The 72,089-nt window shown below is 38.8% G+C and overlaps 2 protein-coding genes across 2 annotated transcripts; both read left to right on the forward strand.

Annotated features, from left to right (window-relative positions):
- Positions 1-21,372: 21,372 nt before the first annotated feature.
- LOC134483081 (zinc finger protein 665-like) lies at positions 21,373-36,811 on the forward strand. The gene is made up of 4 exons (XM_087593651.1): positions 21,373-21,387; positions 22,167-22,293; positions 34,059-34,147; positions 34,568-36,811. The coding sequence occupies exons 1-4, from the start codon at positions 21,373-21,375 to the stop codon at positions 35,864-35,866; spliced, it is 1,530 nt and encodes a 509-aa protein (XP_087449777.1). The 3' UTR covers positions 35,867-36,811.
- Positions 36,812-43,229: 6,418 nt separating this feature from the next.
- Positions 43,230-54,976, forward strand: LOC134483082 (zinc finger protein 501-like). Its single transcript, XM_087593739.1, has 3 exons — positions 43,230-43,244; positions 44,024-44,150; positions 53,832-54,976. Exons 1-3 carry the CDS (start codon positions 43,230-43,232, stop codon positions 54,974-54,976), a joined length of 1,287 nt encoding a protein of 428 aa, XP_087449865.1.
- Positions 54,977-72,089: the final 17,113 nt, after the last annotated feature.

The following is a 72,089-nucleotide window of genomic DNA, read 5'->3' on the forward strand; positions in this document are numbered from 1 at the left end:
ACTCCATTGTGTAGATGTACCACATTTCCTGTGTCCATCCCTCTGTTGAAAGGCATCTGGCTGTTTCCACCTTCTGGCTATTATAAATAAGACTGCTATGAACATAGTGAAGTATGTTTCCTTGTTGTATGTTGGACCATTTGGGTATATGCCCAGGAGAAGTATGGCCTTTTGCATTTTATATTACCCTTGATGGTTGTGTTGATGGTTTCTATGGCATCTTCTGTCCCTGTGATTCTCTCTTCTGTCTCTTGTATTCTATTGGTGATGCTTGCATCTATGACTCTTGATCTCTTTCCTAGGATTTGTATATTCAGGGTTATCTCCTTTTGTGCTTTCTTTAGTATTCCCATATCCATTTCTAAATCCTGGATGGTTATGTTCAATTTCTTCACATGTTTGGGTTTTCCTGTAATTCTTTAAGGCATTCTTGTCTTTTTTTAAGGGCTTCTACTTGTTTACCTTTGTTGTACTATATTTCTTTAGGAGAGTTATTTGTGTCCTTCTTAATGTCCTCCATCATCAACTTGAGATGTGATTTTAATTGCAAATCTTGCTTTTACAGTGTGTTGGGAGATTCAGTATTTGCTTTGGTGGGAGAACTGTGTTCTGATGATGCCAAGTAGTCTTGGTTTCTGTTGCTTAGGTTCCTGCACTTGTCTTTTGCCATTAGGTTGTCTCTGGAGTTAGCTTGTCTTACTGTCTCTTACAGTGGCTTTACCCATGCGTGTCTGCAGTCCTGCAGACCTGTTTTCTTACAGTTGTATCTGGGTACAGACAGCTGAGGGACCGCTTTAGCTCCAGGAGCAGGCAGAAGTCAAAATATTCATGTCACAGATTGCTCCTGGGTTTGTGTGTCCTGAGGCCTGCAGGCTGGTTGCTTGCAGCAGAAGAGTTGGCCTTTCCTCTGCTATGAGATGTGTCCCTGCTCCTGGTGACTGGCTTTCATCTCTGGGCACATGCAGAAATAGGAAGGCTATTGTCATAAGTATAAATCAGTGAGAATACTATTGCTCTTTCCCCTTCATCACTCTAAGACAAAAATTGGGAAAATTTAGTAATCATCTTGTAACCTAGTGAGTGTTATAGAAACTGATAAAAAAGAATTCATTTATACCAACCTAATTTTATGTAAAGTTGGACAGTCTCATGATCCCATTTCATAGACTCTATAAATTTTACATGCTCTGTATTTATCACTTGTCCTATCTATGAGGTGCAAATCCCCTCCATCCACTATTTTACCCTTTTAAGGCTTTTTAGAGCCAGTATCTCACCATGTACCTCCTGCTATCTTGTAACCTACTATGTAGACCATCTTGATCTCAAACTCAGAGACACATCTGCCTCTGTGAGTGCCAGGATAAAAGTTGTACACAATTGTACCTGTCACTCTCCTGCTTTCTATAGAAAGAAGGAATCTGCCATCTCTTCTATAATCACAAATAGACATCTCTCTTAATTTTAGATACAAGAGCAATATTTGTTCTAACATAAAATTATAATTTATAACTTCAATGTGTTCTTAGAAAGCAGAAGCATCATTTTATTTTGGAGAGGAAAGGATTTATTTGACTTATATTTCTGTATCACTGTTCTTCATTGGAAGAATTCGAGGCAGGAGCTCATGGAAGGACCTGAAAGTAGGAACTGATGCAGAGCAGTGAATTGTACAGCTTACCAGATTGCTCAACCTGCTTTCTTATATATTCCAGGATCATCTGCTTAGAGGTAGCACTGACCACGGTGATCTAAGCCCTCCCACATGAAGAGAATACCCTAGAACCTTGCCTACAAGCCAATTATTGAGAGACATCTTATCAATCAAAATTCCTCTTTTCCAGATGCCCATGGCTATGTCAAGTCGATATAAAACCAGCAAGTACATCCGACTTCCAAAATTTAATTTTAAAAATCCCAAATTTTTGAGGGAGAAAAAAACAGAAAGAAATACTGGGAACCATGGGAAAATATTTTAGTATATTTTTTCAGAACTTTTGCTCTTCAAATATATTTCTTCTTTAAGATGAGACAATATGCTTACTCATATTATGAAAATTGTCCTAACATATCTCTGTTTTCTTATTTTTTACTTTTTAAAATTTTTTATTTTTCTTTGATATTTTATGTATTTACCTTTCAAATGTTATCCCCTTCCTCCATTCTTGAGTATGCCTCCCTCCTCTCCCTTCTTCTATGAGGAAGCACTCCAAGTCCCCTTCAATGCCCTGGCATTGCTCTACACTGTAGAAGTAAGTCATCACAGAACCAAAGGCTTTTCTATCTATTGATTCAGCTCCTGCAGGCTTTCCTCTAACTCCTCCATTGGGGACCCCTGGTTCAGTCAAATGTTTAGCTGCAAGCATCCTCATCTGTATCAGTAGTACTCTGGCAGATCCTCTCAGGAGACTTCCATGTCAGGCTTCTGTCAGCAAGCACTTCTTGGCATCAGCAATAGTGTCAGGGTTTGGTGGCTGGATATGGGATGGATCCCCAAGTTATGCAGTTTCTGAATGACCTTTTCTTTAGTCCTTGGTCTACTCTTTATCCCTGTATTTCCACCAGTGAATATTTTGTTCTCCCTTCTAAGATGTACTGAAGCACCCACACTTTCGACTTCTTCTTGAGCTTCACATGGTCTTTGAATTTTTTCCAAACCTTTGGGCTAATTTCCACTTATCAATAAGTGTTTACCATGTATGTTCTTTTGTAAATGTGTTACCACACTTAAGATGATATCTTTTAGTTCCATCCATTTTACTAAGGATTTCATGTATTCATTGTTTTAGTTGAGTAGTATTCCATTGTATACATTTACTACATTTTGAATATACATTATTCTGATAAAGGATATTTGGGTTCTTTCCAGCTTCTGCCTATTATAAATAAGGCTGTTATGAATATATGGAAGCATGTATCCTTGTTATATGTTGAAGTATCTTCTTGTTGTATGCCGAGGGGTGGTATAGCTGGATCCCCAGGTAGTACTATGTCCAAGATTTTTAGGAACTGCCATACTGATTTCCATTGGTTTTCTGTTTAGGAAAATTTCACCTAGTATCTATGTGTTCTTTAATTTCTATCTTTATTTCTTTCTTGACCAAGTTGTCATTGAGTAGAACATTGTTCAGCTTCCATGCATTTGTGGGGTTCCTGTTGTTTTTGTTATTATTGAAGACCAGACTTAGCCCATGGTGATATTATAGGATGCATGGGATTATTTCAGATCTTCCTTATAATTTTTGATATTTTTTGGTTGAAAATCAATTATGTTTGATATTGAGATGGCTATTCCAGCTTCTTTCTTGGGACCAAATGCTCAGAATTTTTTTTCCAGCCTTTTACCCCGAGGTAGTGTCTGTCTTTGTCACTGAGGTGCATTTCCTGTATCCAACAAAATGCTGGTTCCTGTTATTTGTCCAATCTGTTAGTCCATGTCTTTTTATCGGGGAGTTGAGTCCATTGTTGTTAAGAGATATTAAGGAATAGAGGTTGTTGTTTCCTTTTATTTTTGTAGTTAGAGATGGAATTATGTTTGTGTGGCTACCTTCTTCTTTTTGTTGTAAGATATCTTTCTTGCTTTTTCTAGGGTGGAGTTTCCCTCCTTGTGTTGGAGTTTTTCATCTATTAGGCTTTGTAGGACTGGACATGTTGAAAGATGTTGTGTAAATTTGGATTTGTCATGGAATATCATGGTTTCTCCATCTATATTAATTGAGAATTTCGCTGGAAATAGTAGTCTGGGCTAGCATTTATGTTCTCTCTGTATTACCTCTGCTTAGTACGTTCTGGATTTCACAGTCTCTGGTGGGAAGTCTGATATAATTTTCATAGATATGACTTTATAAATGATTTGACACTTTTCCTGTACTGCTTTTAATATTCTTAGTTTGGTGCATTTGAGGGTTTGACTATTATGGGATCAGAGGAATTTCTTTTCTAATCCAATCTATTTGTAGTTATGTAGGCTCCATGTATGATTATGGGTATCTTTCTTTAGGTAAGGAAAGTTTTCTTCTATAATTTTTTGAAGATATTTACTGGACCTTTAATTTGGGCATTGTCACTTTCTTCTATTCCTATTATCTTTAGGTTTGGTCTTTTCATTGTAGGTTGATGCCTTTATGCAGGTGAAGGCAGGTACAGGATGGGGCCTGTCACTGGACAAGAAGGAACAATGGGCAGGAGCAACATTTTAGAGGAAGAGGAGACTGGAAGGAGATGAGAGGGAAACAGCTGAGAGAGTACATGGCAGGGAATGTTAAGATTTGTCTTTGCACATCTACAGGTTATTATGATTATTTTTAAGTCATGCTTGTGTACAGGGCTAGATGATCAAATTATATCTTATCAATTGGAACAGAGGTTATTGTGTTGTGTGTTTTTCATATGACGGTTTAATTGAGTTTAAGCGAGTGTGTGGTGATTGGATACACTGGGATGCTACAGAATTGGGATGTATGTGTCTGACATGGTGGCAACTTTCCTTGGAAACTAGATGGGTAGAGAGATTGTTGCCAGGTTCTGAGAGTAAGTAGTCTTCGGCAGTGTGATATGGGATGGAGCTTAGCAGGCGAAACAGTTTGTTGACTGAGATGAAAATATCCAATAGATTCCATGTGGCACTATGGTTCCAGAACTACTGGGGATAAAAAAATCCTCCTTTTTAATTTTACTGCAACATCTCTTGTGTCCAGGAGTTCCTAGATGTGTTGGCTTGGGAGCCTTTTCCATTTTGCATTTTCTTTGATGGTTGTATCTATGTTTTCTATGGTATTTTCTTTCCCTGAAATTCTCTCTTCTATCTCTTGTATTATGTTGGTGATGCTTGTCTGTGTCTCTTGATCTCTTTCCTAGGTTTTATATCTCCAATGTTGCCTCCCATTGTGATTACTTTCTTGTTTCTATTTTCACTTTTAGATCCTGGATTGTTTTGTTCAATTCCTTCACCTGTTTGTGTTTTCCTGTAATTTTTAAGGGATTTCTGTGTTTCTTCTTTAAGGACTTCTATTAGTTTTCCTGTGTTGTCATTTCTTACTTTCATTCATTCACTCTTTCTTTCTCTTTTTCTTTCTTTCTAAACTTTAAAAAGAATTTTATTTTTCATTGAGATATATCTACTCTGTATGTCACTTGCTGTTTTGGAACTCTCTTTGTACATGAGTGTGGCCTCAAACTTATAGAGACCTACCTGCTTTGGGGCAGGGAGAGGGAGCTTGGATAAAAGGCATGTTCAGGAATCCCCCAGTTTTTTCATTTACTTTTCAAATGTTATCCACTTTCCCTGTTTCCCATCCCTAAACCCCCATCCCCTACCCTCTCACCCATCTTCTATAGTGTGTTCTGCTACCTGTCAACCCACACCTTCCTGCTTTCCCAACTTGACATTCCCCTATACTTGGGGGGGTCAGCCTTGGCAGGGCCAAGTGCTTCTCCTCCCATTGGTGCCCAAGATGGTTATCCACTGCTACATATGCTTCTGGAGCCATGGGTCTGTCAATGTGTACTATTAGGGTTGTGGTTTGGTCTATGGGAGCACTGGTTGTTTGATATTTTTGTTCTTGTGGGGTTCCAAAGCACTTAATCTCCTTCAATCCTTTCTCTAACTCTTCCAATTCAGACCAAGTTCTCAGTTCAATGATTGACTGTGAGCTGTCACCTCTGTATTTGTCATGCTTTGACAGATATCTCAGGAGATAGCTATATCAGGCTCCTGTCAGCATGAATTTCTTGGCATTAGTAACATTGTCTGGGTTTGGTGGCTGTGTGTTTATGGATTAGATCTCTATTTGGGGCAGTCTTTGAATGTCCATTCCTTCAGTCTCTGCTCCAAACTTTGTCTCCTTATCTCCTCCTATGAATAGTTTTGTTACCTCTTTTAAGAAGGAATGAAGCATCTACATTCTCATTGTCCTTTTCCTTTAGCTTCATGTGATCTGTGTATTGTATGTTGGGTAATCCAAACTTTTGTGTTAACACCCACTTACCAGTGAGTGCATACTATATGTGATTTTTGTGATTGGATTACCACACAAAGGAAGATATTTTCTAGTTCCATTCATTTGGCTATGAATTTCATGAAGTCATTTTTTACAGCTGTGAAGTCTCCCATTGTGTCAATGTGCTATATTTTCTGTATCCATCTGTCTGTTGAAGGACATCTGTGTTCTTTCCAGCTTCTGGCTGTTATAAAAGGCTGCTCTGAACATAGGAGAGCATGTGTCCTTGCTATATGTTGGAACATATTTTGGGTATATGCCTAGGAGTTATATAGCTTGGTTCTCAGGTAGTCCTATGTCCAATTTTCTGGGCAACCTCCACACTGATACCCAGAGTGGTTGTACCAGCTTGGAATACCACCAACAATGGACTAGTTTTCTTCTTTCTCCACATCTTCACTAGCACCTGTTGTCATCTGTGTTTTTTTATCTCAGCCCTGCTGACTGGTGTGAGTTGGAATCTCAGGATTGTTTTGATTTGCATTTCCCTGAAGACTAAGGATGTTGAACATTTTGTTAGACATGCAGCCATCAAATTATACACTCTTCTCTGCATGAGCCACCTTCAAGGAACAAAAGTACTGTCTCTATATGCTTGTGAGTTAAGTTCATGTTCCAGCATGGCATGGTAGCCAGCACTGAACAGGTTGAGACAGGGGTCCTGTCAGTTTGAATTCAGTCTAAATAACAAAGAGAATTCTACCAGAAACCCTGTTCCTGCATCTCACACCAGTTAGCAGGATGTCTAGAAGAGCTAGGTGACCCAAGCACACACCTACACTCTAGTTAGAGTGATGCTCCATATCAGCTCATATCTTTCCATTTCTTGTATATATTCTTTAGTTATATTAAGATTGTATCACCATTCTGGTGTTTCTATACATTAAAGTCATGTTCTCTCTGTAGAAAATTTGTTCCCCTCATATTTGCCCAGCAATATTCATTGATAGGGAAAATGAAAGTGGCCAAGGCCTTCTAACACTTTTCTGAGAAATATTGACAAGTGGTCTGAGTCACATAAGCAAGCTGTGAGCATTATTCTACCTCCAACAGTACAGTCATTGGGGTAAGGTCAAGGCCCACCCTGCCCACATCCCTGGCCCAAGAGGAAACTGTATAGGGCATCTGTGAACCGGAAGATAGGGGCACTCAAACGGCAGGTCTTCTGCAGGCCAGACACCGCCCGGATCTGAAGGGACCCGATCAAAAACCCCCTGCACCCAAATCCCGTGGGAGGGAGAGGTAAACCTTCAGAGGGGCAGAAATGCCTGGGAAGCCAGAAGAGACTACACTCTGCCCACATTTCTGACTCCAGAGAAAAACAGCTAGTGCCACATGGGAACCTGATGCACAGGGAACTCAGGAAAAGGCGGTGCCAGCCCTCCTGATTGCCGCCCAAAAGAGAGCTCAAAAGCAGCCCCCAGGAACGACTTCTGCCACGGGACCACAGGTAAGACCAACTTTTCTGCTCCAAGCCACCTGCCTGGTGGACTCCAGACACAGCCCCACAAGAACATCTTAAGACCAGTAGACAGGAAAGACTACATGCCTGAAAGCAGAACACTCTGTTCCCATAACTGGCTGAAAGAAAAGAGGAAAACAGGTCTACAGCACTCCTGACACACAGGTCTGTAGGACGTTCCAGCCACTGTCAGAAATAGCAGAACAAGGTAAAACCAGACACAACAAGATGGCAAGAAGCAAGCACAGGAACCCAAGCAACAGAAAGCAACACTACATGGCATCATCGGAGCCCAATTCTCCAACCAAGGGAAACACTCTATATCCAAACACACCAGAAAAGCAAGATCTAGATGGAAAATCACATTTGATCATGATGATGGAGGACTTCAAGAAAGACATGAAGAACTCCCTTAGAGAAATGCAAGAAAACAAAAATAAACAAGCAGAAGCCTATAGAGAGGAAATACAAAAATCCCTGAAAGAATTCCAGGAAAAAACAATGAAACAGGTGAAGGAATTAAAAATGGAAATAGAAGCAGTAAAGAAAGCACACAGGTAGACAACCCAGGATATAGAAAACTGAAGGAAGAGACAAGGAGCCGTAGATACCAGCATCACAAACAGAATGCAAGAGAAAGAAGAGAGAATCTCAGGAGCAGAAGATTCCATAGAAATCATTGAGACAACTGTTAAAGATAATGTAAAACAGAAAAAGATACTGGCCCAAAACATAGAGGAAATCCAGGACTCAATGAGAAGATCAAAGCTAAGGATAACAGGTAGAAGAGAGTAAAGACTCCCATTTCAAAGGACCAATAAATATATTCAACAAAATCATAGAAGAAAATTTACCTAACCTAGAAAAAGAGAGTCCCATAAACATACAAGAAGCCTACAGAACTACAAATAGATTGGACCAGAAAAGAAACTCCTCCCATCACATAACAGTCAAAACACCAAATGCAAAAAAAAAAAAAAAAAAAGAAAGAATATTAAAAGCAGTAAGGGAAAAAGGTCAAGTAATATATAAAGGCAGACCTATGAGAATCACACCAGACTTCTCACAAGAGACTATGAAAGCCAGAAGATCCTGGACAGATGTCATACAGATCCTAAGAGAACACAAATGACAGCCCAAGTTACTGTATCCAGCAAAACTCTCAATTAACATAGATGGAGAAACCAAGATATTCCATGACAAAACCAAATTTACACAATACCTTTCTACTAATCCTGCCCTACAAAGGATAATAAATAGCAAAGCCCAACACAAGGAGGCATGCTACAACCTAGAAAAAGCAAGAAACTAATCGTCTTAGCAACAAAACAAAGAGAAGAAAAGCACACAAGCATAATCTCACATCCAAATATGAATATAACAAGAAGCAACAATCACTATTCCTTAATATCTCTCAACATCAATGGTCTCAACTCCCCAATAAAAATACATTGATTAACAAACTAGATACGCAATGAGGACCCTGCATTCTGCTGCCTACAGGAGACACACCTCAGAGACAAAGACAGACACTACCTCAGAGTGAAAGGCAAGTGATCTGAAGAAGCAAGCTGGAGTAGCCATTCTAATATCGAATTAAATTGATTTTCAACTAAAAGTCATCGAGAAAGATAAGGAAGAACACTTCATATTCATCAAAGGAAAAATGCACCAAGATGAACTCTCAATCCTAAATATCTATGCTCCAAATACAAGGGCACCTACCTACATAAATGAAACCTTATGAAAGCTCAAAGCACACATTGCGCCTCACACAATAATAGGAGGAGATTTCAACACCCCACTCTCAATGGACAAGTCATGGAAACAGAAATTAAACAGAGACGTAGACAGACTAAGAGAAGTCATGAACCGAATGGACTTAACAGATATTTATAGAACATTCTCTCCTAAAACAAAAGGATATAGCCTCTTCTCACCACCTCATGGTACTTTCTCCAAAATTGACCATATAACTGTTCATAAAACAGGCCTCAACATGTATATAAAGATCGAAAAAATCCCATGTGTCCTATCAGACCGCCCTGGGATAACGCTGGTCTTCAACAACAATAAGGGAAGAATGCCCACATATACATGGAAGTTGAACAATGCTCTACTCAACGATAACCTGGTCAAGGAAGAAATAAAGAAAGAAATTAAAGACTTCTTAGAATTTAATGAAAATGAAGGTAAAACATATCCAAACTTATGGGACACAATGAAAGCTGAGTTAAGATGAAAACTCATAGCTCTGAGTGCCTGGAGAAAGAAATAGGAGAGAGCATACATCAGCAGATTGACAGCACACCTAAAAGCTCTAGAACAACACGAAACAAATGCACCCAGGAGGAGTAGAAGGCAGGAAATAATCAAACTCAGAGCTGAAATCAACCAAATAGAAACAAAAAGGACCATAGAAAGAATCAACAGAACCAAAAGTTGGTTCCTTGAGAAAATCAACAAGATAAATAAACCCTAAGCTAGACTAACGAGAGGACACAGAGAGTGTATTGAAATTAAGAAAATCAGAAATGAAAAGGGAGACATAACTACAGAATCAGAGGAAGTTCAAAAAATCATCAGATCCTACTACAAAAGGTTATATTCAACAAAACTTGAAAATGTACAGGAAATTGACAATTTCCCAGACAGATACCAGGTACCGAAGTTAAATCAGGAACAGACAAACCATTTAAACAAACCCATAACTCATAAAGAAATAGAAGCAGTCATTAAAAGTCTCACAAGAAAACGGAGCCCAGGTCCAGATGGGTTCAGTGCAGAATTGTATCAGACCTTCATAGAAGACCTCATAGCAATACTATCCAAACTATTCCACAAAATTGAAACAGATGGAGCACTACCGAATTCCTTCTATGAAGCCACAATTACTCTTATATCTAAACCACACAAAGACCCAACAAAGAAAGAGAACTTCAGACCAATTTCCCTTATGAATATCGACGCAAAAATACTCAATAAAATTCTGGCAAACCGAATCCAAGAGCACATCAAAACAATCATCCACCATGATCAAGTAGGCTTCATCCCAGGCATGCAGGGATGGTTTAATATACGAAAAACCATCAACATGATCCATTATATAAACAAACTGAAAGAACAAAACCACATGATCATTTCATTAGACGCTGAGAAAGCTTTTGACAAAATTCAACACCCCTTTATGATAAAAGTCCTGGAAAGAATAGGAATTCAAGGCCCATACCTAAACATAGTAAAAGCCATATACAGCAAACCAGTTGCTAACATTAAACTAAATGGAGAGAAACTTGAAGCAATCCCACTAAAATCAGGGAGTAGACAAGGCTGCCCACTCTCTTCCTACTTATTCAGTATAGTTCTTGAAGTTCTACCCAGAGCAATCAGACAATAAAAGGAGGTCAAGTTGATACAGATTGGAAAAGAAGAAGTCAATATATCACTATTTGCAGATGATATGATTGTATATATAAGCGATCCAATAGTTCCACCAGAGAACTACTAAAGCTGATAAACAACTTCAGCAAAGTAGCTGGGTATAAAATTAACTCAAATAAATCAGTAGCCTTCCACTACACAAAAGAGAAACAAGCCGAGAAAGAAATTAGAGATATGACACCCTTCATTATAGTCCCAAATAATATAAAAATAGCTCGATGTGACTTTAACCAAGCAAGTAAAAGATCGGTATGGTAAGAACTTCAAGCCTCTGAAGAAAGAAATTGAAGAAGACCTCAGAAGATGGAAAGATCTCCCATGTTCATGGACTGGAAGGATTAATATAGTAAAAATGACCATTGTATCAAAAACGATCTACAGATTCAATGCAAGTCCCATCAAAATACCAATCCAATTCTTCAAAGAGTTAGACAGAACAATTTGCAAATTCATCAGGAATAACAAAAAACCCAGGATAGCTAAAACTATCCTCAACAATAAAAGGACTTCAGGGACAATCACTATCCCTGAACTCAAGCAGTATTACAGAGCAATAGTGATTAAAAACTGCATGGTATTGGTACAGAGACAGACAGATAGACCAGTGGACTAGAATTGAAGACCCAGAAATGAACCCAAACACCTATGGTCACTTGATTTTCAACAAAAGTGCCAAAACCATTCAGTGGAAAAAAAATAGCATTTTCGGCAAATGGTGCTGGTTCAACTGGAGGTCAGCATGTTGAAGAATTCAGATCGATCCATGCTTATCACCCTGTACAAAACTTAAGTCCAAGTGGATCAAGAACCTCTACATCAAACCAGATACACTCAAACTAATAGAAGAAAAAAGGGGGAATCATCTTGAACACATGGGCACTGGGGAAAATTTCCTGAACAAAACACCATTGGCCTATGCTCTAAGATCAAGAATTGATAAATGGGATCTAATAAAACTGCAAAGCTTCTGTAAGGCAAAGGATACTGTTGTTAGGACAAAACGGCAACCAACAGATTGGGAAAAGATCTTTACAAATCCTACAACAGAAAGAGGGCTTATATCCAAAATATAAAATGTACTCATGACGTTAGACCGCAGGGAGACACATAACCCTATTAAAAAATGGGATTCAGATCCTAGTAAGAGCACCAGTGGAAGGGGAAGCCCTGGGTCCTGCTAAGACTGAACCCCCAGTGAACTAGATTGTTGGGGGGAGGGTGGCAATGGGGGGAGGATGGGGAGGGGAACACCCATAAAGAAGGGGAGGGGGATGTTTGCCCGGAAACCGGGAAAGGGAATAACACTCGAAATGTATATAAGAAATACTCAAGATAATTAAAAAAATGAATGGGATTCAGGAAGGAATTAAAAATGGAAATAGAACCAACCAAGTAAGAACACAGGCAAACAAACCTGGATATAGAAAACGAAAGGAAAAGACAAGGAGCTGTAGATACAAACATCACCAGCAGAATACAAGCGATGGAAGAGAGACTCTCAGGAGCAGAAGATTTTATAGGAATCATCGAATCAACTGTCAAAGATAATGTAAAGCAGAAAAAGCTACTGGTCCAAAACATACAGAAAATCCAGAACTCAATGAGAAGATCAAACCTAAGGATAATAGGTATAGAAGAGAGTGAAGACTCCCAGATCATAGGACCACTAAATATCTTCAACAAAATCATAGAAGAATACTTCCCTAACCTAAAGAAAGAGATGCTCATAATCATAGAAGAAGCCTACAGAACTCCAAATAGATTGGACCAGAAAGGAACTCCTCCCGTCACATAATAGTCAAAACACCAAACGCACACAATAAAGAAAGAATATTAAAAGCAGTAAGGGAAAAAGGTTAAGTAACATATAAATGCAGACCTATCAGAATCACACCAGACGTCTCGCCAGAGACTATGAAAACCAGAAGATCCTGGACAGATGTCATACAGACCCTAAGAGAACACAAATGCCAGCCCAGGTTATTGTATCCAGCAAAACTCTCAATTAACATAGATGGAGAAACCAAGACATTCCGTGACAAAACCAAATTACCACAATAATCTTTCTACAAATCCAGTGATACAAAGGATAATAAATGGTAAAGCCCCACATAAGGAGGCAAGTTACACCCTAGAAAATGCAAGAAACTAATCGTCTTGGCAATAAAACAAAGAAAAGAAAAGCACACAAACATAACCTCACATCCAAATATGAATATGACAGGAAGCAATAATCACTATTCCTTAATATCTCTCAACATCAATGGTCTCACCTCCCCAATAAAAAGACGTACATTAACAAATTGGATACACAGTGAGGACCCTGCATTCTGCTGCCTATAGGAAACACACGTCAGAGACAAAGACAGACTCTACCTCAGAGTAAAAGGCTGGAAAACAAATTTCCAAGCAAATGGTTGGAAGAAGCAAGCTGGAGTAGCCATTCTAATATCGAATAAAATTGATTTTCAACTAAAAGTCATCAAAAAAGATGAGAAGGACACTTCACATTCATCAAAGGAAAAATGCACCAAGATGAACTCTCAATCCTAAATATCTATGCTCCAAATACAAGGGCACCTACATAGTTGAAGGAAACCTTATTAAGCTCAAAATACACATTGTGCCTTACACAATAATAGCAGGAGATTTCAACACACCACTCTCATCAACGGACAGGTCATGGAAACAGAAATTAAACAGAGACGTAGACAGACTAAGAGAAGTCATGAACCAAATGGACTTAACAAATATTTATAGAATATTCTGTCCTAAAACAAAAGGATATACCCTCTTCTCACCACCTCATGGTACTTTCTCCAAAATAGACCATATAATTGGTCAAAAAAGAGGCCTCAACAGGTACAGAAAAATAAAAATAATCCCATGCATCCTATCAGACCACCACGAGCTAAAGCTGGTCTTCAATAACAATAAGGGAAGAATGCCCACATATACATGGAAGTTGAACAATGCTCTACTCAACGATAACTTGGTCAAGGAAGAAATAAAGAAAGAAATTAAAGACTTCTTAGAATTTAATGAAAATGAAGGTACAACATACCCAAACCTATGGGGCACAAAGAGAGCTGTGCTAAGAGGAAAACTCATAGCTCTGAGTGTCTGAAGAAAGAAATAGGAGAGAGCATATGTCACCAGCTTGAAAGCACACCTAAAAGTTCTAGAATAAAAAGAAGGAAATACACCCAGGAGGAGTAGAAGGCAGGAAATAATCAAACTCAGAGCTGAAATCAACCAAGTAGAAACAAAAAGGACCATACAAAGAATCAACAGAACCAAAAGTTGGTTCTTTGAGAAAATCAAAAAGATAGAAAAATCCTTAGCTAGACTAACGAGAGGACACAGAGAGTGTGTCCAAATTAACAAAATAAAAAATGAAAAGGGAGACATAACTACAGAATCAGAGGAAATTCAAGAAATCATCAGATCTTACTATAAAAGCCTATATTCAACAAAACTTGAAAATCTGCAGGAAATGGACAATTTCCTAGACAGATACCACATACCGAAGTTAAATCAGGATCAGATAGACCATTTAAACAAACCCATAACTCCAAAAGTAATAGAAGCAGTCATTAAAAGTCTCACAACCAAAAGGAGCCCAGGTCCAGACAGGTTTAGTGCAGAATTCTATCAGACCATCATAGAAGACCTCATCCCAATATTATCCAAACTATTCCACAAAATTGAAACAGATGGAGCACTACCGAATTCCTTCTATGAAGCCACAATTACTCTTATACATAAACCACACAAAGACCCAACAAAGAAAGAGAACTTCAGACTAATTTCCCTTATGAATATCGACAGAAAAATACTCAATAAAATTCTGGCAAACCAAATCCAAGAGCACATCAAAACAATCATCCACCATGATCAAGTAGGCTTCATCCCAGGCATGCAGGGATGGTTTAATATACGGAAAACCATCAACGTGATCCATTATATAAACAAACTGAAAGAACAAAACCACATGATCATTTCATTAGATGCTGAGAAAGCATTTGACAAAATTCAACATCCCTTCATGATAAAAGTCCTGGAAAGAATAGGAATTCAAGGCCCATACCTAAACATAGTAAAAGCCATATACAGCAAACCAGTCGCTAAGGTTAAACTAAATGTAGAGAAACTTGAAGCAATCCCACTAAAATCTGGGACTAGACAAGGCTGCCCACTGGCTCCCTACTTATTCAATATAGTCCTTGAAGTTCTACCCAGAGCAATCAAACAACAAAAGGAGATCAAGGGGATACAGATTGGAAAAGAAGAAGTCAAAATATCACTATTTGCAGATGATATGATAGTATATTTAAGTGATCCCAAAAGTTCCACGAGAGAACTAGTAAAGCTGATAAACAACTTCAGCAAAGTAGCTGGGTATAAAATTAACTCAAATAAATCAGTAGCCATCCTCTACACAAAAGAGAAAGAAGCTGAGAAAGAAATTAGGGAAATGACACCGTTCATTATAGTCCCAAATTATATAAAGTATCTCGGTGTGACTTTAACCAAGCAAGTAAAAGATCTCCAAGCCTCTGAAGAAAGAAATTCAGGAAGACCTCAGAAGAAGGAAAGATCTCCCATGCTCATGGATTGGCAGGATTAATATAGTACAAATGGCCATTTTACCAGAAGCAATCTACAAATTCAAGGCAATCCCCATCAAAATACCAATCCAATTCTTCAAAGAGTTAGACAGAACAATTTGCAAATTCATCAGGAATAACAAAAAACCCAGGATAGCTAAACTATCCTCAACAATAAAAGGACTTCAGGGGGAATCACTATCCCTGAACTCAAGCAGTATTACAGAGCAATAGTGATAAAAACTGCATGGTATTGGTACGGAGACAGACAGATAGACAAATGGGATAGAATTGAAGACCCAGAAATGAACCCACACACCTATGGTCACTTGATTTTTGACAAAGGAGCCAAAACCATCCAATAGAAAAAAGATAGCATTTTCAGCAAATGGTGCTGGTTTAACTGGAGGTCAGCATGTAGAAGAATGCGGATTGTTCCATGCTTATCACCCTGCACAAAGCTTAAGTCCAAGTGGATCAAGGACCACATCAAACCAGATACACTCAAACTAATAGAGGAAAAATTGGGGAAGCATCTCGAACACATGGGCATTGGAGAAAATTTCCTGAACAAAACAACAATGGCTTATGCTCTAAGATCAAGAATCAACAAATGTGATCTCATAAAACTGCAAAGCTTCTGTAAGGCAAAGGACACTGTGGTTAGGAGAAAACAGCAACCAACAGATTGGGAAAAGATCTTTACCAATCCTACAACTGATAGAGGCCTTATATCCAAAATATACAAAGAACTCAAGAAGTTAGACCGCAGGGAGACAAATAACCCTATTAAAAATGGGTTTCAGAGCTAAACAAAGAATTCACAGCTGAGGAATGCCGAATGGCTGAGAAACACCTAAAGAAATGTTCAACATCTTTAGTCATAAGGGAAATGCAAATCAAAACAACCCTGAGATTTCACCTCACACCAGTGAGAATGGCTAAGATCAAAAACTCAGATGACAGTAGATGCAGGCGAGGATGAGGAGAAAGAGGAACACTCCTCCATTGTTGGTGGGATTGCAGACTGGTACAACCATTCTGGAAATCAGTCTGGAGGCTCCTAAGAAAATTGGACATTGAATTACCTGAGGATCCAGCTATACCTCTCTTGGGCATTTACCCAAAAGATGCCCCAACATATAACAAAGCCACGTGCTCTACTATGTTCATATCATCCTTATTTATAACAGCCAGGAGCTGAAAGAACCCAGATGCCCTTCTTTTTTTTAACTGGGAAAATTTATTTATTTATTATTTATTTATTTTCCATCTTTATTATCTTGGGTATTTCTTACATTTCGATTATTTTTTCTTTTATTTTTTTTTAACTTGAGTATTTCTTATTTACATTTCTAGTGTTATTCCCTTTCCCAGTTTACGGGCCAACATCCCCCTAATCCCTCCTCTTTCCCTTCATTATGGGTGTTCCCCTCCCCATCCTTCCCCCCATTGCCACCCTCCCCCCAATAATCACGTTCAGTCTTAACAGGACCCAGGGCTTCCCCTTACACTGATGATCTTACTAGGATATTCAATGCTACCTATGAGGTCAGAGTCCAGGGTCAGTCCATGTATACACTTTAGGTAGTGGCTTAGTCCCTGGAAGCTCTGGTTGCTTGGCATTGTTGTTCATATGGGGTCTCGAGCCCTTTCAAGGTCTTCCAGTTCTTTCTCTGATTCCTTCAACGGGGGTCCTTTTCTCAGTTCAGTGGATTGCTGCTGGTATTCGCATCTGTATTTGCTGTATTCTGGCTGTGTCTCTCAGGAGAGATCTACATCCGGCTCTTGTCTGCCTGCACTTCTTTGCTTCATCCATCTTGTCTACTTGGGTGGCTGTATATGTATGGGCCACATATGGGGCAGGCTGTGAATGGGTGTTTCTTCTGTCTCTGTTTTAATATTTTCCTCTCTATTCCCTGCCAATGGTATTCTTGTTCCCCTTTTAAAGAAGGAGTGAAGCATTCACATTTTGATCATCCGTCTTGAGTTTCATGTGTTCTAGGCATCTTGGGTAATTCAGGAATTTGGGCTAATAGCAACTTATCAATGAGTGCATACCATGTGTGTTTCTCTGTGATTGGGTTACCTCACTCAGGATCATATTTTCCAGTTCCAACCATTTGCCTACGAATTTCATAAAGTCATTGTTTTTGATAGCCGAATAATATTCCATTGTGTAGATGTACCATATTTTCTGTATCCATTCCTCTGTTGAAGGGCATCTGGGTTCTTTCCAGCTTCTGGCTATTATAAATAAGGCTGCTATGAACATAGTGGAGCACGTGTCTTTTTATATGTTGGGGCATCTTTTGGGTATATGCCCAAGAGAGGTAGAGATGGATCCTCAGGCAGTTCAATGTTGGCCCAGAAACTGGGAAGGGGAATAACAATTGAAATGTAAATAAGAAATACTCAAGTTAATAAAGAAAAAAAAGAGTACAGAGCTAAACAATGAATTCTTACCTGAGGAATATAGAATGGCTGAGAAGTAACTAAAGAAATGGTCAACATACTTAGTCTTCTGGGAAATGCAAATCAAAACAACCTGGGAGTTTGCACCTCACACCAGTCAGAATGACTAAGATAAAAACTCAGGTGACAGTAGATAAAGGCGAGGATGTGGAGAAAGAGGCACATTCCTCCATTGTTGGTGGGAATGCAAGTTGGAAAAACCACGGTGGGAATCTATCTGGTGGTTCCTCAGAAAATTGGCCATAGTGTTTCCTGAGGACTCAGCTATACTACTCCTGGGCATACACCAATAATTAGCTCCAAAAACATAACAAGGACACATGCTCCACTATGTTCATAGCAGCCTTATTTCTAATAGCCAAAAGATGGAAAGACCCCAGATGCCTTCAACAGAGGAAAGGATATAGAAAATATGGTGCACTTATACAATGGAGTACTACTCAGCGACTAAAAACAAAGACTTCATAAAAATCTTAGGGTAATGGATGGAACTAGAAAATATCATCCTGAGTGAGATGACCCAGGCACACACACACACAAAAAAAAACACATGGTATACACTTACTGATACCATGAGTGGATCAACTGATACTGTTGATATTAGCCCTAAAGCTCAATCAGGCTACAACTTTAGTGAGAGCATCCGTAACACTTTTTTTCTGGACTCGAAAGAAAATTAAGCTGCACACCCACAGCATATGTACCAGGGGACGTGTTTCAGTCCTTGTATGTTTCTTGGTTGGCGGTTCAGTCTCTGATAGGTCCCTGGATTCCAGGTCAGTAGAATCTCTTGGTCATGCCTCTGGGTTCCATTCCATTCATGGTCTCCCATCCTTCCCTCACACTTCCATAAGGGTCACTACTCACCACCACAAGTTTGGCTGTGTGTACCTGTACCTATTTCAGTCAGAGCCTCTTAGAGGACAGTTATGCTAGGTTCCTGTCTGCAAGCATAACAGAGTATCACTACTAATGTCAGGGATTGGTTGCTTGCATATGCGATGGCTTTCTAATTTAAGACAAGCATGATAGTCAATAAAACACACTGTATAAATAATGATGTGATACGACTGCTGACAATGGATGTGTGGTAGAAGCATAAAAGTAAAAAATGTAGAACAAAATATACTGAGAAAATTACTATGCCTCAAATAAAAAACACTCTTTTCAAAACAGAAAAAGAAAGATGAACAGCAGCAGGAGGCTGAGTATATAAAAGAGAAGAGCATGAACAAATAAAAATGCACGACAAGTTTTCAAGATCCTTTGTAGTTAGAGTAATAGAATATTCAGGGGTGCTTCTACATACATGTGTGAGACTTGTCCTATCACATCACAGATATCCACTTGTCTCTGACTCCTAAGAGCCAGAGTTAAAAGAATGTGTTAAAACATGCAGAATCAGAGCTGAGTATTTATTGGAGGCAAGTGCAAACAAAGATAGTGTTCAATTATTAAACCAATGTGTTTCTATTTTAGAATGTTTACAATACAATACAATACATTTTAAGAGATAACAACTTCCATCTTCCTAGAACTGAAAGCTTCTTGGGCAGTGTATTTTCATCGGGCGATATTGTGCCATGCATCTAGATATTCTTAGGTACAGCATTTTTCTTTATATTTTTAAAATCAGATATTTTACGAATTTAGATTTCAAATATTATCCCCCTTCTCTCATCCCTCCTCCACCCTCTCCCTGCTTCTATGAAGAAGATCCCACTTCAACCCACCCATTACCAACTCAACTGGCATTCCCCTATACTGAGAAAGGGAGTCTTCTCAGGAAGATGTGCTTCTCCTCCTATTTATGCCAGACAATGATATCATCTGCTACATATGTGTCTGGAGCCAGGGGTCTCTGCATGTGCACTCTTTGGTTGGTGGTTTAGTCCCCATGAGCTCTGGGGTGTCTGGTTAGTTGATCTTGTTTTTCTTCCTATGGTTTTAGAAACCCCTTCAGCTCCTTCAGTCCTTTCTCTATCTCCTCCAGTGGGGTCTGTGTGCTCAGTCTGATGTTTCGCTGCAAGCATCCTTATCTTGAGCTTCATTTAGCCTGTGAATTGTATTTTATGCATTCTGAGATTTGGGGCTAATATCCAGTTATCAGTGATTCCATACCGTGTGTGTTGTATTGTGACTGGGGTACCTCACTCAGGATGATACGTTCTTGGTCCATCCATTTGCCTAAGAATTTCTAGTATAGTTCCAACTACTAGATTGTACTAATTTAAAGGTACACAATAAAACTGGAAATCTCCTCTTGGACTAGTTCTACATCTTGCATTCCTGAAACATCTGAATCTTCAAATACATGGTATATAGGTGTAAAGTATTAAAAATAATATGAGAATGATAGAGGAAAAAGAAATAAAGAAATATATAGAAAATTTCACAGAACCTTGAGGCACAATTTGTGTTTCTATTAGCCTTTCCTCTAGTGTCTGTTGTTAATCCATTAGGGTGAGTTTTCCAGCAGAGAAAAACATGTCTCCTTGTGTTGTCTAGTATATTTTTTTGTAGAAATTAAATGCCCTTGGTTGGTAAAGCCATCTTTAATATAACTGTATTTTCAGCCTCTTATTAGCCAAAAGTGCCACCAGAGAAGATATTGTAGGAGCATGAAGTTCAGCTGCCTTCTGTGACAGCTGAAGGTATTAAACAAGATGCAGAGGTATTGAGGTATGAATATATGAGTACTTAATTATTAATCCAAAACAAGAGATGTCACTGCTAAAAGGAAATTGGTGCGAAAATACAAGCATGTGTCTTCCTTTAAAACAACAACATTATGGCCTCTTAGAAGAGGACATAAACTCCAAAAGTACTATCTCTTTTCAGACTGGTGAGACAGGCACTGACTGACTTGCTTTTCTCAGCCTCAGGAAACTCTAATGCATACCCAGCATGAAAAATACCTTCAGCTGTGGACACCTCACAGATTCTGGCAATTATTGAAAAGAGATGCCTCCACTTGATTTTGAATAACCATCTGAGATAAATATTAAGGAAAGAAAAGGTGACCATCAACTTCAGCTGACGGCTCTGCTCAGCCTGCATTTAAAATCTGATCTGTCTGAATTAGGTTTATAGCAGGTCACTGCAGCCGCATTTCCAGGTCAGTAGAGAATACACCATTTTCTAGAAAAACAGCACCTAAATTCAGAACAAGATAATCTTTTGTTTTATTTCTGCCTATAGAAATCATTTTTCCCCATCTCTTCTCTGAGACGAGTCACAGTGTGTGGTTAGTTTTGATTCCTGCTTTCTGCTCTTCAGTTTTGCAAGGAACAGGAGGACCTGCTCTCTCTAAGTACAGAGTGACTTTGTGGAATGTGAAATGTGAAGTTCTGTGAGATATTCCCTTCTGAAGGAGAAAGGAAAGATGGCTTCTTGTCAGGTAAATGTATGCAGGATTATGGGAAAGGTTGAGTATTCTTACAGAATCTTCATTGCCAAAACTTCCAAACTTTCCTATGCTGACTCACATTTACAGCACTATTTTTTCATATGACTCTCAGAATTAAGTTTTCAAAACTTATGTCAATGGTGTGCTAAAGACAGGTTTTTATTTATTGCAGGCTACTTATTTTTCAAGATATATATATGGAAATGTATTCTGAAAATCTTGTAAAGCTTCTGATAACAAAGCTGAATGTACATGATGGCAAAGGTGAATGTATAATTCTACAGAGTCGCTTGTGTCATTATTTACCTGAGATAAAGGCTCATGTTTCATGAATGTGGCATCTCAGTCCCAAGGCAGTAATTCTCTGCTTTACTACTGCTGCAACCTTTTATTAGGGTTCCTCAAGTCATGGTGATCCCAACTATAATTTTATTTTTATTGCTACTTCATAATTGCAATTTTTCTAGTTTATGAGGCAGAAAGTAAATACCTCTGTTTTCTGGTACCATAGGCAACTACCATTAGATATACTAGAGGGTCATGCAGTTTCATTTCCAAAGGGGTCACCACCCATAGGTTGAGAACTGATAGCATATTGAATCTTTGCAAAGATTCTTTGCACAGCATTCTTTCATTCAGAGCATAATTTATCAAAAATGTATACTAGTTATTTATACCAGACCAAGTTCTATAATTAATGAATATTTCCTTGGGTGAAATATAGAACTTGGATAATGGATAAAAAGGGATACTGTTAATTTTAATTTCAGGATATATTGACTTTCATGGATGTGGCTATAGAGTTCTCTAGGGAGGAGTGGGAATGTCTGGATTCTGCTCAGCGGACTTTGTACAGAGATGTCATGTTGGAAAATTATAACAACCTGGTTTCTGCAGGTGAGAAATATTTTTTCGTAATTTCTACTTAAGGGATTTGTAAAACTCTACTTAGTGTTTTGGTCTGACTTACATTAATCATTAGGTGTCTTAAATTGTTACAGATTGATTAGTATCTTCTTTATAGTTAACATGTTAAGTACCTTTATCTTGGTATTACATTTTATATAAGGATTCTTCATTCTTATATGTCCTTGGAATAAGCATTTAGTAACATTTATATTTGAATGCACTGTGACTCACACATTCACTTTTTTTCTTTGATTGGATAGTTCTTTATTTACATTTCAAATGTTATACCCTTCTTGGTATCCCCTATCCCAACTCCCCTCCCACTGATTCTATGTGGGTGTACCTCTACCCAACCAAGCTATTCCTCCTTCCTGCCATGGCATTCCCCTACACTGGGTCATTGAGACTTCACAGGACCAAAGGCCTCTCCTCTCATTGATGCCTGACAAGTCCATCCTCTGCTACATATGTGCTGGAGACATAGATCTATCCCTTTATACTCTTGAGATGGTGGTCCAGTCCCTGGGAATTCTGGGGTATCTGGTTGGTTGATATTGTTGTTTTTCATATGGGATTGCAAACTCCTTCAGCTCCTTCAGTCCTTTATCCACCTATACCATTGGGGACCCCATTCTTAGTGCAATGGTTAGATATGACTAATCATCTCTGTATTTGTAAGGCTTGGGCAGAGCCTCTCAGGTGACAGTTATATCAGGCTCCTGTCAGCATGTAGTTCTTGGCATCAGCAATAGTGACTGGTTTTGGTGACTGTATATGGGATACATCCCCAGGTGGGGCAGTCTCTAGATGGCCTTTCCTTCAGTCTCTAATCCACATTTTGTTTCCATATTTCTTCCTATGGGTATTTTGTTCCCCATTCTTGACAGGCTTGAAGCATCCACACTTAGGTCTTCCTTCATCTTGAGCTTCATGTGGTCTGTAATTTGTATTTTGGGTATTCCCAGCCTTTCGGCTAATATCCACGAATCAGTGAGTATATACCATGTGTCTTTTTTTATGATTGGGTTACTTCAATCATGGTCATATTTTCTAGTTCCATTCATTGCTTATGAATTACACGAAGTCATTGTTTTTAACAGTTGAGTAGTACTCCATTGTGTAAATGTACCACATTTTATGTATCCAGTCCTCTGTCAAAGGACATCCGCATTGTTTCCAATTTCTGGGTATTATATATAAGGCCACTATGAACATAGTCGAGTATGTGTTCTTGTTATATGTTGGAGCATAGTTTGCGTATATGGCAAGGTGTCTTATAACTGGGTACTCATTAGTACTATGTATCTTAGTAAAGCTGCAATCTGTTGGTTACAGCTTGTCCTATTGACAGTGTCCTTTGCCTTTCAGAAGCTATGCATTTTTATTTGGTCACATTTGTCAATTCTTGATCTTAGAGCATAGGCCATTGATATTCTGTTCAGAAAACTTTCCCTTGTTCCCCTGTGATTAAGGCTTCTTACCACTTTCTTTTCTGTTAGTTGCAGTGTATCTGGTTTTATGAGAGGTCCTTAAGTCACTTGGATTTGAGCCTTGTACAAGGCAGTAAGAATGGAATGATTTGCATTCTGTTCCATGCTGACCTCCTGTTGAACCAGCACCATTTGTTGAGAACAGTGTATTTTTTCCATTTGCTGGTTTTTGCTCCTGTGATCAAGTGACAATAGGTATGTGGGTTCATTTCTGGGTCTACTGATCTATTCTGTTCCTCAACTAGCCTGTCTCTCTACCAATACCATGTTGGTTTGTTCATTGTTTGTTTGTTTGTTTGATCACAATTGCCCTGGAATATAGCTGGAGGTCAGGTATGGTGGTTTTTCTTAGAAGTTTGTTGTTGTTGTTGTTGTTGTTGTTGTTATAATATTTTTTGCTATACTGGCTTTTTGGTTATTCCAAATGAATTTGCAAATTGCTCTTTATAAGTGTATGAAGAATTGAGTTGGGATTTTGATGCGATTGCATTTAATCTTTATATTGCTTTTGACAAAATGGCCATTTTAATATATCCATCTTGGGAATCCATGAGCAAAGGAGATCTTTTTATCTTCTGAGATCTTCTTCCATTTCTTTCCTCAGAGAAGTGAAGTTCTTGTCATACAGATCATTCACTTGCTTGGTTAAAGTCACACCAAGTTATTTCATATTATTTGTAACTATTGTAAAGGGTGTTGTTTCACTAATTTCATTCTCAGCCTTTTTATCTTTTGAGTAAAGAGAGCCTATTGTTTTCTTTCCATTATTTTGTTAATCCAACCCCTTTGATGTCTTTGTTCATCAGGGTTAAATGTTCTCTGGTGGAACCCTTGGGTCACTTAAGTTTACTATCATATCATCTGCAAATAGTGATATTTTGATTTCTTCCTTTCCAATTTGTATCCCTTTGACCTATTTTTGTTCTTTAGGGCTTCAAGTACTATCCTGAATAGATCGGGAGAGAGTGGGCAGTCTTTTCTATTCCCTGAATTTAGTGGGATTGCTTCAAATTTCTGTACTTTTATTTTGATGTTCGCTAAGGGTTTGTTGTATATTGCTTTTACTATGTTTAGTTGTGGGCGTTGAATTCCTGATCTTCCAAGACTTTTATCATGAAGGGATGTTGAGACCTTTAAATGCTTTCTCAGCATCTATAGATGATTATATTTTTTTTTGAGATTGTTTCTACAGTAGATTAGGTTCATGGATATTTGTGTATTGAACCATCCTTGTATCCCTAATGAGTCGTACTTGATATTTTTAATAAGGGTTATCTGCCTCTGTCCTCTACCTTCTTGATTTCTTTGTATATATTAGATATTAGCCCTCTATCTTATGTAGGATTGGTAAAGAACTTTTTTCTTTTTTTTTTTTTTTGTTTTTCCATCTTTATTAAATTGGATATTTCTTTTTTACATTTCTTTTTTTTATTGACTTGAGTATTTCTTATTTACATTTCGATTGTTATTCCCTTTCCCGGTTTAAGGGCCAACATCCCCCTAACCCTTCCCACTCCCCTTCTTTATGGGAGTTCCCCTCCCCATCCTCCCCCCATTGCTGCCCTCCCCAAACCAATCACTTTCACTGCGGGTTCAGTCTTAGCAGGACCCAGGGCTTCCCCTTACACTGGTGATCTTACTAGCATATTCAATGCTACCTATGAGGTCAGAGTCCAGGGTCAGTCCATGAATAGTCTTTAGGTAGTGGCTTAGTCCCTGGAAGCTCTGGTTGCTTGGCATTGTTGTTCATATGGGGTCTCGAGCCCCTTCAAGCTCTTCCAGTTCTTTCTCTGATTCCTTCAGTGGGGGTCCCGTTCTCAGTTCAGTTGTTTGCTGCTGGCATTCGCCTCTGTATTTGCTGTACTCTGGCTGTGTCTCTCAGGAGAGATCTACATCCAGTTCCTGTTAGCCTGCACTTCTTTGCTTCATCCATCTTATCTAGTTTGGTGGCTGTATATGTATTGGCCACATGTGGGGCACACTCTGGATGGGTGTTACTTCTGTCTCTGTTTTAATCTTTGCTCTCTATTCCCTGCCAAGGGTATTCTTGTTCCGCTTTTAAAGAAGGAGTGAAGCATTCACATTTTGATCATTTGTCTTGAGTTTCATGTGTTCTAGGCATATAGGGTAATTCAAGGATTTGGGCTAATAGACACTTATCAATGAGTACATACCATTGTGTTTTTCTGTGATTGGGTTACCTCACTCAGGATGATATTTTCCATTTCCAACCATTTGCCTACGAATTTCATAAAGTCATTGTTATTGATAGCTGAGTAATATTCCATTGTGTAGATGCACCATATTTTCTGTATCCATTCCTCTGTTGAAGGGCATCTGGGTTCTTTCCAGCTTCTGGCTATTATAAATAAGGCTGCTATGAACATAGTGGAGCACGTGTCTTTTTTATATGTTGGGGCATCTTTTGGGTATATGCCCAAGAGAGGTATAGCTGGATCCTCAGGCAGTTCAATGTCCAATTTTCTGAGGAACCTCCAGACTGATTTCCAGAATGGTTGTACCAGTCTGCAATCCCACCAAGAATGGAGGAGTGTTCCTCTTTCTCCACATCCTGACCAGCATTTGCTGTCACCTGAGTTTTTGATCTTGGCCATTCTCACTGGTGTGAGGTGAAATCTCAGGGGGTTTTTTTGATTTGCATTTCCCTTATGACTAAAGATGTTGAACATTTCTTTAGGTGTTTCTCAGCCATTTGGCATTCCTCAGGTGTGAATTCTTTTTTTTAGCTCTGAAACCCATTTTTTAATAGGGTTATTTGTCTCCCTGCATTCTAACTTCTTGAGTTCTTTGTATATTTTGGATATAAGGCCTCTATCTGTTGTAGGATTGGTAAAGATCTTTTCCCAATCTCTTGGTTGTCGTTTTGTCCTAAGCACAGTGTCCTTTGCCTTACAGAAGCTTTGCCGTTTTATGAGATCCCATTTGTCGATTCTTGATTTTAGAGCATAAGCCATTGGTGTTTTGTTCAGGAAATTTTTTGCAGTGCCCATGTGTTTGAGGTGCTGCCCTAGTTTTTCTTCTATTAGTTTGAGTGTATCTGGTTTGATGTGGAGGTCCTTGATCCACTTGGACTTAAGCTTTGTACAGGGTGATAAGCATGGATCGATCTGCATTCTTCTACATGTCGACCTCCAGTTGAACCAGCACCATTTGCTGAATATGCTATCTTTTTTCCATTGGATGGTTTAGATTCCTTTGTCAAAAATCAAGTACTTATAGGTGTGTGGGTTCATTTCTGGGTTTTCAATTCTCTTCCATTTGTCTATGTGGGTAAAGACCTTTTTTTCAATCTGTTGATTACTGATTTGTCCTAAAGGGAGTGTCCTTTGCCTTACACAAGCTTTGCAGTTTTATGAGGTCCCATTTGTTGATTTTTGATCTTAGAGCATAAGCCATTGGTGCTCTGTTCAGGAAATCTTCCCCAGTGCCCATGCAATCCAGGCTTTTCTTCATTTTTTTCTACTAGTTTTAGCGTATCTGGTTTCAAGTTGAAGTCCTTGATTGACTTACACTTAAGTATTATGCACGGCCATTAAGAATGCATCGATTTGTATTCCTCTGCATGCTGACCTCCATTTGAACTAGGACCATTTGTTGAAAATGCTATCCTTTTCCACTGGATAATTTTAGCTCCTTTGACGAAGATCAAGTGACCATAGGAGTGTGGGTTAAAAATCTTGGTCTTCAATTCTGTCCCAATGATCTATCTGCCTGTCTCTGTATGAATACCATACAGTTTTTATCACCATTTCTCTGTAATATTGCTTGAGGTAAGGGATGGTGATTCCCCCAGAAGTTCTTTTATTGTTGAGGATAGTTTTTGCTCTCCTGGGTTTTTTGTTATTTTAGATGAATTTACAAATTGCTCTTTCTAACTCTCTGAAGAATTGAATTGGGATTTTGATGGCGATTGCATTGAATCTGTAGGTTGCTTTTGGCAAAATGGCCATTTTTACTACATCTATCTGGCCAATCCACGAGTATGGGAAGTCTTTCTATCTGTTGGTATCTTCAATTTCTTTCTTCAGAGATTTCAAGTACTTGTCATACAGATCTTTAACTTGCTTGGTTAGAGTCACACTGAGGTATTTTATGTTATTTGTAACTTTTGTGAAGGGAATCATTCCCCAAATTGTTTTTTCAGGCTGTTTATCTTTTCAGGAAAGGAAGGCTACTGATTTGTTTTTAGGTAATTTTATACCCAGTCATTTTGCTGAAGTCATTTTATTAGGCTTAGTAGTTCTCTGGTGGAACTTTTGGGGTCACTTAAGTACACTATCATGTCATCTGCAAACCGTGCCATTTTAATTTTTTTCCCTTCCAACTTGTATCCCTTTAACCTCATTTTGCTGTCTGATTGCTCTGTCTAGGACTTCAAGTACTATTCAATAGGTAGGGAGAGAGTGGGCAGCCCTGTCTAGTCCCTGATTTCAGTGTGATTGCTTCAAGTTTCTCACTACTTAGTTTGATGTTAGCTACTTGTTTCCATATATTGCTTTTAATACGTTTAGATATGAACCTTGAATTCTTGATCTTTCCAGGGATTTTATCATGAAGGGGTGTTAAATTTTTGTCAAATGCATTCTCGGCATCTAATGAAATGATCACGCGGTTCTTATATTTGAGTTTGTTTATAAAGTGGATTACACTGAAGGATTTTTGTATATTAAACATTCCTGCATCGCTGGGATGAATCCTACTTGATCAGAATGGATGATCATATTGATGTGTTCTTGGAATCTGTTTACAAAAATTTTAATGAGTATTTTTGCATCAATATTAATAAATGAAATTAGTCTGAATTTCTCTTTCTTTGTTGGAGCTTTGGTTTTGGAGTAACAGTAATTCTAGCTTCATGGAAGGAATTTGGTAGTGTTCTGTCTGTTTTTATTTTGTGGAATAGTTTGGACAGTATTCATATGTGGTCTTCTATGAAGGTCTGATAGAATTCTGCACTGAACCCGTCTGGACTTGGGCTCTTTTTGGTTGAGAGTCCTTTAATGACTGCTTCTATTTCTGTAGGAGTTATGGGGTTGTTTAAATGGTTTATCTGTTCCTGATTTAACTTTGGTACCTGGTATCTGTCTAGGAAATTGTCCATTTCCTCCATATTTTCAAGTTTTGTTGAATATAGGCTTTTGTAATAGGATCTGATGATTTTTTAAAAATTTCTTCAGATTCTGTTGTTATTTCTGATTTTGTTAATTTGGATACATTCTCTGTAACCTCTGGATAATCTGGCTAAGGGTTTATCTATCTTGGTTATTTTCTCAAAGAACCAGCTCTTGCCTTTGTTGATTCTTTGTATAGTCCTTTTTGTTTCTACTTGGTTGATTTCATCCCTCAGTTTGATTTTTTTCCTGCCTTCTACTCCTCTTGGGTTTATTTATTTCTTTTTGTTCTAGATCTTGTAGGTGTGCTGCCAAGCTGCTGATATATATTCTCTCCTGTTTCTTTTTGTAGGCACTCAGAGCTATGAATTTTCCTCTTAGTACTGCTTTCATTGTGTCCTATAAGTTTGGGAATGTTGTATCTTCATTTTCATTAAGTTCTAAGAAGTTTTTAATTTCTTCATTTGTTTCTTCCTTGACCAAGTTGTCATTCAGTAGAGCATTGTTAAACTTCCATGTATATGTGGGCTTTCTGTCATTATTTTTGTTATTAAAGACTAGTCTTAGTTCGTGGTGATCTGATAGGATGCACAGGATTATTTCTTTTTTTTTTTTTCTTTTTCTTTTTTTCGGAGCTGGGGACCGAACCCAGGGCCTTGCGCTCGCTAGGCAAGCGCTCTCCCACTGAGCTAAATCCCCAACCCCCACACAGGATTATTTCTATGTTCATGTATCTGTTGAGGCCTGTTTTTGACCAATTATATCGTCAATTTTGGAGAAGGTTCCATGAGGTACTGAGAAGAAGGTATATCCTTTTGATATAGGATGGAATGTTCTATAAATATCTGTTAAAACCATTTGTTTCATAACTATTGTTAGTTTCTCTATGTCTCTGGGTTTTTTTTTCTGTTTTTATGATTTGTCCTTTGATGAGAATGGGGTGTTGAAATCTCCTACTATTATCGTCTGAGTGGCAATGTGTTTTTTGAGCTTTAGTAAGGTTTCTTTTATAAATGTAGGTACTCTTGCAATCAGAGCATAGATATTTAGGAATGAGAGTTCATCTTGGTGGATTTTTCCTTTATGGATATGAAGTGTCCTTCCTTATCTTTTTTAATGACTTTTGGTTGAACGTCAATTTCATTTGATATTAGAATGGCAACTCCAGCTTATTTCTTTGGGCCTTTTGCTTGGAAAATTATTTTCCAGCCATTTACTCTGAGAATAGTGTCTGTCTTTGTCTCTGAGGTGTATTTCTTGCATGCAGAAAAATGCTGGGTCTCCATGTCCTCATCAGCATTTGTTTTCACTTGTGTTTTTGATCTTAGCCATTCTGACTGGTGTGAGATGGAATCTCAGGGTTGTTTTGATTTGCATTTCCCTGATGACTAAGGATGTTGACCATTTCTTAGTTACTTCTCAGCCATTCTATATTCCTCAGGTAAGAATTCATTGTTTAGCTCTGTACTCCAGTTTTCTATAGAATTATTTGTCTCTCTAGAGTCTAAGTTCTTGCATCTCTAAGAGATGGAGGATTGGGAAAGATCTTTTCCCAGTCTGTTCCTTGCCATTTTCATCTAATGATAGTGTTTTTTGCCTTATGAAAGCTTTGCAGTTTTCTTAGGTTCCATTTGTCAATTCTTTTTTTTTTCAGCTGTGTTTTTTCTTCATTTTTTCTTGGATATTTTTTATTTACATTTCAAATGTCATTCCTTTTCCTGGTTTCCAGGATGTAAGCCCCCTACCCCATCCCTCTCCCCATCTTCTATAAGAGTGTTCCCCTTCCAATCCACCACCTCTTATTGACCCCTTGACATTTCCATAAATTGGGGATATAACCTTGATAAGACCAATGGATTATTCTTCCATTGTTGCCTGACAAGGCCTTTCTCTGCTACATATTTAGTTGGAGCCATTGGTCATTCCATGTATATAGTCCTTAGGTAGTAATTTACTCCCTGGTTGGCATTCCTGTTCTTGTGGTGTGGCAGTCCCCTTTAGCTCTTTCAATCCCTTCTCTAATTCCTCCTACATGTGTCCTGTTCACAGTTCAGTGGTTTGCTGCTACCCTTCATGTCAATATTTGACATGACCTAGCTGTGTCTCTCAGGAGACATTCATATTTGGTTTCTGTCAGCATGCTTTTCTTAGCTTCATCAATTTTGCCTAGTCTTGGTGACTGTACATATATGGGGCATATGTGGGGCAGACTTTGAATGGCTATTCCTTCACTCGTTGTTCCAAACTTTGCCCCCACTTCCCCTTTATGAATATTTTTGTTCCCCCTTTTAAGAAGGAGTGAAGCATCTGCACTTTGGACATCCTTCTTCATGAGCTTAATATGGTCTGGGTATTGTACCTTGGGTGATTAGAGCTTTTGGGCTAATACCCACTTATAAGTGAGTGCATACCTTGTGTGTTTTTCTGGAATTTGGTTACTTCACTCAGGATGATATTTTCTAGTTCATTCCATTTGCCTATGAATTTCATGAAGTCATTGTTTTTGATAGCTGATTAGTACTCCAGTGTGTAGATATATGACATTTTCTGTGTCCATTCCTCTGTTGAAGGGCATCTGTTTTATTTCCAGCTTCTGGCTATTATAAATAAGGCTACTATGAACATAGTGGAGCATGTGTCTTTGTTGTATGTTGGTGCATCTTATGGGTTTATGCCCACAGATGTATAGCTGGGTCCTCAGGTATTGCAATATGAAATTTTCTGAGGAACCTCCAGACTGATTTCCAGAGTGGTTGTACCAGTTTGCAATCCCACCAAAAGTGGAGGAGTGTTCCTCTATCTCCACATTCTCACCAACATCTGTTGTCATCTGAGTTTTTACTCTTAGCCATTTTCACTGGTGTGAGTTGGAATTTCACATTTTTGGTTTGTTTGTTTTTGTTTGTTTGTTTATATTTGTTTGTTTATTTGCATTTCTTTAGGTATTTCTCAGCCAGTGGATATTCCTTAGCTGAGAATTCTTTTGTTAGATCTTTACCCCATTTCTTAATACTGTTATTTGCCTCTCTAGAGTCTATTTTTTTATATTAGTACTCCCTCTGATGTAGGTTTTCTTTTCCCAATTTGTTGGTTGCTCTTTTGTACTAATGACAATGTCCTTTGCCTTTCAGAAGCTTTGCAGTTTTATTAGGTCTCATTCGTCAATTATTGATCTTAGAGCATAAGTCATTTGTGTTTCTTTCATGAAATTTTCCAAAGTGTCCACGTGATCGTGACTCTTCCCTACTTTTTCTTCTATTAGATTAAGTGTATCTGGTTTGATTTGGAGGTACTTGTCTACTTGGACATAAGTTCTGTACAGAGTGATAAGAATGGGTCAAATTGTGTTTTTCTTCATGCTGACCTCCAGCTGAACCAGAACCATTTTTTGAAAACGCTATCCTTTTCCATTGGATTGTTTTACCTCCTTTGTCCAAGATCAAATGACCATAGGTGTGTGGATTCATTTCTGGGTCTTAATTCTATTCCACTGATTTACTTGCCTTTCTTTGTACCAATACCATATAATTTTTTAATACTATTGCTCTATAATACTGCTTGAGGTCAGAGATGGTGATTCCCCCAGAAGTTCTTTTATTGTTGAGTATATTTTTCGCTACCCTGGGTTTTTGTCCTTCCAAAGTAATTTGCAAATAGCTCTTTCTAACTGTATGAGGAAATCAGGTGGAATTTTGATAGGGATTGCATTGAATCTGTAGATTGCTTTTGTCAAATTGCCATTTTTAGGAATTTTTGTGTTTCCTCCTTAAGGGTTTCTATTTTTGTACTTGTGTTATATTTCTTTAAGGGAATTATTTATGTCCTTATTAAAGTCCTCCATCATCACCATAAATTTGGTTTTAAATCCAAATCTTGCTTTACCAGCATGTTTGTATATCCAGTATTTGCTTTTTTGGGAGAACTGGGCTCTGATGATGCCAAGTAGTCTTGGTTTCTAATGCTTATAATCCCGTGCTTGCCTCTCACCAACAGGGTGTCTTTGGCGTTGGCTTGTCTTGCTGACTGTAAAAGTGGCTTGTCCTTCCAGTAGGCCTCTGTGACAGCACTCCTGTTGACCTGCTTTCTTTCAGCTGGATCTCATAGGGTCCTGCCCCTGACTCTTGCTATACCCCTGTGCCTAGGCGATGTCCCCTAGGGTCAGGAATGAGGGCAGAATGTTTTTGTCGACTATGGATTCTCAGGAGTGTCTGTACTTCTGAGGGTCCAGCTCTCTCCTCCACAGGATTTCTACCCCTGTTTTTGAATTAAGGAAATACTTAAAGAAAATGAGGAGCAGGACAACCCTATAGGAAGTGTGTAAGTCTCAACTAACCTGGACCCATGACATCTGTCTGATACTGAGCCACCAACCGGCCAACATTCACCAGTGGATATGAGGCTCCCAACACTTTATAGTAGAGCACTGCAGGGCCTGACTTCAGCCATAGAAGATATATCTAATCCTCAAGAAACTTGAGGCCTCAAGGAATGGGGTGATCTGGTAGAGTGGTTTTTGTGTGGGTTGGGATATCTTCTTGGTGTTGGGAGTGTCTCAACAGGTATTTGATGTGCAACAGTTATAGGGTGGAACTTGATGTGGTATAATTTGTTCTGTAGAAAAAATAAAGAATAAATAAAAAGTCATATAAAGAAAAATACCTTGTTGATGTATTTGCCATTGAATTATTATTGATGAAGTTCACTTATATAAAATATATCATAGATTTCATGAAATATCTCCTAATGTACATTATATCTATTATATTTGTTTCTTTGGACAAAATTTGTGCAGTTTGGTGTTGCATGTTTCTGCCATAATGCGATATATATATATATATATATATATATATATATATATATATATGATTTTCAACCATTTGCAAAGTGTCATATAATGACATATTCTCGTTAATTTCAGGTCTGTGTTGTGATTCTACAAAGAAGCTATTCTCAAAGGCATTTACACAGGATTATTTTCTCAAGAAAATAATACAAAGATTTGCATGTAATGACGTTTCAGATCTACATAGAGAGAAATTCTGGGAATGTAGATATGAGAATGAAGACCATGAAATAGATGAGTATGGAAATGATTTCTTTGCAAAAGTCACCTGTTTCATTCCTCAAGCAGCTCAGGAATCTCCAGATTATCTTCCTGAGAGAATTCAGTCCTCAAATCTTAAGGGTCACTACAGAATTTCTACTCAAGAGACAACTTTCATGTGTAATGAATGTGGAAAAATCTTTACACAGTTCCTAAGACTTAAAGCTCATCACAGAATCCATACCAGAGACAAACCTTACAAATATAACGAATGGGAAGAATCCTTAACAGGTCTCTCAAATCTTCATATTCATCACAGATTTCATACTGGAGACAAACGTTACAAATGTAATAAGTGTGGGAAATCTTTTACATGCTCCTCAAGTCTTAAAATTCACCACAGAATCCATATAGGAGAAAAACCTTACAGATGTAATGAATGTGGGAAATCTTTTACACAGTCTTCAGGTCTTAAAATTCACCACAGAATCCATACGGGAGAAAAACCTTACAAATGTCATGAATGTGGTAAATCTTTTATCATGTACTCAAAACTCAGATCTCACCACAGAACCCATACTGGAGACAAACCTTACAAATGTAATGAATGTGGGAAATCTTTTACAGAGTCTTCAAGTCTTAAAATTCACCACAGAATCCATACAAGAGAAAAACCTTACAAATGTAATGAATGTGGGAAATCTTTTACCCAGTCTTCAAATCTTAAAACTCACCACAGAATCCATGCTGGAGAAAAACCTTACAAATGTAATGAATGTGGGAAATCTTTTACACAGTCATCAGCTCTTAAAGTTCACCATAGAATCCATACTGGAAACAAACCTTACAAATGTAATGGATGTGGAAAATCTTTTACAAACTCCTTAAGTCTTCAAAATCACCACAGAATCCATACAGGAGAAAAACCTTACAAATGTAATGAGTGTGGGAAATCTTTTACATGGTCTTCAGGTCTTAAAATTCACCACAGAATACATACTGGAGACAAACCTTACAAATGTAATGAATGTGGGAAATCTTTTACAGAGTCTTCAAGCCTTAAAATTCACCACAGAATCCATACGGGAGAAAAACCTTACAAATGTATTGAATGTGGCAAATCTTTTATCAAGTACTCAAAACTCAGAACTCACCACAGAACCCATACTGGAGACAAACCATACAAATGTAATGAATGTGGGAAATCTTTTACACAGTCTTCAAATCTTAAAACTCACCACAGAATCCATGCTGGAGAAAAACCTTACAAATGTAATGAATGTGGCAAATCTTTTATCAAATACTCAAAACTCAGATCTCACCACAGAACCCATACTGGAGACAAACCTTACAAATGTAATGAATGTGGGAAATCTTTTACACAGTCTTCAAGTCTTAAAATTCACCACAGAATCCATACAGGAGAAAAACCTTACAAATGTAATGAATGTGGCAAATCTTTTACACAGTCTTCAAATCTTAAAACTCACCACAGAATCCATGCTGGAGAAAAACCTTACAAATGTAATGAATGTGGCAAATCTTTTACAAAGTCTTCAGGTCTTAAAGTTCACCATAGAATCCATACTGGAAACAAACCTTATAAATGTAATGGATGTGGGAAATCCTTTACACAGTCTTCAAATCTTAAAACTCACCACAAAATCCATGGGGGAGACAAACCTTATAAATGTAATGAATGTGGGAAATCTTTTACACAGTCTTCAGCTCTTAAAGTTCACCATATAATCCATACTGGAAACAAATCTTACAAATGTAATGGATGTGGAAAATCTTTTACAAACTCCTTAAGTCTTCAAATTCACCACAGAATCCATACAGGAGAAAAACCTTGCAAGTGTAATGAATGTGGGGAATCTTTTACAGACTACTGAAGTCATAAAAGTCACAAAAGGTTACATACTGGAGAAAAACCATTTAAATGAAATCACTGTAGAATATCATTTACCCAGTCCTCAAATCTTTAAGTTCAGTATAGAATCTAGAGAAGAGATAATCTTCACTAATGAAAAAAGTTGGCAAGTCTTTTCCTGGTTCTCAACTCTTCAAATTCATCAAAGAATCCATCCTGGAAAGCAGCCTTATAAGTATAATGAATGTGAGAAATACTTTTCCTGTTCCTCACCTCTTCAAGGTCCCCACAGAATCCGTTAAGTAGAAAAAACATTACTAATGTAATGGATGTAAATATTTGTTCAAAGGAATCATATCTCCAAATACAGCACACCATGCATACTGGTGAGAAACCTTACAAATGTAAACAGTATGGCTAATCATTTAGAACAAGTTCAAACCTTGAATCAACTTTCTCCATGCATAAGACTAACTTAATAGGTAATTACTTTATGCATATTTATATAGAAATATTTATTTAAAAATATTATTGAAACCTAAAGCATTATAAATAATCCCCATAGGGTAGGCATATACTTGATAGTAGTTGGAAATATTTTATTCAGAAATGACCCTTTCAACATTTTAAGTTGTTTTATTAGCTATAAACTATGAAAAAATTCACCCAGCATTAATCTGACACCATTGATTAGTGATAGTATAGATTTCATTTTCAAACTCATTAAATAACAGTATTTTAAAATTTAAGCATTTAAGCCAAAATAATATTAATAACTATTCTTATACAAACCTGTTGTTTAAAGTTCTATATAGTTTAGTTTGGTAGAATATTTGGATTTGTGATATATATTCTCTGTAGATTTTATTGTGGTGTTTGTCTTTAAGCTTTTATAGAGTAATTTTTAATCTGAAACTAATCCCTTCTTTGTCACAATTATTAATAAATATATTACAAGTTTTTCTTTACTACTACCTTAGTGTGATTAGTATCTATTTTGTGCAAGGATGAAGTCATTCATATACTCCATTTCCTGATTGATGATGCCAAGAGAAACCTGTCCCAAAAGCATAAATTTGATTGCTTTAGACAAATTCCAGACAGTAATTATGAAGCATATATATGGTGATCCAAGGACACCATAAGGCTATCTGAGTTTGTGTGCCTGTGTGTGTATGTGTTTGTGTGTGTATGTGTGAGTGAGCATGCATGTGTAAGTTTTAGGCATAAATTCACTGACATTTCAAAGAACCTGTTCTAGTGAAAAATCCTATGTGGACCCATTTGTGGAGGAGAGGGTTGAAGCTTTAACATAACAACTTCTCCATTGGCCAAAATATTCATATTCATGGAGTGTGCTTTATATTGTATATCATACAACTCTTGCTCATAGAAGTTTTGTCCTAAGAATTACTCCCATAAAGAAACTTTATCTACAAAGATAAAGAAAGTACTTAGTCACACACACACACACACACACACACACACACACACACACACACACACACTCACACTAACCTTGAGTCTCTTCTGGTTTGTTGGTATAAACTGGCTTCCTTGTTAATCTGTTAAATCTGTGTGTAATGATCCTGCTGAGCTTCCTGGGTGCAGGTGTCAACACTGCAGATCAATCACTAGAACACTAGTAGGTCCTATCTTTGAAACAGGTCCCTTTGTTTGTTTTTTTCTGTTTTAATTATTGCCTCGACACAGCATCAGTTCCATTGCTGGAGATATTCTGCCATTGACACGTTTAGGACAACAATTTTTGGTTTAAAGAAGTATTTTCAGTCTTCCAAATGAAATTTATTCATACTTTCTTATTAATGTGGAAAATTATAGTTCATTAAACAAAAATTATTACATCAGCAAGTCTTTACAGATAACATCTTATGGACATAAATTCACAGAAAGAACCTTTTCTAAATAAACCCAATTCTTAGAATTGTTTTCTTTAATATATTCATAAACTAAGCTATGACATTGGTACAAGTCTTAAAATTCAGAAATGATTACTTTCCTGGAAGCCCAGAAAATATTGTTTCTTCAGTTCTTTTTTTTCTCCGTCTTTATTAACTTGGGTATTTCTTATTTACATTTCGATTGTTATTCCCTTTCCCGGGTTTCCAGGCCAACATCCCCCTAACCCCTCCTCCTCCCCTTTTATATGGGTGTTCCCCTCCACATCCTTCCCACATTACCGCCATCCCCCCAACAATCAGGTTCACTGGGGGTTCAGTCTTGGCAGGACCAAGGGCTTCCCCTTCCACTGGTGCTCTTACTAGGCTATTCATTGCTACCTATGAGGTTGGAGCCCAGGGTCAGTCCATGTATAGTCTTTTGGTAGTGGTTTAGTCCCTGGAAGCTCTGGTTGGTTGGCATTGTTGTTCATATGAGGTTCCAAGTTCCTTCAAGCTCTTTCAGTCCTTTCTCTGATTCCTTCAACGGGGGTCCCATTCTCAGTTCAGTGGGTTACTGCTGGCATTCGCCTATGTATTTGCTGTATTCTGGCTGTGTCTCTCAGGAGAGATCTACATCCAGTTCCTGTCAGCCTGCACTTCTTTCCTTCATCCATCTTATCTAGTTTGGTGGCTGTATATGTATGGGCCACATGTGGGGCAGGCTCTGAATGGGTGTTCCTTCTGCCTCTGTTCTGCACTTTGCCTCCCAAGGGTATTCTTGTTCCCCTTTTAAAGAGGGATGGAAGCATTTGAACTTTGGTCATCCTTCTTGAGTTTCATGTGTTCTGTGCATCTAGGGTAATTTGAGCCTTTGGGCTAATATCCACTTACCAGTGAGTGCATATCATGTATGTTTTTCGGTGATTGTGTTATTTCACTCAGGATGATATTTTCCAGTTCCAACCATTTGCCTATGAACTTCATAAAGTCATTGTTTTTGAAAGCTGAGTAGTACTCCATTGTGTAGATGTACCACAATTTCTGTATCCATTCCTCGGTCGAAGGGCATCTGGGTTCTTTCCATCTTCTGGTTATTATAAATAAGGCTGCTATGAACATAGTGGTGCATGTGTATTTGTTGTATGTTGGAGCATCTTTTGGGTATATGCCCAAGAGAGGTAGAGATGGATCCTCAGGCAGTTCAATGTTGGCCCAGAAACAGGGAAGGGGAATAACAATTGAAATGTAAATAAGAAATACTCAAGTTAATAAAGAAAAAAAAAGAGTACAGAGCTAAACAATGAATTCTTACCTGAGGATCATAGAATGGCTGAGTAGTAACTAAAGAAATGGTCAACATACTTAGTCTTCCGGGAAATGCAAATCAAAACAACCTGGGAGTGTGCACCTCACACCAGTCAGAATGACTAAGATAAAAACTCAGGTGACAGTAGATAAAGGCGAGGATGTGGAGAAAGAGGCACACTCCTCCATTGTTGGTGGGAAGGCAAGTTGGAAAAACCACGGTGGGAATCTATCTGGTGGTTCCTCAGAAAATTGGCCATAGTGTTTCCTGAGGACTCAGCTATACTACTCCTGGGCATACACCCATAATTAGCTCCAAAAACATAACAAGGACACATGCTCCACTATGTTCATAGCAGCCTTATTTCTAATAGCCAAAAGATGGAAAGACCCCAGATGCCTTCAACAGAGGAAAGGATATAGAAAATATGGTGCACTTATACAATGGAGTACTACTCAGCTACTAAAAACAAAGACTTCATAAAAATCTTAGGGTAATGGATGGAACTAGAAAATATTATCCTCAGTGAGATAACCACATGGTATACACTTACTGATACCATGAGTGGATCAACTGATACTGTTGATATTAGCCCTAAAGCTCAATCAGGCTACAACTTTAGTGAGAGCCTCCGTAACACTTTTTTCTGGACTCGACCGATAATTAAGCTGCACACCCACAGCATATGTACCAGGGGATATGTTTCAGTCCTTGTATGTTTCTTGGTTGGTGGTTCAGTCTCTGATAGGTCCCTGGATTCCAGGTCAGTAGAATCTCTTGGTCATACCTCTGGGTTCCATTCCATTCATGGTCTCCCATCCTTCCCTCACACTTCCATAAGGGTCACTACTCACCATCACAAGTTTGGCTGTGTGTATCTGTACCTATTTCAGTCAGAGCCTCTTAGAGGACAGTTATGCTAGGTTCCTGTCTGCAAGCATAACAGAGTATCACTACTAATGTCAGGGATTGGTTGCTTGAATATGCGATGGCTTTCTAATTTCAGACAAGCATGATAGTCAATAAAACACACTGTATAAATAATGATGTGATACGACTGCTGACAATGGATGTGTGGTAGAAGCATAAAAGTAAAAAAATGTAGAACAAAATATACTGAGAAAATTATTATGCCTCAAATAAAAAACACTCTTTTCATAACAGAAAAAGAAAGATGAACAGCAGCAGGAGGCTGAGTATATAAACAAGAAGAGCATGAACAAATAAAAACGCACGACAAGTTTTCAAGATCCTTTGTAGTTAGAGTAATAGAATATTCAGGGGTGCTTCTACATACATGTGTGAGACTTGTCCTATCACATCACAGATATCCACTTGTCTCTGACTCCTAAGAGCCAGAGTTAAAAGAATGTGTTAAAACATGCAGAATCGAGCTAACCCACTCACAGAAAGACATACATGGTATGCACTCATTGATAAGTGGCTATTAGCCCAAATGCTTGAATTACCCTAGATCCCTAGAACAAAGGAAACTCAAGACGGATGATCAAAATGTGAATGCTTCACTCCTTCTTTAAATGAGGAAAAAGAATACCCTTGGCAGGGAAGGGAGAGGCAAAGATTAAAACAGAGACTGAAGGAACACCCATTCAGAGCCTGCCCCACAGGTGGCCCATACATATACAGCCACCCAATTAGACAAGATGGATGAAGCAAAGAAGTGCAGACTGACAGGAGCCGGATGTAGATCACTCCTGAGAGACACAGCCAGAATACAGCAAATACAGAGGCGAATGCCAGCAGCAAACCACTGAACTGAGAATAGGTCCCCCGTTGAAGGAATCAGAGAAAGAACTGGAAGAGCTTGAAGGTGCTCGAGACCCCAAAAGTACAACAATGTCAAGCAACCAGAGCTTCCAGGGACTAAGCCACTACCTAAAGACTATACATGGACTGACCCTGGACTCTGTCCCCATAGGTAGCAATGAATATCCTAGTAAGAGCACCAGTGGAAGGGGAAGCCCTGGGTCCTGCTAAGACTGAACCCCCAGTGAACTAGACTATGCGGGGAGGGTGGCAATGGGGGGAGGTTTGGGAGGGGAACACCCACAAGGAAGGGGAGGGGGGAGGGTGATGTCTGTCCGGAAACCGGGAAAGGGAATAACACTTGAAATGTATATAAGAAATACTCAAGATAATAAAAAAAAAAGAAAATAAAATAAAAAAACATGCAGAATAGGAGCTGAGTATTTATTGGAGGCAAGAGCATACAAAGATAGTGTTCAATTATTAAACCAATGTGTTTCTATTTTAGAATGTTTACAATACAATACAATACATTTTAAGACATAACAACTTCCATCTTCCTAGAACTGAAAGCTTCTTAGGCAGTTTATTTTCATCTGGCGATATTGTGATATGCCTCTAGATATTCTTAGGTACAGCATTTTTCTTTATATTTTTAAAATCAGATATTTTACGAATTTAGATTTCAAATATTATCCCCCTTCTCTCATCCCTCCTCCACCCTCTCCCTGCTTCTATGAAGAAGATCCCACTTCAACCCACCCATTACCAACTCAACTGCCATTCCCCTATACTGAGGAAGGGAGTCTTCTCAGGAAGATGTACTTCTCCTCCTATTTATGCCAGACAATGATATCATCTGCTACATATGTGTCTGGAGCCAGGGGTCTCTGCATGTGCACTCTTTGGTTGGTGGTTTAGTCCCCATGAGCTGTGGGGTGTCTGGTTAGTTGATCTTGTTTTTCTTCCTATGGTTTTAGAAACCCCTTCAGCTCCTTCAGTCCTTTCTCTATCTCCTCCAGTGGGGTCTGTGTGCTCAGTCTGATGTTTTGCTGCAAGCATCCTTATCTTGAGCTTCATTTAGCCTGTGAATTGTATTTTAGGCATTCTGAGATTTGGGGCTAATATCCAGTTATCAGTGATTCCATACCGTGTGTGTTGTATTGTGACTGGGGTACCTCACTCAGGATGATACGTTCTTGGTCCATCCATTTGCCTAAGAATTTCTAGTATAGTTCCAACTACTAGATTGTACTAATTTAAAGGTACACAATAAAACTGGAAATCTCCTCTTGGACTAGTTCTACATCTTGCATTCCTGAAACATCTGAATCTTCAAATACATGGTATATAGGTGTAAAGTATTAAAAATAATATGAGAATGATAGAGGAAAAAGAAATAAAGAAATATATAGAAAATTTCACAGAACCTTGAGGCACAATTTGTGTTTCTATTAGCCTTTCCTCTAGTGTCTGTTGTTAATCCATTAGGGTGAGTTTTCCAGCAGAGAAAAACATGTCTCCTTGTGTTGTCTAGTATATTTTTTGTAGAAATAAAATACCCTTGGTTGGTAAAGCCATCTTTAATATAACTGTATTTTCAGCCTCTTATTAGCCAAAAGTGCCACCAGAGAAGATATTGTAGGAGCATGAAGTTCAGCTGCCTTCTGTGACAGCTGAAGGTATTAAACAAGATGCAGAGGTATTGAGGTATGAATATATGAGTACTTAATTATTAATCCAAAACAAGAGATGTCACTGCTAAAAGGAAATTGGTGCGAAAATACAAGCATGTGTCTTCCTTTAAAACAACATCTTGGCCTCTTAGAAGAGGACATAAACTCCAAAAGTACTATCTCTTTTCAGACTGGTGAGACAGGCACTGACTGACTTGCTTTTCTCAGCCTCAGGAAACTCTAATGCATACCCAGCATGAAAAATACCTTCAGCTGTGGACACCTCACAGATTCTGGCAATTATTGAAAAGAGATGCCTCCACTTGATTTTGAATAACCATCTGAGATAAATATTAAGGAAAGAAAAGGTGACCATCAACTTCAGCTGACGGCTCTGCTCAGCCTGCATTTAAAACTCTGATCTGTCTGAATTAGGTTTATAGCAGGTCACTGCAGCCGCATTTCCAGGTCTGTAGAGAATACACCATTTTCTAGAAAAACAGCACCTAAATTCAGAACAAGATAATCTTTTGTTTTATTTCTGCCTATAGAAATCATTTTTCCCCATCTCTTCTCTGAGACGAGTCACAGTGTGTGGTTAGTTTTGATTCCTGCTTTCTGCTCTTCAGTTTTGCAAGGAACAGGAGGACCTGCTCTCTCTAAGTACAGAGTGACTTTGTGGAATGTGAAATGTGAAGTTCTGTGAGATATTCCCTTCTGAAGGAGAAAGGAAAGATGGCTTCTTGTCAGGTAAATGTATGCAGGATTATGGGAAAGGTTGAGTATTCTTACAGAATCTTCATTGCCAAAACTTCCAAACTTTCCTATGCTGACTCACATTTACAGCACTATTTTTTCATATGACTCTCAGAATTAAGTTTTCAAAACTTATGTCAATTGTGTGCTAAAGACAGGTTTTTACTTATTGCAGGCTACTTATTTTTCAATATATATATATGGAAATGTATTCTGAAAATCTTGTAAAGCTTCTGCTAAGAAAGCTGAATGTACGTGATGGCAAAGGGGAATGTATAATTCTACAGAGTCGCTTGTGTCATTATTTACCTGAGATAAAGGCTCATGTTTCATGAATGTTGCATCTCAGTCCCAAGGCAGTAATTCTCTGCTATCCTACTCCTTCAACCTTTTATTAGGGTTCCTCAAGTCATGGTGATCCCAACTATAATTTTATTTTTATTGCTACTTCATAGTTGCAATTTTTCTAGTGTATGAGGCAGAAAGTAAATACCCCTGTTTTCTGGTACCATAGGCAACTACCATTACATATACTAGAGGGTCATGCAGTTTCATTTCCAAAGGGGTCACCACCCACAGGTTGAGAACTGATAGCATATTGAATCTTTGCAAATATTCTTTGCACAGCATTCTTTCATTCAGAGCACAATTTATCAAAAATGTGTACTAGTTATTTATACCAGACCAAGTTCTATAATTAATGAATCTTTCCTTGGGTGAAATATAGAACATGGATAATGGATAAAAAGGGATACTGTTAATTTTAATTTCAGGGTCTATTGACTTTCATGGATGTGGCTATAGAGTTCTCTAGGGAGGAGTGGGAATGTCTGGATTCTGCTCAGCCGACTTTGTACAGAGATGTCATGTTGGAGAATTATAACAACCTGGTTTCTGCAGGTGAGAAATATTTTTTTCGTAATTTCTACTTAAGGGATTTGTAAAACTCTACTCAGTGTTTTGGTCTGACTTACATTAATCATTAGGTGTCTTAAATTGTTACAGATTGATTAGTATCTTCTTTACAGTTAACATGTTCAGTACCTTTATCTTGGTTTTACATTTTATATAAGGATTCTTCATTCTTATATGTCCTTGGAATAAGCATTTAGTAACATTTATATTTGAATGCACTGTGACTCACACATTCACTTTTTTTCTTTGATTGGATAGGTCTTTATTTACATTTCAAATGTTATACCATTCTTGGTATCCCCTATCCCAACTCCCCTCCCACTGATTCTACGTGGGTGTACCTCTATCCAACCAAGCTATTCCTCCTCCCTGCCATGGCATTCCCCTACACTGGGTCATTGAGACTTCACAGGACCAAAGGCCTCTCCTCTCATTGATGCCTGACAAGTCCATCCTCTGCTACATATGTGCTGGAGACATAGATCTATCCCTTTATACTCTTGAGATGGTGGTCTAGTCCCTGGGATTTCTGGGGTATCTGGTTGGTTGATATTGTTGTTCTTCCTATGGGATTGCAAACTCCTTCAGCTCCTTCAGTCCTTTATCCACCTACACCATTGGGGACCCCATTCTTAGTGCAATGGTTAGATATGACTAATCATCTCTGTATTTGTAAGGCTTGGGCAAGCCTCTCAGGTGACAGTTATATCAGGCTCCTGTCAGCATGTAGTTCTTGGCATCAGCAATAGTGACTGGTTTTGGTGACTGTATATGGGATACATCCCCAGGTGGGGCAGTCTCTAGATGGCCTTTCCTTCAGTCTCCAATCCACATTTTGTTTCTATATTTCTTCCTATGGGTATTTTGTTCCCCATTCTTGACAGGCTTGAAGCATCCACACTTAGGTCTTCCTTCATCTTGAGCTTCATGTGGTCTGTAATTTGTATTTTGGGTATTCCCAGCCTTTCGGCTAATATCCACGAATCAGTGAGTATATACCATGTGTCTTTTTTTGTGATTGGGTTACTTCAATCATGATCATATTTTCTAGTTCCATTCATTGCTTATGAATTACACGAAGTCATTGTTTTTAATAGTTGAGTAGTACTCCATTGTGTAAATGTACCACATTTTATGTATCCAGTCTTCTGTCTAAGGACATCCGCATTGTTTCCAAATTCTGGGTATTATATATAAGGCCACTATGAACATAGTCGAGTATGTGTTCTTGTTATATGTTGGAGCATAGTTTGGGTATATTGCAAGGTGTCTTGTAACTGGGTACTCATTAGTACTATGTATCTTAGTAAAGCTGCAATCTGTTGGTTGCAGCTTCGTCCTATTGACAGTGTCCTTTGTCTTTCAGAAGCTATGCACTTTTATTTGGTCACATTTGTCAATTCTTGATCTTAGAGCATAGGCCATTGGTATTCTGTTCAGAAAACTTTCCCCTGTTCCCCTGTGATTAAGGCTTCTTACCACTTTCTTTTCTGTTAGTTGCAGTGTATCTGGTTTTATGAGAGGTCCTTAAGTCACTTGGATTTGAGCCTTGTACAAGGCAGTAAGAATGGAATGATTTGCATTCTGTTCCATGCTGACCTCCTGTTGAACCAGCACCATTTGTTGAGAACAGTGTATTTTTTCCATTTGCTGGTTTTTGCTCCTGTGATCAAGTGACAATAGGTATGTGGGTTCATTTCTGGGTCTACTGATCTATTCTGTTCCTCAACTAGCCTGTCTCTCTACCAATACCATGTTGGTTTGTTCATTGTTTGTTTGTTTGTTTGATCACAATTGCCCTGGAATATAGCTGGAGGTCAGGTATGGTGGTTTTTCTCAGAAGTTCGTTGTTGTTGTTGTAAAAATATTTTTTGCTATCCTGGCTTTTTGGTTATTCCAAAATGAATTTGCAAATTGCTCTTTATAAGTTATGAAGAATTGAGTTGGGATTTTGATGCGATTGCATTTAATCTTTATATTGCTTTTGACAAAATGGCCATTGTAATATATCCATCTTGGCAATCCATGAGCAAAGGAGATCTTTCTATCTTCTGAGTTCTTTTTCCATTTCTTTCCTCAGAGAAGTGAAGTTCTTGTCATACAGATCATTCACTTGCTTGGTTAAAGTTACACCAAGTTATTTCATATTATTTGTAACTATTGTAAAGGGTGTTGTTTCACTAATTTCGTTCTCAGCCTTTTTATCTTTTAAGTAGAGACAGCCTATAGTTTTCTTTCCATTATTTTGTTAATCCAACCCCTTTGACGTCTTTGTTTATCAGGTTTAAATGTTCTGTGGTGGAACTTTTGGGTCACTTAAGTTTACTATCATATCATCTGCAAATAGTGATATTTTGATTTCTTCCTTTCCAATTTGTATCCCTTTGACCTATTTTTGTTCTTTAGGGCTTCAAGTACTATCCTGAATAGATCGGGAGAGAGTGGGCAGTCTTGTCTATTCCCTGAATTTAGTGGGATTGCTTCAAATTTCTGTACTTTCATATTTATGTTCGCTAAGGGTTTGTTGTATATTGCTTTTACTATGTTTAGTTGTGGGCATTGAATTCCTGATCTTCCAAGACTTTTATCATGAAGGGATGTTGAGATCTTTCAAATGCTTTCTCAGCATCTAATTAGATGATTATATATTTTCTTTGAGATTGTTTCTACAGTAGATTAGGTTCATAGATATTTGTGTATTGAACCATCCCTGTATCCCTGTGATGAGTCCTACTTGATATTTTTAATAGGGTTATTTGTCTCTCTGTGGTCTACCTTCTTGATTTCTTTGTATATATTTCTTTGTATATATTTCTATCTTACGTAGGATTGGTAAAGACCTTTTTTCAATCTGTTGGTTACTGATTTGTCCTAAAGGGAGTTTCCTTTGCCTTACAGAAGCTTTGCAGTTTTATGAGGTCCCATTTGTTGATTTTTGATCTTAGAGCATAAGCCATTGGTGTTCTGTTCAGGAAATCTTCCCCAGTGCCCATACAATCCAGGCTTTTCTCCATTTTTTTCTATTAGTTTTAGCATGTCTGGTTTCAAGTTGAAGTCCTTGATTAACTTACACTTAAGTTTTATGCACAGCCATTAAGAATGCATCGATTTGTATTCCTCTGCATGCTGACCTCCATTTGAACTAGGACCGTTTGTTGAAAATGCTATCCTTTTTCCACTGGATAATTTTAGCTCCTTTGACAAAGATCAAGTGACCATAGGAGTGTGGGTTAAAATCTTGGTCTTCAATTCTATCCCAATGATCTATCTGCCTGTCTTTGTATGAATACCATACAGTTTTTATCACCATTTCTCTGTAATATTGCTTGAGGTAAGGGATGGTGATTCCCCCAGAAGTTCTTTTATTGTTGAGGATAGTTTTTGCTCTCCTGGGTTTTTTTGTTATTTTAGATGAATTTACAAATTGCTCTTTCTAACTCTCTGAAGAATTGAATTGGGATTTTGATGGGGAATGCATTGAATCTGTAGGTTGCTTTTGGCAAAATGGCCATTTTTACTACATCTATCTGGCCAATCCACGAGTATGGGAGCTCTTTCCATCTGCTGGTATCTTCAATTTCTTTCTTCAGAGATTTCAAGTACTTGTCATACAGATCTTTAACTTGCTTGGTTAGAGTCACATTGAGGTATTTTATGTTATTTGTAACTTTTGTGAAGGGGATCATTTCCCAAATTTCTTTTTCAGGCTGTTTATCTTTTCAGGAAAGGAAGGCTACTGATTTGTTTTTAGGTAGTTTTATACCCAGTCATTTTGCTGGAGTTGTTTTATTAGGCTTAGTAGTTCTCTGGTGGAACTCTTGGGGTCACTTAAGTACACTATCATGTCATCTGCAAACAGTGACATTTTAATTTTTTTCCCTTCCAACTTGTATCCCTTTAACCTCATTTTGCTGTCTGATTGCTCTGTCTAGGACTTCAAGTACTATTCAATAGGTAGGGAGAGAGTGGGCAGCCCTGTCTCGTCCCTGATTTCAGGGTGATTGCTTCAAGTTTCTCGCCACTTAGTTTGATGTTAGCTACTGGTTTTCCATATATTGCTTTTAATATGTTTAGATATGGACCTTGAATTCCTGATCTTTCCAGGGCTTTTATCATGAAGGGGTGTTAAATTTTGTCAAATGCATTCTCGGCATCTAATGAAATGATCATGTGGTTCTTATCTTTGAATTTGTTTATATAGTGGATTACACTGATGGATTTTTGTATATTAAACATTCCTGCATCCCTGGAATGAATCCTACTTGATCATGATGGATGATCATTTTGACGTGTTCTTGGATTCGGTTTGCAACAATTTTAATGAGTATTTTTGCATCAATATTAATAAATGGTCTGAAGTTCTCTTTCTTTGTTGGGTCTTTGGTTTTGGAATAACAGTAATTCTAGCTTCATGGAAGAAATTGGGTACTGTTCTGTCTGTTTTTATTTTGTGGAATAGTTTGGACAGTATTCATATGTGGTCTTCTATGAAGGTCTGATAGAATTCTGCACTGAACCTGTCTGGACCTGGGCTCTTTTTGGTTGAGAGTCCTTTAATGACTGCTTCTATTTCTGTAGGAGTTATGGGGTTGTTTAAATGGTTTATCTCTTCCTGATTTAACTTTGGTACCTGGTATCTGTCTAGGACATTGTCCATTTCCTCCAGATTTTTAAGTTTTGTTGAATATAGGCTTTTGTAATAGAATCTGATGATTTTTTAAAAATTTCTTCAGATTCTGTTGTTATTTCTGATTTTGTTAATTTGGATACATTCTCTGTAACCTCTGGATAATCTGGCTAAGGGTTTATCTATCTTGTTTATTTTCTCAAAGAAACAGCTCTTGCTTTTGTTGATTCTTTGTATAGTCCTTTTTGTTTCTACTTGGTTGATTTCATCCCTCAGTTTGATTTTTTTCCTGCCTCCTACTCCTCTTGGGTTTATTTATTTCTTTTTGTTCTAGATCTTGTAGGTGTGCTGCCAAGCTGCTGATATATATTCTCTCCTGTTTCTTTTTCTAGGCACTCAGAGCTATGAGTTTTCCTCTTAGTACTGCTTTCATTGTGTCCTATAAGTTTGGGAATGTTGTATCTTCATTTTCATTAAGTCCTTAGAAGTTTTTAATGTATTCATTTATTTCTTCCTTGACCAAGTTGTCATTGAGTAGAGCATTGTTAAACTTCCATGTTATGTGGACTTTCTCTCATTACTGTTGTTATTAAAGACCAGTCTTAGTTCGAGGTGATCTGACAGGATGCACAGGATTATTTCTATCTTCATGTATATGTTGAGTCCTCTTTTTTGACCAAATATATCATCAATTTTGAAGAAGGTTCCATGAGGTACTGAGAATAAGGTATATCCTTGTGATTTAGGATGGAATGTTCTATAAATATCTGTTAAAACCATTTGTTTCATAACTTCTGTTAGTTTCTCTATGTCTCTGTTTTTTTTTCTGATTTCATGATTTGTCCATTGATGAGAGTGGGGTGTTGAAATCTCCTAGTATTATCGACTGAGGGGCAATATGTTCTTTGAGCTTTAGTAAGGTTTCTTTTATAAATGTAGGTGCTCTTGCAATCAGAGCATAGATATTTAGGAATGAGAGTTCATCTTGGTGGATTTTTCCTTTAATGGATATGAAGTGTCCTTCCTTATCTTTTTTAATGACTTTTGGTTAAACGTCAATTTTATTTGATATTAGAATGGCAACTCCAGCTTGTTTCTTCGGGCCTTTTGCTTGGAAAATTGTTTTCCAGCCATTTCCTCTGAGTAGAGTGTCTGTCTTTCTCTCTGAGGTGTATTTCTTGCATGCAGCAAAATGCCGGGTGTCCATGTCCTCATCAGCATCTGTTTTCACTTGTGTTTTTGATCTTAGCCATTCTGACTGGTGTGAGGTGGAATCTCACAGTTGTTTTGATTTGCATTAAACTGATGACTAAGGATGTTGACCATTTCTTTAGTTACTTCTCAGCCATTCTATATTCCTCAGGTAAGAATTCATTGTTTAGCTCTGTACTCCAGTTTTCTATAGAGTTTTTTATCTCTCTAGAATATAAATTCTTGCATTCTTTGTATATATTGGATATAATCTCCAATGGAGGATTGGGAAAGATCTTTTCCCAATCTGTTCCTTCCCATTTTCATCTAATGATAGTGCTTGTTGCCTTATGAAAGCTTTGCAGTTTTCTCAGGTTCCATTTGTAAATTCTTTTTTTTTTTCAGCCTTGTTTTTTCTTCATTTTTTCTAGGATATATTTTATTTACATTTCAAATGTCGTTCCTTTCCTGGTTTCCAGGACATAATCCCCCTGCCTCATCCCTCTCCCCATCTTCTATAAGTGTGTTCCCCTTCCCATCCACCTACTCTTACTGACTCCTTGTCATTTCCATAAATTGGGGATACAACCTTAATAAGACCAAGGGATTATTCTTCCATTGTTGCCAAACAAGGCCTTTCTCTGCTCCATATTTAGTGGGAGCCATGTGTCATTCCATGTATATAGTCCTTAGGTAGGAATTTACTCCCTGGTTGGCATTCCTATTCTTGTGGTGTGGCAGTCCCCTTCAGTTCTTTCAATCCCTTCTCTAATTCCTCTTACATGTGTCCTGTTCACAGTTCAGTGGTTTGCTGCTACCCTTCATGTCTGTATTTGACATGATCTAGCTGTGTCTCTCAGGAGACATTCATATTTAGTTCCTGTCAGCATGCCTTTCTTACCTTCATCAATTTTGCCTAGTCTTGGTGACTGTACATATATGGGGCATATGTGGGGCAGATTTGAATGGCTATTCCTTCACTCGTTGTTCCAAACTTTGCCCCCACTTCCCCTTTATGAATATTTTTGTTCCCCCTTTTAAGAAGGAGTGAAGCATCTACACTTTGGACATCCTTCTTCATGAGCTTAATATGGTCTGGGTATTGTACCTTGGGTGTTTAGAGCTTTTGGGCTAATACCCACTTATAAGTGAGTGCATACCTTGTGTGTTTTTCTGGAATTTGGTTACTTCACTCAGGATGATATTTTCTAGTTCATTCCATTTGCCTATGAATTTCATGAAGTCATTGTTTTTGATAGCTGATTAGTACTCCACTGTGTAGATATATGACATTTTCTGTGTCCATTCCTCTGTTGAAGGGCATCTGTTTTATTTCCAGCTTCTGGCTCTTATAAATAAGGCTACTATGAACATAGTGGAGCATGTGTCTTATTGTATGTTGGAGCATCTTATGGGTTTATGCCCAGCAGAGGTATAGCTGGGTCCTCAGGTATTGCAATATGAAATTTTCTGAGGAACCTCCAGACTGTTTTCCAGAGTCGTTGTACCAGTTTGCAATCCCACCAACAATGGAGGAGTGTTCCTCTTTCTCCACATTCTCACCAACATCTGTTGTCATCTGAGTTTTTAATCTTAGCCATTTTCACTGGTGTGAGTTGGAATTTCACATTTTTTGTTTGTTTGTTTTTGTTTGTTTTTATTTGTTTGTTTGTTTGCATTTCTTTAGGTATTTCTCCGCCATTGGATATTCCTTAGCTGAGAATTCTTTTGTTATATCTTTACCCCATTTCTTAATACTGTTATTTGCCTCTGTAGAGTCTATTTTTTGATATTAGCACTCCCTCTGATGTAGGTTTTCTTTTCCCAATTTGTTGGTTGTTCTTTTGTACTAATGACAATGTCCTTTCCCTTTCAGAAGCTTTGCAGCTTTATGAGGTCTCATTTGTCAATTATTGACCTTAGAGCATAAGTCATTTGTGTTTCTTTCATGAAATTTTCCAAAGTGTCCACGTGATCAAGACTCTTCCCTACTTTTTCTTCTATTAATTTGAGTGTATCTGGTTTGATTTGGAGGTACTTGTCTATTTGGACATAAGTTCTGTACAGGGTGATATGAGTGGGTCAAATTGTGTTTTTCTTCATGCTGACCTCCAGCTGAACCAGAACCATTTTTTGAAAATGCTATCCTTTTTCCATTGGATTGTTGTACCTCCTTTGTCCAAGATCAAATGACCATAGATGTGTGGATTCATTTCTGGGTCTTAATTCTATTCCACTGATCTACTTGCCTGTCTTTGTACCAATACCATACAATTTTTTAACACTATTGCTCTGTAATACTGCTTGAGGTCAGAGATGGTGATTCCCCCAGAAGTTCTTCTATTGTTGAGTATATTTTTCGCTATTCTGGGTTTTTGTTATTCCAACGTAATTTGCAAATAGCTCTTTCTAACTCTATGAGGAAATCAGGTGATATTTTGATGGGGATTGCATTGAATCTGTAGATTGCTTTTGGCAAAACTGCCATTTTTATGGAATTTTTGTGTTTCCTCCTTAAGGGTTTCTGTTTTTGTACTTGTGTTGTATTTCTTTAAGGGAATTATTTATGTCCTTAATAAAGTCCTCCATCATCACCATAAATTTGGTTTTAAATCCAAATCTTGCTTTACCAGCATGTTTGTATATCCAGTATTTGCTTTTTTGGGAGAACTGGGCTCTGATGATGCCAAGTAGTCTTGGTTTCTAATGCTTATGTTCCCATGCTTGCCTCTCACGAACAGGTTGTCTTTGGCGTTGGCTTGTCTTGCTGACTGTAAAAGTGGCTTGTCCTTCCAGTAGGCCTCTGTGACAGAACTCCTGTTGACCTGTTTTCTTTCATCTGGATCTCATAGGATCCTGTCCCTGACTCTTGCTATATCCCTGTGCCTAGGCGATGTCCCCTAGGGTCAGGAATGAGGGCAGAATGTTTTTGTCGACTATGGATTCTCAGGAGTGTCTGTACTTCTGAGGGTCCAGCTCTCTCCTCCACAGGATTTCTACCCCTGTTTTTGAATTAAGGAAATACTTGAAGAAAATGAGGAGCAGGACAACCCTATAGGAAGTGTATAAGTCTCAACTAATCTGGACCCATGAGATCTGTCCGATACTGAGCCACCAACCGGCCAACATTCACCAGTGGATATGAGGTTCCCAACACTTTATAGTAGAGCACTGCAGGGTCTGACTTCAGCCATAGAAGATATATCTAATCCTCAAGAAACTTGAGGCCTCAAGGATTGGGGTTATCTGGTAGAGTGGTTTTTGTGTGGGTTGGGATATCTTCTTGGTGTTGGGAGTGTCTCAACTGGTATTTGATGTGCAACAGTTATAGGGTGGAAGTTGATGTGGTACATTTTGTTCTGTAAAAAAATAAAGAATAAATAAAAAGACATATAAATAAAAATACCTTGTTGATGTATTTGCCATTGAGTTATTATTGATGAAGTTCACTTATATAAAATATATCATAGATTTCATGAAATATCTCCTAATGTACATTATATCTATGATATTTGTTTCTTTGGACAAAATTTGAGCAGGTTGGTGTTGCATATTTCTGTCATGATTATATATATATATATGATTTTCAACCAATTGCAATGTGTCACATAATGACATATTCTTGTTAATTTCAGGTCTGTGTTGTGATTCTACAAAGAAGCTATTCTCAAAGACATTTACACAGGATTATTTTCTCAAGAAAATAATACAAAGATTTGCATGTAATGACGTTTCAGATCTACATAGAGAGAAATTCTGGGAATGTAGATATGAGAATGAAGAACATGAAATAGATGAGTATGGAAATGATTTCTTTGCAAAAGTCATCTGTTTCATTCCTGAAGAAGCTCAGGAATCTCCAGATTCTCCTCCTGAGAGAATTCAGTCCTCAACTCTTAAGGGTCACTACAGAATTTCTACTCAAGAGACAACTTTCAAGTGTAATGAATGTGGAAAAATCTTTACACAGTTCCTAAGACTTAAAGCTCATCACAGAATCCATGCCAGAGACAAACCTTACAAATTTAACGAATGGGAGGAATCCTTAACAGGTCTCTCAAATCTTCATATTCATCACAGATTTCATACTGGAGACAAACCTTACAAATGTAATAAGTATGGGAAATCTTTTACATGCTCCTCGAGTCTTAAAATTCACCACAGAATCCATACAGGAGAAAAACCTTACAAATGTAATGAATGTGGGAAATCTTTTACATGGTCTTCAGGTCTTAAAATTCACCACAGAATACATACTGGAGACAAACCTTACAAATGTAATGAATGTGGGAAATCTTTTACACAGTCTTCAAATCTTAAAACTCACCACAGAATCCATACAGGAGAAAAACCTTACAAATGTAATGAATGTGGCAAATCTTTTATCAAATACTCAAAACTCAGATCTCACCACAGAACCCATACTGGAGACAAACCTTACAAATGTAATGAATGTGGGAAATCTTTTACACAGTCTTCAAGTCTTAAAACTCACCACAGAATCCATACTGGAAACAAACCTTACAAATGTAATGGATGTGGAAAATCTTTTACAAACTCCTTAAGTCTTCAAAATCACCACAGAATCCATACAGGAGAAAAACCTTACAAATGTAATGAATGTGGGAAATCTTATATATGGTCTTCAGGTCTTAAAATTCACCACAGAATACATACTGGAGACAAACCTTACAAATGTAATGAATGTGGGAAATCTTTTACAGAGTCTTCAAGTCTTAAAATTCACCACAGAATCCATACAGGAGAAAAACCTTACAAATGTAATGAATGTGGCAAATCTTTTATCAAGTACTCAAAACTCAGAACTCACCACAAAACCCATACTGGAGACAAACCATACAAATGTAATGAATGTGGGAAATCCTTTACACAGTCTTCAAATCTTAAAACTCACGACAAAATCCATGAGGGGACAAACCTTATAAATGTAATGAATGTGGGAAATCTTCTATACACAGTCTTCAGCTCTTAAAGTTGACCATATAATCCATACTGGAAACAAATCTTACAAATGTAATGGATGTGGGAAATCTTTTACAAACTCATTAAGTCTTCAAATTCACCACACAATCCATACAGGAGAAAAGCCTTGCAAGTGTAATGAATGTGGGGAATCTTTTACAGGTTACTGAAGTCATAAAAGTCACAACAGGTTACATACTGGAGAAAAAACATTTAAATGAAATCACTGTAGAATATCATTTACCCAGTCCTCAAATCTTTAAGTTCAGTATAGAATCTAGAGAAGAGATAATCTTCACTAATGAAAAAAGTTGGCAAGTCTTTTCCTGGTTCTCAACTCTTCAAATTCATCAAAGAATCCATCCTGGAAAGCAGCCTTATAAGTATAATGAATGTGAGAAATGCTTTTCCTGTTCCTCACCTCTTCAAGGTCCCCACAGATTCCGTTAAGTAGAAAAAACATTACTAATGTAATGGATGTAAATATTTGTTCAAAGGAATCATATCTTCAAATACAGCACACCATGCATACTGGTGAGAAACCTAACAAATGTAAACAGTATGGCTAATCATTTAGAACAAGTTCAAACCTTGAATCAACTTTCTCCATGCATAAGACTAACTTAATAGGTAATTACTTTATGCATATTTATATAGAAATATTTATTTAAAAATATTATTGAAACCTAAAGCATTATAAATAATTCCCATAGGGTAGTCATATACTTGATAGTAGTTGGAAATATTTTATTCAGAAATGACCCTTTCAACATTTTAAGTTGTTTTATTAGCTATAAACTATGAAAAAATTCACCCAGCATTAATCTGACACCATTGATTAATGATAGTATAGATTTCATTTTCAAATTCATTAAATAACAGTATTTTAAAATTTAAGCATTTAAGCCAAAATAATATTAATAACTATTCTTATACAAACCTGTTGTTTAAAGTTCTATATAGTTTAGTTTGGTAGAATAATTGGATTTGTGATATATATTCTCTGTAGATTTTATTGTGGTGTTTTTCTTTAAGCTTTTATAGAGTAATTTTTAATCTGAAACTAAACCCTTCTTTGTCACAATTATTAATAAATATATTACAAGTTTTTCATTACTACTACCTTAGTGTGATTAGTATCTATTTTGTGCAAGGATGAAGTCATTCATATACTCCATTTCCTGATTGATGATGCCAAGAGAAACCTGTCCCAAAAGCATAAATTTGATTGCTTTAGACAAATTCCAGACAGTAATTATGAAGCATATATATGGTGATCCAAGGACACCATAAGGCTATCTGAGTTTGTGTGCCTGTGTGTGTATGTGTTTGTGTGTGTATGTGTGAGTGTGCATGCATGTGTAAGTTTTAGGCATAAATTCACTGACATTTCAAAGAACCTAGTCTCTGTTCTAGTGAAAATTCCTATGTGGACCCATTTGTGGAGGAGAGGGTTGAAGCTTTAACATAACAACTTCTCCATTGGCCAAAATATTCATATTCATGGAGTGTGCTTTATATTGTGTATCATACAACTGTTGCTCATAGAAGTTTTGTCCTGAGTATTGCTCCCATAAGGAAACTTTATCTACAAAGATGAAGAAAGTACTTAGTCACACACACACACACACACACACACACACACACACACACACACACACTAACCTTGAGTCTCTTCTGGTTTGTTGGTATAAACTGGCTTCCTTGTTAATCTGTTAAATCTGTGTGTAATGATCCTGCTGAGCTTCCTGGGTGCAGTGTGTCAACACTGCAGATCAATCACTAGAACACTAGTAGGTCCTATCTTTGAAACAGGTCCCTTTGTTTGTTTTTTTCTGTTTTAAATATTGCCTCGACACAGCATCAGTTCCATTGCTGGAGATATTCTGCCACTGACACGTTTAGGACAACAATTTTTTGTTTAAAGAAGTATTTTCAGTCTTTCAAATGAAATTCATTCATACTTTCTTATTAAGGTGGAAAATTATAGTTCATTAAACAAAAGTTATTACATCAGCAAGTCTTTACAGATAACATCTTATGGACATAAATTCACAGAAAGAACCTTTTCTAAATAAACCCAATTCTTAGAATTGTTTTCTTTAATATATTCATAAACTAAGCTATGACATTGGTACAAGTCTTAAAATTCAGAAATGATTACTTTCCTGGAAGCCCAGAAAATATTGTTTCTTCAGTTCTTTTTTTTTTTTTTTTTTGTTCTCCGTCTTTATTAACTTGGGTATTTCTTATTTACATTTCGATTGTTATTCCCTTTCTGGGTTTCCAGGCCAACATCCCCCTAACCCCTCCCCCTCACCTTTTATATGGGTGTTCCCCTCCACATCCTTCCCACATTACCGCCATCCCCCCCAAAAATCACGTTTACTGGGGGTTCAGTCTCGGCAGGACCAAGGGCTTCCCCTTCCACTGGTGCTCTTACTAGGCTATTCATTGCTACCTATGATGTTGGAGCCCAGGGTCAGTCCATGTATAGTCTTTTGGTAGTGGCTTAGTCCCTGGAAGCTCTGGTTGCTTGGCATTGTTGTTCATATGAGGTCCCAAGTTCCTTCAAGCTCTTTCAGTCCTTTCTCTGATTCCTTCAACGAGGGTCCCAGTCTCAGTTCAGTGGTTTACTGCTGGCATTCGCCTATGTATTTGCTGTATTCTGGCTGTGTCTCTCAGGAGAGATCTACATCCAGTTCCTTTCAGCCTGCGCTTCTTTCTTCATCCATCTTATCTAGTTTGGTGGCTGTATATATATATGGGCCACATGGGGCAGACTCTGAATGGGTGTTCCTTCTGCCTCTGTTCTGCCCTTTGCCTCCCAAGGGTATTCTCGTTCCCTTTATAAAGAAGGAGTGAAGCATTTGAACTTTGGTCATCCTTCTTGAGTTTCATGTGTTCTGTGCATCTAGGGTAATTCGAGCCTTTGGGCTAATATCCACTTATCAATGAGTGCATACCATGTATGTTTTTCGAGTATTGAGTTACCACACTCAGGATAATATTTTCCAGTTCCAACCATTTGCCTATGAACTTCATAAAGTCATTGTTTTTGAAAGCTGAGTAGTACTCCATTGTGTAGATGTACCACATTTTCTGTATCCATTCCTCTCTTGAAGGGCATCTGGGTTCTTTCCAGCTTCTGGTTATTATAAATAAGGCTGCTATTGAAAGACCCCCAAACTTGGGGAGACTCTCGCTCCAGTCACAGGTTGAGGAGCCCCCAAGAAACGCGAGTAGCTGGTCTTGATGTAACAGCAAGAGGTAGCGTTTATTAACGAGATCCTGGACCGACACGTATCTCACACAGGAGACAGAGGAATCGGCCCCGAGCCTCTTCAGGCAGGGGTTTATATAGGAGAAGCCAGGGGGTTTTGCGTGGTTATCACCAAGGGAAATGGGTACAAGGTCTCATCTGCAAGCAGTACGTGTGGGCTGCGGTGTTCTCAATATAGGAGAACGTCTTATCTTTATCTGTAGAGCAGAGAGTCATCTGTCCAGATGGCCCCCTTCCTGGAACAATTCCTTGACCTTGTTTTGAGGCTTGGCCGGGCACATCTCAGGCCAGCTCTGTCCTGCCCCCTTATCTGCTGTTCTTTTGCAGTTTTTATGAAGTTTTTATTTTAACTCTTCAGCTCCAAATGTCCGGCAAGCCCTATAGTCTCCCTTAGGTAGACCGGACCTTGTTTATGACTAACTTTTTGAAATTTAACTCTTCATTCCTCTCTACTTGTTGTGAGTAGTTCTAATCTTAGAACTACATGATGAGTTCAGCATCTAGAGGCTCTTCACCCCGTACAGCCTGATACTGTTGTCTTAACATGAGGACATGTATAGCACTAATCCGTTCCCTGACAAATGTTAAAAGGCGATTAATGATGTAGGTCCAAAAGTGAGCAAAAGGAGGAGGATAATCAAGGGACCGGCTAAGGCCGACAACAGGGTGGTAAGCCATGGGGACCTATTGAACCAGCTTTGAAACCAGCTATAAGTGGCTTCTCATTCTCGTCGTCTCTTGTCTAGCCTCTCTCTAAGTTTAGCCATAGAATCTTTAATGGTCCCTGAGTGATCGAGGTAAAAACAACATTTTTTTTCAAAGCAGCACATAGCCCTCCTTCTTTAAGGAATATCAGGTCTAATCTTCTCCTATTTTGAAGGACTACCTCTGAGAGGAAGGTTAGATATTCTTGGAGGTCAGAGTCAATGACAGTTCTGAATTCTCTATAAGCCTTGTATTGTAGGGCTACAGCAGATGTCCTTGTGCTGTCCTTGTAGCACCTAGATAGCCTTAAATAATTTTTAACTCTCTTTTGTGTCTTATTAAGTTTTTAGCATCAGGATTCTAACCTGGACACTATCTAAACCTATACACCAAGGTCATGACCAGCTTTCAGAACTTTTAAACTTATACAGATTGTGATTCCTGAGGCACAGTCTCAAGAAGTGTTAGGAGTACTAACATATGTAATGTTAAATCAAGCCTATCTCCTCACCTATCCCGATGGAACCCAGGGCAAACATGAAATTCTTGTTGCATTTTAGCAACCTCCCAGTCACTTAAGTCTAGGGAGCTTTTTGAAGATCTGAGTGTCCCTCTAGGTCCCAGCTCTCAGCCCCAACAGCTAGTACGCTGTTGGTGAGGGCTGGGACTTGATGGCTGTCAGGGTGGTCAGTAGCACCAGGTACAGTCCTTTCTAGTGAGGCTCGAGTGTCTGGGCTCAGTGTAGCTGCAGTCTCTGACCTGGAACTGATGAGATGTCTCAGGGGTCCCCGGGGCATAGGCTGCTGTCAGCTGTGAGCAGATTTCTTTCCATATCACCTGTAGGTCTTTTAGCCTGGCATGCAAATCATTATTACTATGACATGTTGGTTCAGTAACATCATCTGATACAGTCGAGGAGCTGAGGCCCAATATAAGATCTCAAAGGGGGTAAAGTTGAGTCTGGAATGGGTATTTCTTGCTCTGAAGAGAGCAAGAGGGAAGGAGTGTCACCCAGTCTGTGCCAGTCTCCATGGTCAATTTGAATAGGGTCTCTTTTAGAGTCTTATTTTTTTTTATTCTACCTGTCCTGAACTTTGAGGTCTGTAAATATAATGTAATTTCTAATCGACCTCTAAATACTTGGCCACACCCTGGCTTACCTTGGCAACGAAAGTAGGGCCGTTGTCTGACCAGATTACCTTGGGCATTCCAGACCTGGGGAAGATTTCTTCTAGTATCTTCTTGATGATTGTAGAGGCCATCTCTCATTTGGTGAGGAAAGCTTCTATCTATTCCTGAAAAAGTGTCTACAAGCACTAGGAGATACTTGTGATCATATTTTTCGGTTTTTGTCTCAGTGAAGTTCAATTCAACTTTTCACTAAACTCTTTAGGTCTCTTTGCCCTGTTTGCTTGTTAAGTATTCACTTATTGACATACCTTATATTTTTTACTGTCTCTCTGGCTAAAATCTTAAAGTCTATTACATATACTTAACTACTTGGACAAACTTTTTATCTCTTAAATGAGTCCATTTCTGTATTTGGCAAAGTGAGTTTTTCTCTTTGCTCTCTGAGGAGTATAGCTTTCTCAAGTGTGCCATTGTCTTTTTGTTTGTTTGTTTGTTTGTTTGTTTAAGCAATTTGGGCCTTTTCTTCTGTTGTACATTCTAAGTGAGGCCATCCCTTAGTCCAATCCCAGTTCCCAGTGGCTGTCTCTTGTAGTCCTGTAACCAGGATAGGCTCCTGTATAGCCATTTCCTGAGCCACTTTATCTGCTTTGTTACTGCCCCATGCCACTGAATCTCTTCCTTCTGATATCCTGAGCAATGAATAGTACTCACAGTTGTTGGCTTCACCAGGGCATCCAAGAGATGGCAAAGGCATCTGCGGCACTGATGTGCTGGGGGGTTGAGGTTCAGCCATCCCAGATGACATTGTGTTGTCCACCATGGCAGCACCCACTTATCTCTGACCTTCATAAAGAGAACTGTTCCCATCTGTAGACAAGGTAGCCTCGGCTTTCAGCAGGGGTCAATCAACCAGTCGCAGAGGTCTTTTCTCCACCCATGGGCTTCTGCCAGTGCTTGACACTCATGTTACAGTGGCTCCAGGTCAGGATTGGGCAGCAAGGTGACCAGATTGTCTCCATGGCAGCTGACCAGTGGTCCCATCTTCTGGGACATTTCATTTAAAGGCAAAACATCAGCCACTCTACCACAGTTTAAGTCCTGGATTGGGTGATAATTGTTAGTGCCCGGCTGGCAGGAGTGATGTGTTCCAGGCAGAACAGGACTAAGCCACACATCTCTCACCATCAGGTACTGGTGCACTGAGACAGGTCTTAAGCTCCACATACACAGTCTGTAGATATGCATATACATGGCCTCACCCAGCCATTTCAGTCCACGCAAGCCATTTTGGAGTGCGAATTTCTCAGGATAGGGGCAGTCAGGGATGACCATGAACAAGTGGGTTACCCAGCCCACGCCAAGGTCCACTGTTCTCGGGAAGTCCATAAGTATTGTTTGTTGTCAGTAGCCCCTTGTACTCAAGGTCTTTGGATATTGGCCCACTGGGGGGGGCATAGGAGCACAGAGCATTGGGTCCCTCTATTCACACTTCTCTTCTCTCTCTGTACATAGCCAGCACTCTAGGACCAAGAAGCTCTCCAGTGGCCCCTCTTGTTCTTTCTTGGGCAGTCCCTGACCCAGTGTCCTTTTTCTTTTTATTAGGCACATTGATCTTTAGTCAGGAATTCTCTTCAGTTGCCAGGTACTATCTTCCTAGGTTCCCTAACTACTGTGGCCAGTATACGTTTCTCTCTTGTCTCTTATCTCTCTTTAGCTCTTTAATCTCCTCTTTTTGTCTCTTTTCTTCCCTTGCTTCCTGTTCTTTTTACCTTTTTTTTCCTCTTTCTCTTCCATAGTCTCTCTCATATCTTCTGTATCTTCTTTTACAGCTATTAGATGCTGTCCACGTAACCACACTTTAACTTTACTTTTTCTGTAACTTACACTAACTCTCAGCAACTTAGCTTAACCCTTCAAGTTTCTGTAACTTTTTCTTCATATCTTTTCCTTATCTTAGCCAGATTGGTGGGGCATTTTCCAGCCCCTCAGAGACCCACCCTTGGAGCCTGGTGGCAGACCTGGCACTCCCTACCTTTAGGTGTATTGAAGTCAACAGGCAGAAGTGCGGGCCTTCCATCTATGTCTGGAACATTCTTTCTGGCCTCCAGTAGGATTCCGTCTTTCCTCAGTGGTAAAGAAGGCCTGTAATAGTTACTAACAAGCATCTCAAATGGGATGGTGAGAAAACAAGAGAATCTTGAGAATAGAGGTCTACTGAAGAGGGCAAACAGCATTTAGTCACACAGCTAAACCAGGAGGCCTTCTTGGACAAAAAGTCCATTGTACAAATAAGCACAAGCTTTGTCTATGAACCAGAAAGGCGAGCAGAGAGGCAGCCGATCTGTTATCGACTATCTCTCTAGACTTAGATTTTCTCTCAAGGAATGTCTCTCTTCAGTGTCCGCTTGGTGGCTTTGCCTCTCAAGAGAACCGGCCTCCAAAAGACACTAGGCTTCCAGTAAGAACTAATAACAAAAGGATGGAGGGACGTTAGAACCTGGGTGTTAGATGACAGGTGGCTGACAAAAGAATTGTAACCAGTTTACCTGGGGCTATCAGGACCTCAGTAGTAGCCCTTTACCAAACTGTCTCACTGGGTTAAAGGCCCATGGAAAAGAAAACATTAATCCTGACCTTGGCCACCGCCAAAGCCTGAATTCTAAATCTTGACTGGCAAAACAAAGTTGTTTTTTTTTTCAGTTTGTTGTAGATTCTTTGAAACTATTTTAGGGGCTCTTTTTGTCCCCCAACCTGGGGCATTTTGACCACAGGGGCAGGAACTGGCTGCTGTGGGAATAGGATCAAAGACACTCTCCATGTTAATGATGACCAACGAAAACGTAATTCAATGCTGGAGACTGACTCCTCTCTTGGAATAGGGCCAGCAGATAAGGCAGGCTTCCTTAAAGAACTTCTCTTAATGAGCGCTCTCCTTCTGTGAGAAAATGTCAGAAATTCCTTTCTTGTTCTTGTTTTCCTTAGAGTCCTCTCCCACCTCGCTCTCAGTCTTTTCAGACAGTTCCTCCTGTAGCATTTCTAATGTAGCCTGTCCCTTTAAGGTTCTTTGCTCCCAAGCAAAATTTAAATATTTTCCGCTTATCACAGATGTCTACCGTGAGATTTCCAGAGATAGCGAACCAAGATGTAGCAATTCACTATAGTGTTTCTTTTTACCTTAAGCCTTTTTCTTTAAACAGCTCTTGAAGAGCCAGAAAAATTGGGTGAGACTTGAGAAGTCCCCATGCTCGCTGCAGCAGCTCCGCAGCTAGTTTCCCTTTCCCCTATTGTGTGGGCTGCGAGCACAAGCACAGATAAAACACTATGTTTTTTTTAAAAAATTAACGTTGGCTATCAACCAACACACTGCCACTAGAGCGGGATCCACAAACCTAAGTTTTTTTACTCACTATATTTGTTCCACGCTGGATTCTAGTACTGGCCACGGGGCCCTCAGATTTGTTATGTTGATAAGGGGGTGGGGGAGGACTGGGCACCCATGGTGTGGGTTCAGGTGTGGGTTCATCTTCATCTGGAAGACCTTCGATGTCAGGATAAATTCCAGGAGTCGTCTTCTTCTCTGTCTGCAGCTCCTGGGCTACCAATATGTGTGAGGACAGGGATGGGGATGCCCAAGACCAGGGCTTCAGCCATGGGGAGGGTCGGAGGCGAGGTTCTCCCATATCACGATGTAGGGGACCTGATCCGGGTGAGATCCAGGTACGGACTGAAAAACAATCTTTTTAATTGACAAAATAATAGCATTGTCTAGGGTGCCCTCTGTGGCCAGCCTGCTCCAAACCTTGGCCATTCAGATGTGCAGTAAGTCTGCCAGCATCCCTTTCTCACTTCCACAGATAAATTTTGAGCTCTACCTTTAACCTCTGACCAATGATTCAAAGTTTGACTCAATGGGGTGGACACAGACTGTCCCATGGTGAAGAAAAATAGGACCGCCTTGGTAGGAGGAGCTCTCCGTCCCCCTGGTTCCGGAAAGTCACAGTCAGATCTCCTTGGCTATCCTCCCGACTATGTTCGGCTCTTGGAACGTCTTCCAGAGCCTGTAGCACCGGGGCGTCCCCCTGTCCGCAGTCAAAAAAATTTAAGAAGGGTGGTTGTTTGGAGCAGGAATCCTGCATCTGCTCTCAGAGCAGGAATCCTGCATCTGCTCCCAGAGCAGGAATCCTGCATCTACTCCCAGAGTAGGAATCCTGCATCTACTCTCCGAGCAGGAATCCTGCATCTGCTCTCAGAATAGGAATCCTGCATCTACTCTCTCTCAGAGTAGGAATCCTGCATCTACTCTCAGGCGCCTATACGGGTGGGAATCCTTCATCCACCCGAGTGCACTCAAACTTAAAACCGGTACCGAAAAAGACACAATTTACGGCACAAAAACCATGTACACACACACACACACACACACACACACACACACACACACACACACACAGAGGCCACTTCTCAACACACATACCAACGTACCTACAAGGGGCATTTGAGTCTCCGGGGGGGGGGGGGGGTCACGCTCCCATCCCGGACGAGCCCCCAAATGATAGACCACCAAACTTGGGGAGACTCTCGCTCCAGTCACAGGTTGAGGTGCCCCCAAGAAACGCGTGTAGCCGGTCTTGATGTAACAGCAAGAGGTAGCGTTTATTAACGAGATCCTGGACCGACACGTATCTCACACAGGAGACAGAGGAATCGGCCCCGAGCCTCTTCAGGCAGGGGTTTATATAGGAGAAGCCAGGGGGTTTTGCGTGGTTATCACCAAGGGAAATGGGTACAAGGTCTCATCTGCAAGCAGTACGTGCGGGCTGGGGTGTTCTCGATATAGGAGAATGTCTTATCTTTATCTGTAGAGCAGGGAGTCATCCGTCCAGATGGCCCCCTTCCTGGAACAATCCCTTGACCTTGTTTTTGGGCTTGGCCGGGCACATCTCAGGCCAGCTCTGTCCTGCCCCCTTATCTGCTGTTCTTTTGCAGTTTTTATGAAGTTTTTATTTTAACTCTTCAGCTCCAAATGGTCCGGGAAGCCCTATAGTCTCCCTCAGGTACTTCGGACCTTGTTTATGACTAACTTTTTGAAATTGAACTCTTCACTATGAACATAGTGGAGCATGTGGCTTTGTTATATGTTGGGGCATCTTTTGGCTATATGTCCAAGAGAGGTATAGCTGTGTCCTCAATTAGTTCATGTGCAATTTGCTGAGGAACCTCCAGACTGATTTCCAGAATGGTTGTACCAGTCTGCAACCCCACCAACAATGGAGGAGTGTTCCTCTTTCTCCACATCCTCGCAGCATTTGCTGTCACCTGAGTTTTTGATCATAGCCATTCTCACTGGTGTGAGGTGAAATCTCAGGGTTGTTTTGATTTACATTTCCCTTATGACTAAAGATATTGAACATTTCTTTAGGTGTTTCTCAGCCACTCGGCATTCCTCAGCTGTGAATTCTTTGTTTACCTCCAAACCCCATTTTTTAATAGGTTTATTTGTCTCCCTGCAGTCTAGCTTCTTGAGTACTTTGTATATTTTGGATAAAAGCCCCCTATTGTAGGATTGGTAAAGATCTTTTCCCAATCTGTTGGTTGCCGTTTTGTTCTAACAACGATGTCCTTGGCATTACAGAAGCTTTGCAGTTTTATGAGATCCCATTTGTCAATTCTTGATGTTAGAGCATAAGCCATTGGTGTTTTGTTCAGGAAGTTATCTCCCGTAGCCATGTGTTTGAGATTCTTCCCCACTTTTTCTTCTATTAGTTTGAGTGTATCTGGTTTGATGTGGAGGTCCTTGATCCACTTGCACTTAAGCTTTGTACAGGGTGATAAGCATGGATCGATTTGCATTCTTCTACATGTTGACCTCCAGTTGAACCAGCACCATTTGCTGAAAATGCTATCTTTTTTCCATTGGATGGCTTTGGCTCCTTTGTCAAAAATCAGGTGCCCATAGGTGTGTGGGTTCATTTCTAGTTCTTCAATTCTGCTCCATTGGTCTATCTGTCTGTCTCTGTACCAATACCATGCAGTTTTTATCACTATTGCTCTGTAATACTTCTTGAGTTCAGGGATAGTGATTCCCCCGGAAGTCCTTTTATTATTGTTTTAGCTATCCTGGGTTTTTTGTTATTCCAGATCAATTTGCCAATTGTTCTGTCTAACTCTCTGAAGAATTGGATTGGTATTTTGATGGGGATTATTTTTTCAGTTCTTAAAATGTTCTTTGTCCATGTTAATGAAAATTTACCATCTCTTTAAGTTAATACATTTTTAACTGTACTGAAATTAAATTTGCTTTAAGAAATGGATGTATACTATATTTAATTATATAAAATCTTAGTCTGTGAACTAGAAAATATCTTCTTGAGTGAGGGAAACCAGACCACAAAAGACACATACAGTATATATTAACCGATAAGGGGATGGCCCTGGATTTGGGCATGAATGGTAGTTGAGTTGCTTTGCCCACCAGCTCTCCACAACCATTACTACTCGGGTCAGCCCTTGGCACTGCCTAGACTTGCTCACCCAATGCCTCAGCTGGCAAGTTCTACCTCTCTCATGCTGTAAAGGCTCGATTATACGTGAGTTCACTATCAGGAACAGATATAATTTACAGATCAGTTGAGGTTTGGATACCTCTCTCCTGCATGTTGCATGTAGCATCAGAGAGGGGCCAGCACTCCTGTTCTCACACCCTCAGTCTGCTCCATGGTGCCATTACAATCAAGGCCAGATCCACTTTGGTATCCAGTTGAAGTACAGCATTGTGTTTCCCAAATGCTGCAACCAGCAAAGTATATGCTTAGCTCTCATCAATGTTACAGCCAGTGAGTGGTGGGGTCCACACAGCCATTGGGTATTGAAAGGAAAATTATACAGATTAAGGGTTTAAAAATATGAAGTTAAAAGAATAAGTTTCAAAATTCACAGACTCAGGGCTAAACATTGTGAAAAGCAAGTCCAGGCAGCCCCGCCCGGACTAACAGACCATAAAGATAAAGAAAAGGAATGCAAAAACCAGCCTGAGTTATCAGGTCTGAGTCATAAACCATTTGGCAGGAGGGCACCTCCCCCAGCTTACTCAGAGTCACACTTTAACCAGATGTCCTTCAAACACAGATAAGCCCCTAGCTTCTAAAACCCTGAATGCCCCAGTCAACATGTACTCTTCTGCTGTGCTGTAATCTCACTGCTATGTTTAAATGAGCCAATCACTTACAGCCATGCCAAAAATTAGCCGCCACTGTTTGAAACAGCCAATTATGTGAAAATGCGCCAAAACCCCTAGCCTTCCCTATATAAACCCCTGACTTTTGAGTTTCGGGGTCTACACCTCTGTCTCCTGCACTAGATACGTTTCGGCCTGGAGATTTCCGTAATAGATCTCTGTAATAAACCTCGCCTTTGCTTATTACATGCAAAATGGTCTCTCTGTGTCTGGGGTCCGCAATTTCCCGAGACTTGAGTAAGGGTCTCTCTTCGGGGATCTTTCAATTTGGGGCTCATCCGAAATTGGTGTTTCCTGGGGTGCGCCATCCCGAGACTCGAGCTAGGTTCTTTCAGTATCACATATTATTCCAGATGGCAGTTCAGACCAAGGACAACCACATGGTCCTAAGTGGTAATATGAGCCATTGTCATTCACATAATCCCTTGCTGCTTCATGGGCATAGACACAGGCATGACCATCAGTTGTAGCATGGACTTGGAATTCACCATGGCCTGAGGGGTCAGGGCAGGCTATCCATACCAGTCTGTTCTTCTCGATCCTTGACTCTGTAGTTCTGTCTTTATTCACATTGCTGAAACTATTCCACTTTCATTTTTCTACCATCTGTCTATCACGCACTTGCACATTCTAACAGTTCCCAATGTGAGGAGCAGTGGGCTGACCTCTGGCTATATTCCTCTTATCTGTGCCACATGGTGTGGCTGCAGACAGGACTCTGGTTGTCCCTACCTGTTCTATGTGTTCTGGCTCTTCTTTTCTTTCTTTTTAAAGGAAAATATCTTTAATCGTTTTCTACATTCCAGTCATTATCTCCCTCTTGTTCTTCCCTCTAACAGTTTCTAATCCAATTACTGTTCCCAAACTCCAAAGGCATGTCTCACCCACCCCACCAGACCTCCCCACTCCCTGGTGCCTCAAGTCTATATAGCTATATAATAGATATATTTGTATATAGAGACCTTTTGTATAAAGGAATATATGAAAACGTGTCTATTATATCTATTTAAATGCCAATTTACATATGTATATATGCAATATATACATATATTTTCTAAGTTGGACTCCATTTTCTCCAAGATTAAGATCAACAATTGACAATGGGAATTTATATGAATATACATACATATGTAATATATTTATCTCTATGTTTAGCTATATTAACATGTATAATTATCTATATGTGTATCTGAATCATATATACCTGTAACATCAATGTTAATTCATATAAACATGTATCTTTTATCTGTAATTGTACTGATAAATGTAGAGGCATAAATTATGTAATTATATGATATAGTATAGGTATGCATAGATAAAAAGTTACAGACACACATATAAAGCATAATTTATGATTTATTCCTACTGTTTCTAGGTTTTTATTTCAGGTTTATGTGTTTAATCCATCTTTAGATAGTTTTGTTAAAAGGTGAAAATCAAAGTGATAAACCTGCCTGCCATTTGTAGAAGGTTTTTAGTTGATTTTTTTGATTTAGCTAATAAGATGTAATCTGCAGAGAAGGCTAGCTTTACTTTACCCTTTTAAGGCTTTTTAGAGCCAGTATCTCACCATGTACCTCCTGCTATCTTGTAACCTACTATGTAGACCACCTTGATCTCAAACTCAGAGACACATCTGCCTCTGTGAGTGCCAGGATAAAAGTTGTGCACAATTGTACCTGTCCCTCTCCTGTTTATATAGAAAGAAGAAATCTGCCATCTCTTCTATAATCACAAATAGACATCTCTCTTAATTTTAGATACAAGAGCAATATTTGTTCTAACATAAAATTATAATTTATAACTTCAATGTGTTCTTAGAAAGCAGAAGCATCATTTTATTTTGGAGAGGAAAGGGTTTATTTGACTTATACTTCTGTATCACTGTTCTTCATTGGAAGAATTCGGGGCAGGAGCTCATGGTAAGGACCTGAAAGGAGGAACTGATGCAGAGCACTGAATGTACTGCTTACCAGATTGCTCAACCTGCTTTCTTATATATTCCAGGATCATCTGCTTAGAGGTATCACTGACCATGGTGATCTAAGCCCTCCCACATGAAGAGAATACCCTAGAACCTTGCCTACAAGCCAATTATTCAGAGACATCTTATCAATCAAAATTCCTCTTTTCCAGATGCCCATGGCTATGTCAAGTGGATATAAAACCAGCAAGTACATCCAACTTCCAAAATTTAATTTTAAAAATCCCAAATTTTTGAGGGAGAAAAAAACAGAAAGAAATACTGGGAACCATGGGAAAATATTTTAGTATATTTTTTCAGAACTTTTGCTCTTCAAACATATTTCTTCTTTAAGATGAGACAATATGCTTACTCATATTATGAAAATTGTCCTAACATATCTCTGTTTTCTTATTTTTTACTTTTTAAAAATTTTTATTTTTCTTGGATATTTTATGTATTTACCTTTCAAATGTTATCCCCTTCCTCCATTCTTGAGTATGCCTCCCTCCTCTCCCTTCTTTTTTTTTGATTTTAATCATAGTTATTATTTTAATAACATTATAGTTCACATTTTTTTATTTTAAGTTTTTTTTTTTATTAACTTGAGGATTTCTTATATACATTTGAGTGTTATTCCCTTTCCCGGTTTCCGGGTAAACATCCCCCTCCCCCCTCCCCTTGCTTATGGGTGTTCCCCTCCCAACCCTCCCCCCATTGCTGCCCTCTCCCCATAGACTAGTTCACTGGGGGTTCAGTCTTAGCAGGACCCAGGGCTTCCCCTTCCACTGGTGCTCTTATTAGGATATTCATTGCTACCTATGGGGTCAGAGTCCAGGGTCAGTCCATGAATAGTCTTTAGGTAGTGGCTTAGTCCCTGGAAGCTCTGGTTGCTTGGCATTGTTGTACTTTTGGGGTCTCGAGCCCCTTCAAGCTCTTCCAGTTCTTTCTCTGATTCCTTCAATAGGGGACCTATTCTCAGTTCAGTGGTTTGCTGCTTGCATTCGCCTCTTTATTTGCTGTATTCTGGCTGTGTCTCTCAGGAGAGATCTACATCCGGCTCCTGTCGGTCTGCACTTCTTTGCTTCATCCATCTTGTCTAATTGGGTGGCTGTATATGTATGGGCCACATGTGGGGCAGGCTCTGAATGGGTGTTCCTTCAGTCTCTGTTTTAATCTTTGCTTCTCCCTTCCCTGCCAAGGGTATTCTTTTTCCTCATTTAAAGAAGGAGTGAAGCATTCACATTTTGATCATCCGTCTTGAGTTTCGTTTGTTCTAGGGATCTAGGGTAATTCAAGCATTTGGGCTAATAGCCACTTATCAATGAGTGCATACCATGTATGTCTTTCTGTGATTGGGTTAGCTCACTCAGGATGATATTTTCCAGTTCCACCCATTTGCCTACGAATTTCATAAACTCGTTGTTTTTGATAGCTGAGTAATATTCCATTGTGTAGATGTACCACATTTTCTGTATCTATTCCTCTGTTGAAGGGCATCTGGGTTCTTTCCATTTTCTGGCTATTATAAATAAGGCTGCGATGAACATAGTGGAACACGTATCTCTTTTATATGTTGAGGCATCTTTTGGGTATATGCCCAAGAGAGGTATAGCTGGATCCTCAGGTAATTCAATGTCCAATTTTCTGAGGAACCTCCAGACTGATTTCCAGAATGGTTTTACCAGTCTACAATCCCACCAACAATGGAGGAGTGTTCCTCTTTCTCCACATCCTCGCCAGCATCTGCTGTCACCTGAGTTTTTGATCTTAGCCATTCTCACTGGTGTGAGGTGAAATCTCAGGGTTGTTTTGATTTGCATTTCCCTTATGACTAAAGATGTTGAACATTTCTTTAGGTGTTTCTCAGCCATTCGGCATTCCTCAGCTGTGAATTCTTTGTTTAGCTCTGAACCCCATTTTTAATAGGGTTATTTGTTTCCCAGCAGTCTAACTTCTTCAGTTCTTTGTATATTATGGATATAAGGCCTCTATCTGTTGTAGGATTGGTAAAGATCTTTTCCCAATCTGTTGGTTGCCGTTTTGTCCTAACCACAGTGTCCTTTGCCTTACAGAAGCTTTGCAGTTTTATGAGATCCCATTTGTCGATTCTTGATCTTAGAGCATAAGCCATTGGTGTTTTGTTCAGGAATTTTTTTCCAGTGCCCATGTGTTCCAGATGCTTCCCTAGTTTTTCTTCTATTAGTTTGAGTGTGTCTGGTTTGATGTGGAGGTCCTTGATCCACTTGGACTTAAGCTTTGTACAGGGTGATAAGCATGGATCGATCTGCATTCTTCTACATGTTGCCCTCCAGTTGAACCAGCACCATTTGCTGAAAATGCTATCTTTTTTCCATTGGATGGTTTTGGCTCTTTGTCAAAAATCAAGTGACCATAGGTGTGTGGGTTCATTTCTGGGTCTTCAGTTCTATTCCATTGGTCTATCTGTCTGTCTCTGTACCAATACCATGCAGTTTTTATCACTATTGCTCCGTAATACTGCTTGAGTTCAGGAATAGTGATTCCCCCTGAAGTCCTTTTATTGTTTTTTTTTTTTTTTTGGTTCTTTTTTCGGAGCTGGGGACCGAACCCAGGGCCTTGCGCTTCCTAGGTAAGCGCTCTACCACTGAGCTAAATCCCCAGCCCCGAAGTCCTTTTATTGTTGAGGATAGCTTTAGCTATCCTGGGTTTTTTGTTATTCCAGATGAATTTGCAAATTGTTCTGTCTAACTCTTTGAAGAATTGGATTGGTATTTTGATGGGGATTGCATTGAATCTGTAGATTGCTTTTGGTAAAATGGCCATTT

Source organism: Rattus norvegicus, chromosome 18 (assembly GCF_021556685.1).
Source record: "Rattus norvegicus strain SHRSP/BbbUtx chromosome 18, alternate assembly SHRSP_T2T, whole genome shotgun sequence".
Taxonomy (NCBI): Eukaryota; Metazoa; Chordata; class Mammalia; order Rodentia; family Muridae; genus Rattus; species Rattus norvegicus.

Coding starts and splice junctions, on each gene's coding strand:
- LOC134483081 (XM_087593651.1), top strand. Junction 22,294..34,058: donor TAACAACCTGGTTTCTGCAG/GTGAGAAATATT, acceptor TTCCTCAAGCAG/CTCAGGAATCTCCAGATTAT. Junction 34,148..34,567: donor CTACTCAAGAGACAACTTTC/ATGTGTAATGAA, acceptor GACAAACCTTAC/AAATGTAATGAATGTGGGAA.
- LOC134483082 (XM_087593739.1), top strand. Junction 44,151..53,831: donor TAACAACCTGGTTTCTGCAG/GTGAGAAATATT, acceptor TTCCTGAAGAAG/CTCAGGAATCTCCAGATTCT.